Genomic DNA, 72,089 nt, shown 5'->3' on the forward strand with positions numbered 1-72,089 from the left:
TAATCTTTTGGATGAGCCTACCATGAGAGACCTTATCTAGTGACCCTTCTTCAGAACAGTTCTAAGGAAAGGTCACTGGTCCTGAAATGTAAAATCTGATTTCTCTTTATATAGATGCTGCCGAACCTGCTGAGCTTTTCCAGCTATTTTATTGAGGAATGTCAATGTCTTCTTCAGCACAATCCAAACCCACAATCACTTCCACCTGGAAGGACATGGGCTTGGGAACTTCAGCCCCTGCAAGAACCCCTTCAAGCCACTCATCATTCTGACTTGAACATATATTGCTGTTCATTCAGTGTCACTGGGTCAAAATGCTGGAATTCTCTCCCTAAGAGCATTACAGATCTACCTGCAGGGCATGAACTGCAGGGGTTCAAGAAGGCAGCTCACCCTCCAGCAATAGCAGCAATAATAATGATAGTGATGATGGCGATGGTGATAGTGATGGTAACAGCAGAAAATTTAGAAATGTATAACATGAATCAGCAGAGTCAGCATGGCATCACAAAGGATAAATAATGCCTGACAAATTTACTGGAACTCTTTGATAAGGTAAGATGCAGGAGAGATAAAGGGAATCAAGTGGATGTAATGTATTTGGATTTTCAAATCACTTTTGAGAAGGTACTACACATGAGGATAATTTATTACCAATCCATAATCTACCGTGTGGGCGGCACGGTGGCACAGTGGTTAGCACTGATGCCTCACAGCGCCATAGACCTGGGTTCAATTCCCGCTTCAGGCGACTGACTTCGTGTGGAGTTTGCACATTCTCCCCATGTCTGCGTGGGTTTCCTCTGGATGCTCCGGTTTCCTCCCACAGTCCAAAAATGAATTAGGTGAATTGTCCATGCTAAATTATCCGTAGTGTTAGGTGCAGTGGTAAATGTAGGGGAACGGGTCTGGGTGGATGCACTTCGGCGGGTCGATGTGGACTTGTTGGGCCGAAGGGCCTGTTTCCACACTGTAAGTAATCTAAATCTAATAGCTCAGGGTGCTGTTAAGATTCAGTTCCTTTGTTATGGGTCTGGAGTCACATGTAGGCCAAAGAATGGCAGATGGGTGTTTCCCGAACAATCATTTTATGGTCATCATCAGATGTTTAATTCCAGGTTTTTAAGGAATTCAAATTTGAACATTTTCCATGAATATGGAGTCTCAGACCATGCCTTGGGTCTCTAGGTTAATAATCTAGTGATGATGCTACTTGGTCATTGCCTTCCATGAGGGGAAAGACTGCTTGACAGCCCAGCAGAGAGGGACTGGGAGGATTGGAGAGTGTGTAAGAATCATTGAGAGCTAGCATCCAAGTTCAGCAGGGAGTAAGGAAGGAGGGTGGAACATTGGAATTAATTTCAAAAGGGAATGGCGGTTAAAATTAGGGAGACTTTGCTACAACTATAGATGGCACTAGTTAGACCAGAGCTGGACTAATGTGGGCTGTTGTGGGCCCCTTATCTGAGGAAACATACACCGATATTAGAGGCAGTCCAGAGAAGGTTCACTCAGTTGATCCTGGGTGTGGAGGGATATTGTTATGCAGAGATGGTGAGTTGGTTGGGCCTGTATTCATCTGAGTTTAGGAGAATGTGAGAAGAACTTAGTGAGGCATATTAGATATTGAGGAGGCAATGCAGAGAGGTAGTTTCCCCTTGCAGGATAAGGCAGGAAAGTGGGTTTGAGGGTTATCAGATCAGCCATGATTGGTGGAGCAGGCAAGATGTGCCAAATGGCCTCCTCCTATTCCTGTATTTTACTGCCTTATTACAATATTCATTCTCATGCTCAATCAGACACTGGTCTCCTCAGATTCTGACGCTAAATCCTCACAAGTGTTTCTCTGCCATGTACACAGAATTCCTGAGTATTCACTGGCAATGGTTATCGCCTAATTACTGTCTGACAATGTGGCCCCCGTCATGCCCAGGAGTTGCTCAGAGACTCAGAGTTTAGCTTCTCATACACACACTTCATATACCAGCTCCCAGACATTTTATCTAAACCAATCATAGTCATAGAAGCATAGAATCTGAACATCCTACAGCACGGAGACAGTTCCTTCAGCCCAAACTGGTCCATGCCAACCAAAATGTTCATGCACTTCTATTAGACTCCCGCCTTAGTCTCCTGCACTTTAAAGCAAAAAGCTCCAAGCTTGTCCAACCTCTCCCTATCACTCAGTGTCTTGAATCCTGGAAATATCCTTGTAAATTTCTTCTGTACTGTTTCCAGTTCAATAATATCCTTCCAAAAGAAGCCCTGGCTGAAATATATAAACAGAAGAATCAGGACTTCAGTTCACTCTGAGTACTGGCTCTGAGGGAGCTGGATCAGCGTCATGTACTAAACACGTGTAAATAAAGGGGAACTTGATGAGAGAAAAGTATCCAGAAGGCCAAGTGGTAAATGTGATGCCTTGAGCCACCTCCCGCTGACAGATTAATCCACAGGTATGCTGCCAGTGGAAGTGTCCATTCTAATTATAAACTTTCCGGATACCCTTCTGGTCACCGCTGACCAGACCTGACTGTGGACGCAGAATGATCGGTCCTCGCTAAACTAAAACAGCTGGTGTTGTTGGGGAAAGTCAAAGGGCCATCACAACCTGAACTGAAACCTTTCTGGACCTGCTGAGCCCCGATTACTGTAGAGGATAGCAGATTACTGTCGGGAGCAGGAGTGATTCCACCAAGCAAAGGTTCAGCCAGATACTGGCTGAACTCCACTAGGGTCATCCAGGGGTGTCCAAAATGAAAATGTGGTGGAAGGTAATGTCTGGTGGCCAGGATTGGATGCAGATACAGCTGCATTGGTGAGCAGTGCCCAGAGTGCCAACAAGGACAAAAATTACCACTAGCAGCTCCCTCAAATTCATGGGAATGGCTGGGTGAACCCTGGGTTTGGTTACACATCGACTATGTCAACCCTGTCATTAGCTTTGTATTTTCAGTCAGTATGGACACCCACTCGAAGTGATTGGACATGCATCAGCCACAATCGTCAAACGTGGGGCCAATGGTAAAAAGGTTGCGAGCTGGGTCGTTTAATTTTGTCATTAACATAAATGCTTTGGATGTGAGCATAAGAAGTACAGTTAGTAAGTTTGCAGATGACACCAAAATTGGAGGTATAGTGGATAGCGAAGAGGGTTACCTCAGATTACAACGGAATCTTGACCAGATGGGCCAATGGGATGAGAAGTGGCTGATGGAGTTTAATACAGATAAATGCGAGATGCTGCATTTTGGAAAAGCAAATCTTAGCAGGACTTATACACTTAATGGTAAGGTCCTAGGGCACGTTGCTGAACAAAGAGACCTTGGAGTGCAGGTTTGCAGCTCCTTGAAAGTGGACTCGCAGGCAGATAAGATAGTGAAGAAGGCATTTGGTATGCTTTCCTTTATTGGTCAGAGTATTGATTACAGGAGTTGGGAGGTCATGTTGCATCTGTACAGGACATTGGTTAGGTCACTGTTGGGATATTGCGTGCAATTCTGATCTCCTTCCTAGCAGAAAGGTGCAGTGAAACTTGAAAAGATTCAGAAACGATTTACAAAGACGTTGCCAGGGTTGGAGGATTTGAGCTATAGGGAGAGGCTGAACAGGCTGGGGCTGTTTTCCCTGCACTGTCGGAGGCTGAGTAGTAAACTTTGAGGTTCACAAAATTATGAGGGGCATAGATAGGGTAAATAGGCAAAGTCTTTTCCCGGGGGTCGGGGAGTCTGGAACTGAAGGGCATGGTTTGGGGTGAGAGGGGAAAGATTTTTCACACGGGGCAACTTTTTCACACAGAGGGTGGTACATGTATGGAATGAGCTGCCAGAGGGGGTGGTGGAGGCTGGTACAATTGCAACATTCAAGAGGCATTTGGATGGGTATATGAATAGGAAGGGTTTGGAGGGATATGGGCCCCAAGGTGCTGGTCAAAGATAACGAGCCATCATTTACCAGCAGAGGATTCAAGTATTTCCTAAAATCAAATGGCACTTGGCACGCAAGGACAGCTCCATATAACCCATCAGTCAATCATCTAGCAGAACGAACATTCCAAACTTTGAAGCCAGGCTTAAAGAAACAGCCTACAGCTTCACTTGATACCAAACTGTCCCAGTTCCTGTTTGATTACAGGACCAGCCTTCGTGCACCAACAGGGATAGCTCCAGCAGAGATGTTGAAGGAAAGAAGACACTGTAACAGGTTAAATCTGACATTCCCAAACCTGGGAGGGAGGGTGAAATAGCATCAGAAACGCCAATGTTGGACACAAAACTCCACTCAGCGAGAGCGATAGTTTACTTCAGGGAACAAAGATTGGATAGGAGGATCACAGAAATGGCCCAGGACAGAATATGGAACATCGAACATAGAACAGTGCAGCACCTGAACAGGCCCTTCAGCTCACAAAGTTGTGCCGAACATGACACCAAATGAAACTAATTCCTTCTACCTGCCCTTGGTTCATATCCCTCCATACCATGAATATTCATTTGCTTATCTGAAAATTCCTAAAACACCTCTTCTGTGTCTGCTTCTATAACCACCCCTGGCTGTGCGTTCCACACTCCTACCACTATCTGTGTGAGAAACTAACCCCTCATATCTCCTTTGAACTTTGTCCATCTCACCTTGAATGCATGCTCCCTAGTTTTAGACATTATACTTCTGAGAAAAGGATTCTGACTGTCAACACTATCAATGCATCTTATACACTTCTATCAAGTTTCCCCTCAGCCTTTGCTGCTCTACAGAAAACAACCTGAGTCTATTGACCCTCACCTGATAGCTTATACTGTCTAATTCAAGCAGGGAAAAGCCAGTAAACCTCTTCTCAACCTTCTCCAAATCCTCCATAACCTTCCTATCATGTGGCAACCAGAATCGAACATAATACTCAAAGTGTGGCCAAATCAAACTTTTATAAACCTGCAACATGACATCCTGACTCTTGTACTCAAGTCTGTGACCAATAAAGGCAAGCATTACACACACCTTTGTTACCACCCTCTACTTGCATAACCATTTTTTGGGGAGCTATGGACTTGAACCCCAAGATCCCTCGATACATCAATGCTGTTCAGGGTCCTGCCATTAGCTGCGTATCTTTTCTGAATATGTGATCTCCCAAAGTGCAGCACCTCACACTTACATGGATTAAACTCCACCTGACAGTTCTCTGCCTTTTTCTGCAATTCATCTCTAACCCATTGTATCCTTTGACAATCTCTACACTATCCGCAACTCCACAGATCTTTGTATCATCTATAAATTTCCTAAACTACCCATCTACATTTTCATCCTAGTGTTTTATCTACATCACAAACAGCAGAGGTGTCAGGATGGACCCCTGCAGAACACCATGGACCTCCAGCCTGAAAAACAACCTTCCATCATGACACTCTGCTTTCTATAGGCAAGCCAATTCTGAATCCACATGGCCAAGTGACCATGGATCCTATAAATCTGAACCTTCTGGAGAAGCCTACCATGAGAGACCTTGTCTGGTGGCCCTTCCTCAGAATAGTTCTAAGGAAGGGTCACTGGACCTGAAACATTAACTCTGATTTCTCTTTATAGATGCTGCTGGACTTGCTGAGCTTTTCCAACAACTTCTGTTTTTGCTTCTGATTTGCAGCAGCCACAATTCCTTTGGTTGTTTTTTGTCAGTTGAACAAATACTTTGGATCTTCCTTCAGGAAATGCTCGAAGACAGAGGGTCAAGTATGAAGGAGGAACTGAAGGAAATCCTTATCGGTCAGGAAATGGTTTTGGGAAAACTGATGAGATTAAAACCTGATAGGTCCTCAGGACCTGATGCTCTGTATCCCAGAGTACTTAAGGAAGTGGCCCTAGAAATAATGGATGCATTGGAGATCATTTTCCAGCATTTTGTGAACTCTGGAAGAATTTCAATGGATTGGAGGGTAACTAATGTAACCCCTTTCTTTAAAAAAAGGAGGGAGAGAGAAAATGGGGAATTATAGGCAGGTTCACCTGACATCGGTGGTGGGGAAATGGTGGAGTCGATCATTAAAGATGTAATAATTGGTCATTTGGAAAGAGGTGACAGAATCGGTCTGGGTTAGCACGGATTCATTAAAGGAAAATTATGCTTGACAAATCTTCTGGAATTTTTTGAGAATGTGACCAGGAGCGTGGACAAGGGTGAAGCAGTAAATGTTGTGTATTTGGACTTTCAAAAGACTTTGACAAAGTCCCTCACAAGAGATTCGTAAGGAAAATCAAAGCTCATGGTATTGGAGCTAATGTATTGACACGGATAGAGAACTGATTGACAGACAGGAAGCAGAGTTGGAATAAACAGGTCCTTTCCAGAGTTGCAGGGTTCAGTGTTGGAATCCCAGCTGTTCACAAATACATTAACAATTTGGATGAAGGAATTGAATGCAATATCTCCAAATTTGCAGTAAGCTGGGTGGCAGGGTGTGCTGTGAGGAGGATGATAATAGGCTTCAGGATGATTTGGACAGACTGGCTGAGTGGGGAAGTACTTGGCAAATGCAATAAAATGTGAATAAATGTGAGGTTATCCACATTGGTCACAAAATCAGGAAGTCAGATTATGATCTGAATGGTGGCAGTTTAGGAAAGAGGTGAGGTGCAATGAGACCTGAGTGTCATGGTGGAATAATCGCTGAAGGTTGGCATGCATGTAAAGCAGGTTGTGAGGAAAGCTAATGGCATGCTGGACTTCATAGTGAGATGATTTGAGTAATCGGAGTAAGGATGTCCTACTGCAGTTATACAGGGCCTTGGTAAGGCCACAGCTTGAGTATTGTGTGCAGTTTGGTTCTCAGTGTCTGAGGCAGAACATTTTTGAGGGAATCCAGTGAAGGTTCACCAGACTGATTCCTGGGATAGCAAGACTGACATATGAGGAAACACTGGAATGACCTGGCTTGAATTTGATGGAATTTAGAAGAACGAGGAGAGATTTCATAGAAACATATAAAATGCCAGATGGGAGAGAACAGGCGAGATGCAGGGAGGATCTACCCAATGTTGGGGAAGTCCAGAACTATGTGTCATGATTCAAGAATAAGGGGTAAACCATTCAAGACTGAGATAAGGAAGAATTTCTTCACTCAGAGTTATGAACCTGTGGAATTCTCTCCCAGAGGAAGCTGCTGGGACCAGTTTGTTAGATATGTTCAAGTCGGAGCTGGACATGGTCCTTTGTGGATCAAAGGGTGTGGAGAGAGCACAGCAAAGCACAGCACAGCACGATCAACCATGATAGTAATGAATAGTAGAGCAGGCTTGAAGGGCCAAATGGCCTACTCCTGCTCTAATTTTTATGCTTTTGTGTTTCAGTAAGTTTGCAGATGACACAAAAATCGGAGGATTTGTGGATAGTGAGTAAAGTTGTCAAAGGATACAGTGAGACTTTGATCAGTTGGAAAGTTGGGTGAAGAAATGGTTGATGGAGTTACATCTGGACAAGTGTGATGCATTTTGGGAGGTCACATGCTAAAGGAAAGTATACAGTAAATGGCAGGAACCTGATGAGAATTGATACACAAAGGAATCTTGATATGCAAGTCCATAGCTCCCGGAAAGTGGCATTACAAGTAAATAAGTTGGTAAAGAAGGTATACGGCTTGCTTTATTGGTCGGGGCATTGAGTATAAAAATTGACATGTCATGTTGCGGCTGTATAGCATTTTAGTTCAGCTACATTTGAGTGTAGTTCTGGTCACCATATGCTAGAAGGTGATGGAGGCTTTAGAGAGGGTGTAAAAGAGGTTTACCAAGATATTGTCTGGATTGGACTGTATTAGTCTATAAGGAGAGGGTGGACAAGCTTGGGCTGTTTTTGGAAAGGGTCAGAGGCTGAGGGACAACCTGATATAAGTTTATAAAATTATGAGAGGTGTGGATAGGATGAATAGTCAGAGTATTTTTCACAGGGTGGAAATGTCAAATACTTAGGGGAATAGGTTTAGGTGAGGGGATCAAGTTTAAAAATGATGTGTGAGAAAAGGCTGACGGTGGTAGGTGCCTGGTCTGCACTGCCAGGGGAGAGAGAATAAATAGATTGAATATCAACATTTAAGAGGCATTTAGACAGATACATTTACAAGTCGTGAATAGAGGGATGTGAACCATGTGTGTGCAGATGTGATTCGTTAGAATAGCTTCATGGTTGGCATTGATCTGATATTGGTTGCCCACTCCACCACAATGGGGAAAGGAGAAGAGAAAGCCACAGGATCTACCTGAGTCAGGATGGGGACTGAAGCCAGACTTTCAGCATTATTCAACACAGAGCTCCAGCTAATTATGTTGGGAACTCCCAGAATATTATGATCACTCTTCCCTAGTCAGGTGGCTCAGATGTCTGTAGTATATATTAGAATAAGGGCAACATTGCACCTTCAATCCCAGTCTCAGCTGTAGAAGCTCATGGAGAGCAAACCCCTCCCCTTTCCCTCTGCTCAATGTGGAGTGGTTCCCTTTAACCTGGACCAAACCAATTGTCTCTCAAATGGAGAGAGATGTGGGTGACCCTTTGTGCTGTATGGTTCATTCCCAATCCCTGGGAGTTTCCCCTGCATCTCACAGAGCAATCTCCCTGATTCAGCCCGATGGCACTGACATTCTTGTGAGTCGAATGGAATTAATATCACTTGTTCTCCAGGATAAAGCTTCACATTTCCCACAAAATCATCCTCACCTTGTCACAAATAAATCCCCTTTACACTCTCCCAACCAACATTGAATCTGATCTCAGCTTCCTACCCACAGTGAATCCATCCCTGAGATCACTCTCCATCACCACTTCAATCACCTTGATCACAAACTGATCTCCAATTCATTCATTGGGCATGAGGTTATTACTGGAGATGATTGCTGTGTGAACTCTACTTACTGTCTACAATGAGCAGGCTTCCTCTCCCATAGATCTTTCCCCAGACTGAACAGTAATAGAATCCAGTGTCATTGGGTTGCATGTTTGTGATGGTCAGAATGAAGCTGTTACTGGAGGGTTGTCTGGAAGACTGGAATCGCTCGGTGAATCTTGGCCATCTGATTGCATTTTTCCATGTGTAATCTTTCAAAATCAGCTCTCTCCTTCTTCCCACTTGTTCCCAGTACCAGTGAACATCATTGTCTGTCACTTTACCATTCCTCATGGTGCACTGTAACTGGGCAGTTTGACCCTTGGTGACTCGTTTCAGAATCAGAGTCTGGAGAAGGACTGGGTAAGTTGTACCTTCAAAATGAAAAATAGCAATAAATGAACAGCAGTCTGATTGTTTTAGACTCTTGCCAAAATTTAAAAGGAGCCCCCAGCAGTCTGAGTCCTACATTAAAGATGTGGAGCAGGTTGTGATGGTTTGTTCCTGATTGATATCCTGGCTATCAGTCACTGTGTGTTGAGAACAGCAATACAGATGTTGCTATAACAGTGACATGTTGAGCTCATACTGTCGAACCACTGTCTGACACAAGCTAACTTGCCACATACTGCAAACCTCTTCCCTAGACTATTCATAGTGGGAGAGGCTTCCTGACAATCCACAGCAGATGTGAGGGAAGGGTCTGCTGCATTCGAAAAGGCAGTCAGGCAGCATTTAAAGGGGCAGCATTTTCCCAAAGATCAACAGAGATACAGTCTCTCTATCCTCAGCAACCTGAGGCCTCTCAACACGTAAGGGCCCTGGCGGTCTGACTGGGGGAAAATGGGGAGTTTCTCCCTCCATTTCCTGGATACAGGATCTTTACCACAGATAATGCTGCCTGATACAGAAGTAAAATGGGTAAGGGGGCTTCCAGGGGATATTAGAGATAGTATTAGATCCAAGGAAGAGGCAAACAAATTTGCCTAAAAGTAACAGAACCAAGTAATGATTGATTAATGATTGATTCAGGAATTGAAATCCATGTAAAAGAGTACGCTTGAGGGGAACATACAAACTGACTGAAAAGGTGTCTGTCAGAATGCGAATCGAAAAAGATTGTGGAGGTGCCGGTGTTAGACTGGGGTGGACAACATCAAAACAGGTTTATTTAAAATAACAAGCTTTCAGAGCAATGGTCCTTCATCAGTTGAAAACCGACAACTTGTGATCTCCAATAAACGTGTTGGGCTATAACCTGGTATCATGTGATTTCTGACTTTGAGAAAAAAAAGGTGAAGATAAATGTCAGTCTCTTACAGTCAGAAACAGTGGATTTTAGTTTTGTGTTCACAAAGGAGGACACAAAGAACATTCCAGAAACATTGGGAAACACAGGGTTTTGTGAGAGAGAGGAAATGAAAGAAATCTAAATTAGTCGAGAAATGGTATTGGTGAAATTAATGAGACAGGAGGCTGATAAATCCCCAGGATTTAATAATCTACAGCCCAAAGCACTTAAGGAAGTGGCCCTGGAAATAATGGATGCATTGGTGGTCAGCTTCCAAGATTCTACAATCTCCCTATAGATTACTCCCTATAGATTACAACAAATGGTTACCCACTATTTAAGAAGAGAGATAGAGTGAAAACAGGGATGATGTGTGTAGATTCAGTGTTAACAATCAATTTCATGAAATTCCTCTGAGTTACAGAGACCAAGCGGGGAAGGATACCCCATGAACTCTTTGGCAGGAGAGTGGCTCGGTCTGGATAAACAGAGTTGGTTTCTGACATCAGACTGAATACAGTTACATTCCATCTGAGTGAGATGAGAGTCTCTGGGAGACCTCAGGCCGGACTTAAAAGGACAAGTTACTGTTTCACAATAAAGACCATCACACTGAACTGAGAACTTAGAACTGGTTAGCTCCTATCAGGAACTGTCTTTTCTATCCTGATGGTGGAGCTTATCTTGTGATATGAGTTAACCATTTCAGGTATTAACTATCTCACAGGACAATATCCACCTGGTAATGAGAAACAGCTCTCATTAACCAGTTAATCTCAGCCAGTACAGAAGGTGAAACATAAACGACGGATAACCCTTGTACAGACAGCTGGAGCTAGTGACGATGGGGTTTACTGGAAAGGGAAATGAAACCCTTGACTCACTCTGTTGTTGCCCTGTCATAACCATGCAACAAGTGTGAAGAAATACAAGACAGAATAAAAAACAGCCTCAGGATTCAAACAGTGAGAGTGAGAACAGAAACAGATTCACAGGCAGCAGAGGAACTGTTTTCTGTCATGGAAGATGAAATTGTGAAATTAGAAGTCAATCTAAAACGTGATGGAGCAGACAGACCCAAACTAACAGGAAATGGGTGAGGCAGCAGTTCCCACAAATAGATTCAGAAATCAGGAGCTCGGAAACAGGAGCAAAAACAGAAACAAAAAAAAAGCAACAGTTTTGTGAGAGTAGGTAGTGCCTCATTAACATTATTGAATTATTTGAGAAGGTGACAAAACAGGTGGATGAAGGTAAGTGGTTGATGTGGTGTATATGGACTTCAATAAGGTGTTTGACAAGGTTCCACATGGTAAGGCTATTGCACAAAATACGGAATTTCTGGATTTAAGGTGATTTAGTGAAGTCAATCAGAAATTGGATAGCTGAAAGAAGACAGAGGTTGGTGGTTGATGGAAAATGCTCATACTAGATCTCAGTTACCAATGGAGTGCCACAAAGATCTGTTTTGGGGCCACTGCTGTTTGTCATTTTTATAAATGATCTGGATCCGTGCGTAGAAGGGTGGGTTAGTAAACTTGCAATGACACTAAGGTAGGCAGAGTTGTGGATACTGCCAAAGGATGTTGTGGATTACAGGGGGACATAGTTGGGCGAGGAAGTAGCCAATGGAATTTAATGCGGAAAAGTGTGAGGTGGTTCACTTTGGAAGAAATAACAGGAATGTAGAGTACGGGGCTAATGGTCAAATTCTTGGCAGTGCAGATGAACAGAGAGATCTTAATGTCCTGCTGCATAAATCCCTGGAAGTTGCCATCCAAGTTGATAGGGTTGTTAAGAAGGTAGGCATTTATTGGTAGGAGGATTGAGTTTTGGAGCCATGATGTCATGCTTCAGCTCTACAAGACACTGATAAGGCCGCACTGGAGTATTGCACTGGAGTTCTGGTCACTGCATTATCGGAAGGATGTGGAAGCTTCCGAAACAGTTCAGACGAAGTTTACTAGGATGTTGCCTGATGTGGAAGGAAGGTCTTATGAGGAAAGGCTGAGGGAACTGAGGCTGTTTTTGTTAGAGAGAAGAAGGTGGACAGGTGAGTTAATCGAGGCGTATAAGATAGTCAGATGGTTAGATTGGGTGGACATTGAGAGCATTTTTCCTCGGATGGTGAAAGCTAACATGAAGAGACATAGCTTTAAATTGAGGGGTGGTAGATTTATGGCAGATATTCGGGGTAGATTCTTTCCTCAGAGAGTTGTAGGGGTGTGGGATGGCCTGCCTACAACAGTAGTAGACTCACTGGCGTTAGGGACATTTAATTGGGCATTGGGCATACAAATGGATAATAATGGAATGGTGTAGGTTACATAGAACATAGAACATAGAACAATACAGCGCAGTACAGGCCCTTCGGCCCTCGATGTTGCGCCGATCAAAGCCCACCTAACCTACACTAACCCACTATCCTCCATATACCTATCCAATGCCCGCTTAAATACCCATAAAGAGGGAGAGTCCACTACTGCTACTGGCAGGGCATTCCATGATCTTACGACTCGCTGAGTGAAGAACCTACCCCTAACATCAGTCCTATATCTACCCCCCCTTAATTTAAAGCTATGCCCCCTTGTAATAGCTGACTCCATACGCGGAAAAAGGTTCTCACTGTCAACCCTATCTAACCCCCTAATCATCTTGTACACCTCTATCAAATCACCCCTAAACCTTCTTTTCTCCAAAGAAAACAACCCCAAGTGCCTCAGCCTTTCCTCATAGGATCTTCCTACCATACCAGGCAACATCCTGGTAAACCTCCTCTGCACCCGTTCCAGTGCCTCCACATCCTTCCTATAGTATGGCGACCAAAACTGCACACAATATTCCAGAAGCGGCCGCACCAGAGTCTTATACAACTGCAGCATGACCTCAGGACTCCGGAACTCAATTCCTCTACCAATAAAAGCCAGTACGCCATATGCCTTCTTCACTGCACTATTTACCTGGGTGGCAACTTTCAGAGATCTGTGTACATGGACACCAAGATCCCTCTGCTCTTCCACACTACCAAGTAGTCTACCATTAGCCCAGTAATCCATCTTTTTATTACTCTTACCAAAGTGAATCACTTCACACTTAGCTACATTGAACTCCATTTGCCACCTTTCTGCCCAGCTCTGCAGCTTCTCTATATCCCGCTGTAACCTGCCATATCCTTCCTCACTGTCTACAACTCCTCCGACTTTCGTATCATCCGCAAACTTGCTCACCCAACCTTCTAACCCTTCCTCCAGGTCATTTATAAAAATGACAAACAGCAATGGTCCCAAAACAGATCCTTGCGGAACACCACTAGTGACGGCACTCCAAGATGAATCTTTGCCATCAACTACTACCCTCTGTCTTCTTCCAGAGAGCCAATTCCTAATCCAAACCTCCAACTCACCCTCAATGCCATATCTCTGTATTTTCTGCAGTAGCCTACCATGGGGGACCTTATCAAACGCCTTACTAAAATCCATATATACTACATCTACCGCTTTCCCCTCATCTACCTCCTTCGTCACCTTCTCAAAGAATTCAATAAGGTTTGTGAGGCACGACCTGCCCTTCACAAAACCATGCTGACTATCCTTGATCACATCATTCTTATCCAGATGTGCATAAATCCTATCCCTTATAATTCTCTCTAAGACTTTGCCCACAACAGAAGTGAGACTCACTGGCCTATAGTTACTAGGATTATCCCTACTCCCCTTCTTGAACAAGGGAACCACGTTTGCTAGCCTCCAGTCCTCTGGCACTACTCCTGTAGACAAAGAGGACACAAAAATCAAGGCCAATGGCTCTGCAATCTCCTCCCTTGCTTCCCAGAGATGGGAATCAGATTAATTCCACAGATTGGGACAACATCGAGGGCTAAAGGGCCTGTACTGCGCAGTAATGATCTATGTTCTATATTCTATGTAAATTGCTGGAGAAACTCTGCAGGTCTGGCAGCATCTGTGGGAAGAAAACAGAGTTGACATTTCAACTCGAATGACTCTTCATCAGAACCCCATCATTTTCTGGTTTTGTTCCAGTGATTCTTGGATAATCCCTCAAACACGGTCACTAAAATCAATGAATTGGTCATTAATAGCATTTTAAGTAGCCTCTTGACGAGGGAAAGGGTGTTTCAAAGATGCAGACATTGAGAGAGTCAGTGCCAGAGAGCAGTGATCAGAAAAATGAAGATCCAACAAGAATATTTTAATCTGCAAAGCCAAAAAACACTGGGGACAACCTTTACTCCATCTGATAGTATTCACAGGGTGAGACCTCAGAAACGTACACCTGCTAACTTCACTATACCACCGTTTTATTGCTGGAGATGTATTGATGGGAAACACTGATTCATCTCCATGAGCCACAACCAATCCATCACAAAGAATAATGATGGGGAGATAGTAAATCAGGAATGATCAAGAGAAATCCATTCAATCAGTAGAGTGATCTTCAAGGGTGAGGTTTGCTGGGTGACTGATGACGGGGGTGGGGTGGGGATGATGGGTGAGTGATGATGGGGGTGGGGCTTGTGGGTGAAAAGGATTGACACACAGTACAACCTGGCTGTTCCAGAACACCTCAAGTCTGTGGACAATAAACTTGAGCTGCTGCAATTATCTGGCGGTTATCAGGTTCCTGCAAGCTGTGTGGACAAGAGTGGGATTGCAGGGAGAGTGAGTAAATGGGCAAGACTGCAGTCTGCAGGGAGAATGGGCAAACTGACCATTATACCTTGGGACAGGGAGTGATTCAAGTGGGGAGAGGAAATGGAAACATCATTATGAGAGGGGACAGTATAATGAGGGGGATAGATCTTATCCCTACAGACATGAGCCTGATTTCCAAAGGATTTGCTGCCTGCCCAGTGCCAGGGAAAAGGATATCTCCTCAGGGCTGGAGAAGAACCTTGGAGTGGGAGGAAAAGGATCTGGTCATCATTGTCCATGTTGGAACGAATAACACTGAGAACACATGAAAGAAAGCTTCACTGAAAGACTTTGAACAGTTTGGAGCTAAATTATAAGACAGAGTCTGCAAGGTAAGAATCTCTGGATTACTGCCTGAGCTACTGGCAAACTGGTACTGGGCAAATACAGTCAAGCAGTTCAATTGTGACTCAGAGTCTGGTCTGTATGGAGTGGGTTTTGGTTTGTGGGGCATTGGTACCAGTACTGGGTAAAAGAGATAGGCTTCACTTGAACCAAGCTGGGACCAGTGTCCTGGTGAATCAAATAACTAGGGTTATAGAGAGAGCTATAAACTAACTTGAAAGGGGCAAGGTTTGGGAGAAGTTGTCTGGGGCTGATAAAGCAAGGGGAGACAGTAAACAGGAGACAACAATATCCAGAATGGGACAGGAACAGACAGAGGATACAAACAAATAAAAACAGCAGTGAATAGGGTCACCGGGGGAAATAATGTCCATGACTCTTTACTTGAATGCACAGAATATTCAGAACAATATAACTGAAATAACTGCCCAATTGCAGGTTAACATAGATTTGTTAGGAAAATTCAGATTAGGCATAAAATGTTCATTCTCTTTTTTTCACTACAGATGCTGCCAGACCTGCTGAGTTTCTCCAACTTTCCCTGTGCTAGTTTCAGGTTTCCATCATTTGCAGTATTTTGTCTTTTGTAAAACAAGAAGCAGTGGATGTAATATCAAGGGATTTTCAGTCAGTATTTGATAAAGTCTCACACATTAGGCTAATAAGAAGAGTGCATGGTGTTGACAGGAGTCTATAAGTACAGATAGAAGATTGGCTAACTAATAGAAGACAGTGAGTGAGGATAAGGGGGCATTTTCAGGATGGCAACCTGCAGCTGTTGGAGTTTCACAGGGATCAGTGCTGGGACCAGAATTATTTACTGTATTTATTGATGCCTTGGATGAGGACAGTGAATGTACTGTCTCCAAGTCTGTGGTTAATACAACAATAGGTGGGAAGGTAAGTAATGACAAAGAGTCTGCACAGGGATACTGACACAGGAGACACAGGAAGTGAGGAGACAAAAACTTGGCAGATGAAGAAATGTGAGTCCATACACTTTGTCTGGAAGAACAGAGGAGCTGAATATTATTGAAATAGGAAAGTTGGCAGAAAGCTACAGAACAGAGGGATTTGGGAGTCCTCGTCCATGAATGACAAAAAGTTAACATACCCAGTTCTGTTGGTCACAGGAAAGGCAAATGGAGAGTGTCCTTTATTTCAAAGGAAATGGAGAATAAAATTAGGAAGGTTTTGTCAAAACTGTACAAATCCCAAGTCAGACCAAAACTGGAATACTGTGAAACAGTTCTTGTTCCTTACTGAGGAAAGGTGTCCTGGCATTGGAGGCTGTCTGGAGAAAGGTCACTAGGCTGATATGGAGGCACTGTCTTATGAGGAGAGGTGTCCTTGATTGGGCTTGTTCTCTCCAGAATATCGAAAAATGTGAGGCAACAGTATTGAAACAGAAAAGATTCCTAGAGGACTTGACAGCATTGATGCGAAAAAATGTTCCCACTGAGTCTGGGAGCAGAGGACAGAATCTCAGAATAAGGGGATGTATACTTAAGGCAGAGAGGAGAAGGAATTTCCTCACTGAGAAGGGAACTCCACCACACAGGGGAACTGAGGCTGCACCATTCAGTATGATGAAGTTTCGAAAGGCACATTTTTAAATAGAAAGTAAATCCAGAGATACAGAGAAAAGACAGGAAAGTCAAATTGGGGATTATTATAGCTTTCATGAGCAGAATCGATGGGCAGAATGGCCTGATTCTGATCTCCCACCTTCTGGTCCAATGGCATTAAGGTCCAACTGAGGGATTTAACAGGGCACTGGATGATTATTTACACAGAAACAATGTGCAGGATAAAGAAGAAAAGGCAAGTAATTGTCACAAAGTTATCGAGTCATTGAGTCATAGCCATACACAGCACTGAAACGGACTCATTAGTCCAACTTGTCCATTCCAATCAGATATCTTAAATTCATCTTGTTCCTTTTGCTAGCATTTGGCCCATATCCCGCTACCTTGTTTCTATTCATATTCCCATCCAAATGCCTTTTAAATGCTGTAATTGTATGAGCCTCCATCACTTCTCCTGGCAGCTCATTCCGGACATGCACCACCCGCTGTGTGGACAGGTTGCCAGTTATGTCCTTTTAAATCTTTCCCCTCTCACCTGAAAACTATTGTCTCCAATTTTGAACACCCCTACCCTGGGAAAAGACATGTGGATATTTACCCTATTCATTCTCCTCATAATTAAAAAAAAAACTCTATAAGGTTACCGCTTAGCCTCTGGTGCCTCAGGAAAAACAGCCTCAGCCTATTCAGTGTCTCCCGATAGTTGAAATCCTACAACCCTGGCAACATCCTTGTCATTATTTTCTGAACCCTTTCAAGTTTAACAACATCGTTCATTTTGCAAAGAGATCAGAACTGAATGTAATATTCTAAAATTGGCCTAACCAATGTCCCGCACAACTGCAAAATGACATCCCTACTCCTATGCTTGCTATGAAGTTGAAGGCATGTACTGTACCTTTAAGAGAAAGTGAAGGCTGTTTTGTACTGAGACCTTGTTGGCACCTGTCATGTAACTGACTAGTAGTCTCAGAGTGAACTGGAAAACTGAAAATATGCAACATTTGTCAGTTTTCACAACAGTTTGAATTTAACTAATCAGTTTAAATTATGCCCCACGATACTAAAATTCAATCAAATTTGAATTTATTGTTTATATCAACTTAGAACCAATGAGATGATCCAATGTTTGGGGTGTAAAGAAGCAGACATTTTGAGAGCGAGCCAGAGCAAGCCACCAACTGCCGTTGTCAGAGTAACTGGTAGCAAAGGTACCTTTCTCATGTGAAACATCTTTGCAACAAAAGACTGAAGATGACCCAGGGACATTTCAATGGACTAGGTGGATGTCACAGAGTGGTGCCGGTGATCTACAGTGGGTGGATGAGGCTGGTACAAGACAGATGAGTGTGGCACCATGGCAGCCGATCACTTGGCAGGAGGGGCTACACACAGCAGCAACAAAGAGAAGATTGCTAGGATGTTGCCTGGTATGGAAGGAATGTCTTACGAGGAAAGGCTGGGGGCCTTGGGACTGTTCTCATTAGAGAGAAGAGAGAAGAAGGTTGAGAGGTGACTTAATAGTGACATACAAGATAATCAGAGGGTTAGATAGGGTGGATGAGGAGAGCCTTTTTCCAAGTATGGGGACGGCAAACACGAGGGGACACAACTTTAAAGTGAGGGGAGATAGGTATAAGACAGATGTCAGAGGTAGTTTCTTTACTCAGAGAGTAGTAAGGGTATGGAATGCTTTGCCTGCATCGGAAGTAGATTCGCCAAGTTTAAGTGCATGTAAGTTGTCATTGGGCAGGCATATGGATCTACATGGAATAATGTAGGTGGGATAGGATTTAGATTAGTATGACAGGGCAGCACAACATCAAGGGCCGAAGGGCCTGTACTGTGCTGTAATGTTCTATGTTCTATGTTCTATTGCACTCTGTCCTTGATCCCATCAGATGTTGTGTGGAGTGCTCAGGCATCTAATTCAAAGATATAAAGATCACAAAGCACAATGTGTAAAAGAGCAGGGGATACTCTCCATCTCCTGATAACCAACATCCTTCCTTCATTTAACACCATCACACAAAATATGAACTGGCATTCAGCACATTAATTTTTGGAAATGTTCCTGTTTTGGAACAGACCCAGGATTCGGTGTTGTCACAGATACTGAACTTCAACTGGTTCACAGTTTGTGCAGTCCTTGAGATGTTTTAATGGAACAAATTCAATATTATTGATTATAGAGAATTGATGTGAGTGTCAGCATGGGTCCATTGGTGAAACTCACTCTGAATCACAAAGCTGTAAATTCACCAACTTTGTAAAAACAGGAAGTTGGCTTTCAAATCCACCCCAACCAGATTCAGTGAACACACAGACTAATCCAATCCACCCAAAATACACACCTTAATGTGCAGTCTATCCCTCAGTCCCATTCTCCCAGTAAATGAATGACAGAAAAGGATGGGAGGAACACTCCATTTTCAGGTTTGTGTTCCCGGCCTGTGGAGCTCTGTGTCAGCTGAACCAAGCAATCTCCAGACAGTGACAAATTTTCTTTGTGACTCTCCCCTCTGGTTCTCAATGTTCAAACTTATGGAATTCACACAAACTCCACAGAACCACAAACCATAGAAAGGTCTTTTACGATAAGTTAATCCTCTCCTAAGCAAACATTTACCCAAAGTAACACAGAGGGACAGAGTCACAACAAATAGAGTTCCAATGATCGTCATATTCTGTCTTTTCCACAGTGACAGGGTGCCTGAGGGAAATGGGGTAGACTGGGGCAGATTGGAGACAAATGTGAGGGCCACAGGGTGTGTCCCTCCAGCTCTGGGTAGAGGGCATGGAACCAGTGATGGTCCCAGGGTCAGGCTGACGAAACTTCAGCTCAGTTAGTGAGTTAGGGTGAGTCCAGCAATATTCCATCTCACTTCAGGGGAGATGGAAGAGGAGATGCAGCATGGATTTGAAGGAACACCATTCTGGGTGAAGAATGAGACTCGAGCACAGCAATCTCTGATCCTGGATGAGAGGTCAATTTGGTGATGACACCAAGATAAGGAGGAAAGTGAGGCGTCAAGAGGAGATGGAGAGTCTGCAGAGAGAGAGAGAGAGAGAGGTGAAATGATTGGGCAAAATGTGGCAATTGGAATATAATATAAAAACATGTAATACTGTTTTTTTTTGGGAAGTGTAGAAATTACTGAGTAGTTTGATCAGAAGAATTAGAACAGGAGTAGTCCATTCAGCCCCATTCCTGTTCCACCATTCGATGGAGTTAAAGAGTCACAGTGTCATACAGCACAGAATTAGACTCTTTTGTCCAAACAGTCCATGGCAAATAAAATCCCAAACTAAACTAGTCACACCTGCCTGCTCCTGCCAATATCCCTCCAAACCTTTCCTATTCTTATACATATCCAAATGTCTTTTACACATTGCAAATGTATCTGCATCCACTACTTCCTCATGTAGTTCATTCCACCCTCGAACGACCCTTTGTGTAAAATAATTGGCTCTCATATCTTTTTGAAATCTCTCTTCTCTCACCTTAAAAATGGGTTCCCTAGTCTAGAGATCCCTCATCCTCAGGAAAAGACAACTCCCATAAACCCTATCGATATCTCTCTTTATTTTATAACCTTCTACCTGGTGGCCTCCCAACCTGTTATGCTCCAGTGAGAAAAGTCCCAGCTTTTCCAGACTTTCTTTGTAACACAACCCTTCCATAGGCATCAACATTCTGATAAATCACTTCAGAACCATCTCCAGTTTAACAACATGCTTCCGATAACTGGGTGAACAGAACTGGACACTATTCCAGAAGAGGCCTCACCAATATCCTGCACAATCTCAATATCACTGTTGTCCCAACTCCTATAATCAAAGGATGAAGCAATGAAGCTAAGCATGAAAGCACCCTGTCTACATGTGATGCAAACTTCAAAGAGTTATGTACCAGCACTCTGAGATCCTCAGCTGAACAAACATTCCTCACATCCACTTTCCTGCTCTTTCCTGGAAATTGGTTATGAAGCTATCAATCTCAGTCTTGAACATACACAAGGACTCTGCTCCCACAGCTCTCTGGAGCAAGGAACTCAAAGACTCACAATCTTGTTAAAGAAGACATTCTTCCTCATCTCAGTCTTAAACTGGTGCCCCTTAATTCTGAGACTGTGGCGTCTGGTCTGAGACTCTCCCATGAGGGGAAACATCCTGTCAACATTTACTCTGTTAAGCCCCTTAACAATCCTGTACGCTTCAAAGAGATCATCTCTCATTCTTCTAAACTCAAGTGAGTGGAGTCCCAACCTGTTCAGCCTTTGCTCATAAGACAATCCCTCCATTCCTGGGATCATTCTCATGAACCTTCTCTGTACTGCCTCCAGTGAAATAAATCTTTCTTTAAATAAGGTGAACCAAAACTGCTGACAGTACACCTGATGTGGCCCAACCAGCACCTAGTCCAGTTGCAGTAAGACTTCCTGACTCTTAAACTCCAACCCCCTTGAAATAAGGGCCAACATTCCATCAGCCTTCCTGATTACCTGTTAACCCTGTGTGTTAGCTTTCTGAGTTTTATGCACAGGTTTACCCAAGTCCCTTTGTGTTGCAGTTTTCTGCAATTTCTCCCTATTTAAATAACATTCTGTTCTTTTGTTCTGCCTTGCAAAATGAACAACTTCACATTTTCACACATTATACTCCATTTGCAAGTTAACTGATCAATATCTCTGTAGACTTGTTTGCGTCTCTCTCACAAACCGCCTTTTCACCTATTTTAGTGCTATCTGCAAATAGATTAGATTAGATTACATTACAGTGTGAAAACAGGCCCTTTGGCCCAACAAGTCCACATCGAACCGCTGAAGCGCAACCCACCCGGACCCCTACATTTACCCCTTACCTAACACTACGGGCAATTTAGCATGGCCAATTCACCTGACCTGCACATCTTTGGACTGTGGGAGGAAACTGGAGCGCCCGGAGGAAACCTACACAGACATGGGGAGAACATGAAAACTCCACACAGTCAGTCACCTGAGACGGGAATTGAACCCGGATCTCCGGCGCTGTGAGGCAGCAGTGCCACCGTGCCACCACTGTGCCACTGTGCCACCCAAAATATTCCTACAGTAGATTGACTTCTCTTCTCCCAGTCATTAATATAAATTGTAAACAGATGTGGTCCCAGCACTGATCCGTGTGGAACCCCACTGGTTACAATTCACAACCTGAAAATGAACCCCTTATCCCTTTTCGCTGTTTCCTGCCCATGAACCATTTCTGTAGCCCCAATAGTATGCCCCCTCCAGTATCGTGGGCTCTTATCAAATGAATTAACCTTTTGTGAGGAACCTCCCCAAATGCCTCTTGGAAGTCTAAACACAACACATTTACTGGTTCCACTCTCTCCACTCTGCATGAGACTTTCTCGAAAAACTCAAATAAATTAGTCAGACACGATTTCCTTTTCATGAAGCCACACTGACTCTGCTTCATTAGCTTATGATTGTCTAAATATTCTGCTATTACTTCCTGAATGTATTAACGTGACTTTGTTTTCTCCATCCAAGGGGAGGGGCTTGTCCTGATTGGAGTTAAGAATGAAAAGAAGGAGAGATAGGGACTATCAGAGCAGCCATGATCTCACTGAATGGCAGAACCAACTCGATGAGCTGAACGGCCTCTTCTCTCCTATATCCGTTCATCTTTAGATCCAGTTGTGGCATAAAACCAGCTATTCGATGCTTGTTTAAATATGAACAGTGAGATTCCACTTCGTGCAGCAAATGTTGCTTCTTCTTTTCTGTTTCTGTGACTCAGTTTGAAGCTATTGTTTAAAAAGGAAACCTTATCTCAGCCAAATTGTTGCAATCACATATCCTTCAGTAAGTCTCTCTGTTTGTTCCGTAAATGGTGAAATCCCCAATTTGTTTGTCCATTAAATAGCTGGGAAATGGTGGGAGCACAGGGGGACTCTTTAAATAAGGTGAACCAAAACTGCTGACAGTACACCTGATGTGGCCCAGAGAGTGTGAGGGAGCAGCTTGAGAGTAGAGAATTAATGTGAGTGTCAGCATGGGTCCATTGGTGAAACTAACTCTGAATCACAAAGCTGAAAATTCACCAACTTTGTATAGCAGGAGGTTGTCTTTCTAATCCACCCCAATGAGACCCAGTGAACACACAGACTAATCAAATCCACCCCAAATTCACACCTTAATGGTGTCCTCAATCCCATTCTCCCAGAAAATGAATGACAGAAAAAGATGGGAGGAACACTCTGCTTTCTGGTCTGTGTTCCCAGCCTGTGTAGCTCTGTGTCAGCTGCACCAAACAATCCCCAGAGAGTGATAAATTCTCCTTGTGATTCTCCTCTCCAGTTCTCAATGTTCAAGCTTATAGAATTCACATAAACTCCACAGCAGCACAAACCATAGAAATGTATTTTATAATGGTTTAAACTTCTCCAAAGCAAACACTTACCCAAAGCAACACCGAGGAATAGAGTTATTGCAAATACAATTCCACTCATCATCTCAGCAGAGTGACAACCCTGTTTCTCCACACAATTTATTGTACATTCAGTTAAAACAGCAAAACACAAAGTATCCCAGCCAACTGCAGCTTCTTTAATGTCTCATTTCTCAGGAGGTAAAGAAGTTAAAGTGTCAGTAAAGGGGAAGCAGTGACAATAAACCAATGGCTGGTCTCTTCTGAGGGAGGATATGACTGACTTGATTTTCTCATAATCTAGTGAATTTTATTTCAGCAGCGGTGCTAATTATTTATTCAGTGCAAGTTCCTCACACTCATTCACTTCAACATTGAGAATTCACACATTTGCTGCAACCCTGTGAACGGTCAAAACATTTATGGAAATATACTGGCTCGGTCTTTACAGTGCAAGATACTTTTGAACATTCCAGTAAAGCTGAAGGATATTGGGCAGGGAGTAAGTCCCATCATTGTCACTGAAGCAGTTGTGTCAGACAAACTAATGGGGCTAAAGTCAGATCAGTCCCCTGGCCCTGATGGCTTATATCCTCGGACTCTGAAAGAGGGAGCTACAGAGATGTGTTAGTTGTAATTTTCCAAAACTCCTTGGATTCTGGAGAAGTACTGAAGGATTAGAAAGCTGCCAATGTGTCATGCATATTCAGAAGGGAGGGAGGAAAAAGCAGATACCTATTGTGCAGTTTGCTGGTATTTATTGTTGGAAAAATATTGGATTTTTTTATGCAGGAAGAAATAGCAGAACATTTGAAAATCATAATCATATCAAGCAGACTCAGCATGGCTTCATGAAAGAGAAATTGTTTAATTAATTTAATTTATTAGAGTTTTTCCGGGATGTCGCGACCAAAGTGTGTAAAGGGGAAACAGCAGCACTGATAAATTTGGAAATGTTTGCAAACTGCGTGAAAATCTTTGGAGTTGCCGGGATTGGAGATATTTAGTCTATTCGGAGAGGCTGGACAAACTTGGATTGTTTTCACTGAAGTATCACAGGCTGAGAGATGACCTGACAGGCGTTTATAAAATTATGAGAGGCAGGGACAGAATGGATTGTTGAAATCTCATTCCTTGGTTGGAAATGTGAAATCTGAGGGTCGTAGGTTTAAGGTGAGGGGGGAATGTTTAAAGGAGATGTGTGAGGCAGATTGTTTACACAGAGGGTGGTAGATGCCTGGAACGAGCTGCCAGGGGAGATGGTTGAAATAGATACAATAACAACATTTAAGAGGCATTTATACAGACCATACTCAATGATTGAGGTCCTACATCCCTCTGGGATAGGGAATTCCACAGATTCCCCACCTTCTGGATGAAGAAATTCTTCCTCATCTCAGTCTCAATTGGACGAACTCCTTTTCTTGAGATAATGCCCCATGGTTCTTAACTCACCAGCCAAGGGAAACATTGCCACCAACATCCACAATGTCATGCCCTTGAAGTACGTTGAAAGTTTCAATCTAATCACTTCTGATTTTTCAAACCGAGAGCATACAGGCCAATTTCCTCACTCTCTCCCATCCAACAAACTCACCATCCCAGGGATTATTCTACTGATCCTCCATATAACTCCCTCGATGGTAAGTCTGTGCTTCCTTACATTCAGAAACAAACTGTCCACGATCCAGGTATGGTCTCCGCAAAGCTTTGTCCAACTGCAACAAGACATCCTCCCTCCTGGACACAACTCCCTTGTGGTGAAGACCAACATTTGCCTTCCTTAGTGACTGATGCAGCCTCAAGCTGACTTTTAGTGAGTCATGAACACGGAAACCCAGGTCTGTTTGGGCACTAACAATTCCCAAACTCTCACTATTTAAATATATTCTGTCTTCTTGATTCCTTTGGTAAAGTAGCTATCTTCACATCTATTCACATTATGTTCCATTTGCCTTGTCCTTTCCCATTCACTGAGCCTGGCCACTTGATAGCTCCTTGCATCTTCCTCACAGCTTCCAACCTTACCTACTTTTTATACCATCGGAAAGTTTGGAAGCATTCCAATTGGGCCCCATATCCAAACCATTTCTCCAGCTGTTGAACACTGTGGACCTTGCACTGAGCCGTGCAGTACACTACAAGGAACAGTCTGTCTTTGTGTGAGACACCCTTTTACTCCTACTCTGCTTGCAGTCATCTTTCTCTTTTTTTAAATTCATTTGTGGGAGTTGGGCATTGCTGGCTGCGCCAGCATTGATAGCCCATCGCTATTTGCACTTGAGAAAGTGGTGGTGGCCTGCCTTCTTGAATTGCTGCAGCCCACTTGCTGTGGGTTGATCCACAATGCCGGTACAGAGGGAATTCCAGAATTTTGACCCAACGACTGTGAAGGAATGGTGATATATTTCCACGTCAGGGTGGTGAATGTGTTGAGGGGGGCAACTTGCAGGTGGTGGTGTTCCCAAGTACCTACTGCCCTTGTCCTTCTGGGTGGAAGTGGTTGTGGGTTTGGAAACTGCTGTCTAAGGATCTTTGGTGAATTTATGCAGTGCCTTTTGTAGATTGTACACACTGCCACTACTGAGCGCCGGTGGTGGAGGGATTGAACGTTTGTCAATGCAGTGCCAATCAAGTTGGTTGCTTTGTCCTGGATTGAGTGTTGTTGGAGCTACACCCATCCAGGTAAGTGGGGAGTGTTCCATCACACTCCTGACTTGTGTCGTATCAATGTTGGACAGACTTTGGTGTGTCAGGAGGTGAGTTATTCACCACAGTATCCCCAGTCTGTGACCTGCTCTTGTAGCCACTGTGTTTATGTAGTGAGTCCATTTGAGTTTCTGGTCAACGGTAACCCCCAGGATGTTTACATTATGATTTCTCTGTCATACATTTGCCCCTTCACTCAGCCTGTCCAAATCACACTGCAGAGTCTCTACATTTTCTTTTCTGAATCATAAATCAATATTGTGAATAGCTCAAATCCAAGCACTGATCCCTGTAGTACCCCACTAATTGCTGTGTGTCTTTTAGAATATGACCCATTTATTGTGACTCTTTGTTACCTGTTTGCCAATCAGTTCTCAAACCATTTCATTGCAATATCCCAAACTCATGGGCTTTAATTTTTCATGTTAATCTCTTCTGTGGCTCCTCATCAAAAGCCTGCTGAATGTAAATTAGTGTTTGCAGCAAAAATACCAAATCTGAATTGAAATGATGAGAAGGCAAGTGACTCATTGAATTCCTGGTCACATTGATGTGATTGAACTGTGTTTCCCTGATTTTCTTTCAATCTTTTTCTTCCCTTAACAGCCATGTCTGGTCTGTCTTGTGTGACTGCCTTCATATGGGAAAGGAGAAATTCAAAAAGCGTAAAACCAGTTATAAATTGTGTTTCCATTCTACATTGGTGAAATCAAACTGTTTGTAATCAGTTTAAGTTCATCTTGTTTAGTTCAGTTACCTGGTCTGTGTTTGCATTTGCCCTGAGTTTCACGGTCAGGCAAATTGGGGACTTTGGACTGTTTGAATAAACCTTTCTCCAATGCGACAACTCCTGGAATAGTGGGCTTGACTTCCAAGGAGTCATGACAATGTGGAATTTCAAATTAGACATGTTGTCATTACATCTGTAATGTTTTGGCAAATAATCTGGGGTTAGGAACCATTGTCATTGCAATTGTTGCAGTGAATGTAACCGTCGCTGTATAATTCTCAGGGTAAATTCACTGACAACAAATCATAAACAAATATTACCAGATTCACTTCATGGAAATCCTACTCAGTAACATATGTTCACTAAAAGGTTAAGAAGAAGTTAGGAAAAAACATTGAACGACAAGAAATGGAATAAGGAATGTGTTAAAACAGTTGAACAGTATCCCCCATCTGATAATAGAGAACCATGTTGAACTTCCTCTTTATTGTCAGTTTAATTTCTTTAACTCCTGAGAAATGAGTGATTAAAGGAGCGCAGTTAGCCGGGACACTTTATGTTTCGATGTATTAACTGGATGTACAATAAACTGTGTGGATACACAGGGTTGGCGCTTTGTTGAGATGATCAGTGGAACTGTATTTGCTGTGACTCGGTCCCGCTGCGTTGCTTTGGGTGAGTGTTTGTTTTGGAGAAGTTTAACTAGTTGTATATGACCTTTACATGGTTTGTGCTGCTGTGGAGTTTGTGAGAATTCTACAAGTTTGAACATTGAGAACTGGAAGCTAGTGTCACAAGGATAATTTATCACTTTCTGGGGATTGTGTGGTGCAGCTGACACAGAGCTCCACAGACTGGGAACACAGACCAGAAAATGGAATGTTCCTCCCATCCTTTTCTGTCATTCATTTACTGGAAGAATGGGATTGAGGGACAGGCTACACCATTAAGGTGTGGATTTAAAGTGGGTTAGATTAGTCTGTGTGTTCACTGGGTCTCGTTAGGGTGGATTTGAAAGACAACCTCCTGTTTTACAAAGTTGGTAAATTTACAGCTTTGTGATTCAGAGTGAGTTTCATCCATGCTGACACTCACATTAGTTCTCTATTCTCAAGCTGCCCCTTCACACTTGCTGAGAGTGTAGAGTGTTCCCCTGTGCTCCCACTATTTCCCAGCCGTTTAATGGACAGACAATACTGTGGGGAAAACTGCAGATTTCACCATCTATGGAGCAAAGAGAGGGTAACTGCAGGAACTATGATTTCAACAATTTGGTTGAGATAAGGTTTCCTTTTATAAACACCAGTCTACAAACTGAGTCCGGGAAACAGAAAAAGGGAAGCAACATTTGCTGCACAAATTGGAACCTCACTGTTCCCAAAATCACAGGAATATTCTGATGAAGAAGGAAGCCAATGGGCCCATTGTATCTGTACCAGCTCTGTGAGCACGTTAAATTGCCTTTTCCCCTCCAACCTGCACATTGGTTATGTTTAAATAAATATCCAATGGCCTGTTAAATGCCACAACTGGACCTTAAGACCAGAGGATATAAGAGCAGAATTAGGGCATTCAGCTCAATGGGTTGGTTCTGCCATTCAGTGAGATCATGGCTGACCTGGTAGTCCCCATCTCTACTTTCCTGCCTTTTCCCCATAACCATGGATTCCATTCCTGATTAAAAATCTGTCACTATCAGACTCAAAGTTACTTCAGGACTCAGTCTCAACAGCCCTCTTTGGAAAAATAATTCCTCAGATTCACTTCCGCTGAGAAATAAAATTCCTCCTCATCTCCACCTTAAATCACAGACCCATTCCTGTGAGCTTTTGCCCTCTGGTCCCAGACTCCCCCACAAAGGGAAACAACCTCCTCTCTATATTCACCATGTCAAGGCCCAAAGAAACTGAGATGCTTCAAACCTCCTTTTCATTCTTAACTCCAATCATCACAAGCCCCTCCCCTATAATGGAGGAAATAAATCACGTTAACATATTCAGGAATTAATAGCAGAATATTTGGACAATCATAATCGAATCAAGCGGAGTCAGTGTGGATTCATAAAAAGGAAATCGTGTCTGACTAATTTATTTGAGTTTTTCGAGAAAGTCTCACGCAGTGTAGAGAGAGGGAACCAGTAAATGTGTTGTATTTAGACTTCCAGGACGGATTTGGAGAGGTACCTCACAAAAGGTTAATTCATTTGATAAGAGCCCACAATATTGGAGGTAGTATACTATTGTGGCTAGGGAAATGGTTCATGGGCAGGAAACAGTGAAAAAGGATAAGGGATTCATTTTCAGGTTGTGAACCATGACCAGTGGGGTTCCACACGGATCAGTGCTGGAACCACAACTGTTTACAATTTATATTAATGACTGGGAGAAGGGAAGTTAATGTTCTGTTGGAATATTTGCAGATGGCAAAAAAATAGGTGAAAAGACAGTTTGTGGGAGAGACGCAAACAATTTACAGAGATATTGATAGTTTAAAAAAGTGCGCAAAAAACTGGCAAATGGAGTGTAATGTGTTAAAATGTGAAGTTGTTCATTTTGGAAGGGAGAACAAAATAACAGAATATTATTTAAATGGAGATAAATTGCAGAAAGCTGCAACACAAAGGGACTTGGGTAAACCTATGCACAAAACTCAGAAACACAGTGTTCACAGGTAATCAGAAAGGCTAATGGAATGTTGGTCCTTATTTTAAGGGGGTTAGAGTGTAACAGTCAGGAAGTCTCACTGCAACGCGACAAGGTGCTGGTGAGACCACATCAGGTGTACTGTCAGCAGTTTTGGTTCACCTTATTTAAAGAAAGATTTATTTCATTGGAGGCAGTTCAGAGAAGGTTCACGAGGATAATCCCTGATATGGAGGAATTGTCTTATGAACAAAGGCTGAACAGGTTGGAACTCTCCTCACTTGAGTTTAGAAGAATGAGCGGTGATCTGTTTGAGGTGTACAGGGTTCTTAAGGGGCTTGACAGAGTAAATGCTGACAGGATGTTTCCCCTCATGGGAGAGTCTCAGACCAAAGGCCATAGTCCCAGAATTAAGGGGCACCAATTTAAGACTGAGATGAGGAAGAATGTCTTCTTTAACAAGATTGTGAGACTTTGGGATCCTTGCTCCAGAGAGCTGTGGGAGCAGAGTCCTTGTGTATGTTTAAGACTGAGATTGATAACTTCAATCTGGAGTGGGAATCTGGGGTGGGAATCAGAGCCACATGTCTGAGAGGGGATCAGTTACAGACATGACAGTGACAGGATATATTAAATTGAAAATGAAGGTTTCTCACGCGATGAAACAGAGGGATTGGTTAAAGTGTGTATGCTTTAATGCAAGGAGTGTCCAAAATAAGAATGACAAACTTAGAGCATGGATCAGTACTTGGGGCTACGATGTTGTGGCCATAATGGAGACGTGGGTTTCACTGGGGCAGGAATGGTTGATTGATTTTCCAGGAATTAGAACATTTAAAAAGAACAGGGAGGGTGGAAAAAGAGGAGGGGGTGTCGCATTGCTAATCAGAGAGTGCATCACAGCTACAGAAACAAAGGTTGTTGAGGAAGGTTTGTCTACTGTGTCAGTATGGGTGGAATTAGGAACAGCAAGAGAACAGCGACTGTATTGGGAGTTTTCTACAGACCACCTAATAGCAGTAGAGAGATTGAAGATCTCATAGGTGGGTAGATTCTGGAAAAATGCAAAAGTAGCAGGGTTGTTGTTATAGGTGATTTCAACTTTCCCAATATCGACTGGAACCTCCTTAGTGTAGATGGTTTGGATGGAGCCAATTTTGTCAGGTGTGTTCAGGAGAGTTTCCTTACTCAGTATGTCAACAGACCGATGAGGGGAGAGGCCATTTTGGATTTGGTGCTCGGCAATGAGCCAGGACAGGTGTCAGATCTCGCGGTGGGAGAGCAGTTTGGTGACAATGATCACAACTGCTTCACATTTAGCATAGCCTTGGAAAATGAAAGAGCAATTACTGAGGGAAGACATTCAAGTGGAGAAAAGGAAATTATGATGCTATCAGACTGGAGTTGGGATGTATAGACCGGGAGCAATTGTTCCACAGAAAGGGCACAGTAGACATGTGGAGACTATATAAGGAGCAGTTGTTGCCAAATTTGTTCCTCTGATGCAGGTAAGAAGATTGAGGAACATTGGATGACGAGAACAGAGGAACTTCTTGTCAAAAGGAAGAAGGCAGCTTATGTAAGGTGGAGGGAGCAAGGATCTAGCACAGCTCTAGAGGATTACAGGCTTGCGAGAAAGGAGCTCAGAAATGGACTGAGGAGAACCAGGAGGGGGCATGAAAATGGCTTGGCAAGAAGGATTAGGGAGAACCCAAAGGTGTTTTACTCATACGTGAGGAATAAGAGAATGATCAGGGAAAAGGTAGGGTATAGCGGAGGGTACTTGTGCGTTGAGTCTGAGCAGATAGGGGAAGCCCTAAATGAGTTTTTTTGCTTTAGTTTTCATGAAGGAAAGGGAACTTGTTGTAAATGAAAACTTAGAGGAGCTGGGATACAGTCTTGACCAGATCAAGATTGATAAAGTTGATGTGCTAGAAGTTTTGGAAAACATTAAGATTGATGAGTCCCCAGGGCCAGATCAGATTTATCCTAGGCTGCTCCAGGAAGTGAGAAAGGAGGTTGCTAAGCCACTAGTGAGGATATTTGCCTCCTCATTCTCCACGGGAGTCGTACAGGAGGATTGGAAAGAGGCGAATGTTGCTCCTCTTTCAAGAAGGGTAATAGGGAATTCGCTGGCAATTACAGACCAGTCAGTCTTACATCTATGGTCAGCAAAGTTTTGGAAAGAATTCTGAGGGATAGGATTTATGACTATTTAGCAAAGCATAGTGTGATTAAAGGCTCGGGCGCCATTAACCATGCGGCCGCTGCAGCAACCGCTGCCGCAAACCATGACGTCACTTCCGCCCCCATTGACCTTGCAGCCTCCGTGAGTGCCGACCACACAACTGCCTCCACGATCGCCAGGAAGACCATTGCCGACAGATCCGCGGCCTCCGCGGGGTTCACAGCCTCCGCAGGGTCCACAGCCACCAGGAACAACACCGTTTCTGCTATCGCTGCATCCACTTCCGCCCCCAGTGACGTCACTCACCTGCACGACTACGCTGTATGTGTCTCTGCCCCCGCGCCAATCTCCGCCCCCAGGCCTAACCCCACCCCCAGGCAGATCTCCGCCCCCACACCCAACTCCGCCCCCATGCCTAACCCCGCCCCCACGCCAATCTCTGTCACCATGCCTAGCCCCGCCCCACTCCGATCTCCACCCGCAGGCCTAACCCCGCCCCCACTCCCAGCTCCAGCCCCACACCAGGTCCTAGCTCCCAGCCCTGCCGTGTTTTCACCATCCCTCTAGACCTCCCCCTCTCTGAGGATGAAAGATCAGTCCTCAGCAGAAGCCTCACCTTCATCCCCTACATTCCTGGATTAACGAGTTCAACACACTGTGAGACATTGAACAATTCTTTCGCTGCCTTCGCCTCCGTGCCTACTTCTTCAACCAGGATTCTTGCCCACCCTCTGACGACCCCTTCTCCTGCCTCCAACACACCCCATCCACCTGGACGCCCTGTACTGGCCTCTTATCCGGCCTCGATCTCTGCATAGCCAACTACTGCAGTGACATTAACCACCTCAACCTGTCTACCCCTCTTACCCACTCCAACCTCTCACCTTCGCAACGTACAGCCCTCCACTCCCTCCGCTCCAACCCCAACCTCACTATCAAACCGGCAGACGAGGGAGGCGTGGTGGTAGTTTGGCGTACCGATCTTTTCATTGCTGAGGCTAAACGCCAGCTCACAGACACCTCCTCCTATTGCTCCCTTGACCATGACCTCATCACCTCAGGGGATCTCCCATCCACCGCCTCCAACCTCATCATCCCACAACCCCGCACTGCCCGTTTCTACCTCCTGCCCAAAATCCACAAACCCGACTGCCCCTGATTGTCTCAGCCTTCGTCCAAGAACTCCCACCTACGTTCGGGACACCACCCACACCCTTCACTTCCACCATGATTTTCCCTTCCCTGGCCCCCAACGCCTTATCTTCACCATGGATATCCAGTCCCAATACACCTCCATCCCCCATCCCGCAGGCCTCAAAGCCCTCTGCTTCTTCCTTTCCCACTGTACCAACAGTACCCTTGCACTGACACCCTCCTTCGACTGACTGAACTGGTCCTCACTCTGAACAACTTTTCTTTCCAATCCTCCCACTTCCTCCAAACCAAAGGAGTAGCCATGGGCACCCACATGGGCCCCAGCTATGCCTGCCTCTTCGTAGGATATGTGGAACAGTCCATCTTCCGCAGCTACACTGGCACCACCCCCACATTTTCCTCCGCTACATTGATGACTGCATCGGCGCAACCTCGTGCTCCCACGAGGAGGTTGAACAGTTCATCCACTTTACCAACACCTTCCACCCTGACCTCCAATTTACCTGGACTGTCTTAGACTCCTCCCTCCCCTTCCTAGACCACTCCATTTCTATCTCGGGTGACCGACTCAACACGAACATTCACTATAAACCGATCGACTCCCACAGCTACCTAGATTATACCTCCTCCCACCCTGCCCCCTGTAAAAACGCCATCCCATATTCCCAATTCCTTTGCATCTGCCTCGTCTGCTCCTAGGTGGACCAATTCCAATACCGAACAACCCAGATGGCCTCCTTCTTGAAAGACTGCAATATCCCTCCAGCCGTGATCGACGATGCTCTCCACCACATCTCCTCCACTTCCCGCTCCTCCGCCCTTGAACCTCGCCCCTCCAATCGCCACCAGGACAGAACCCCACTGGTCCTCACCTACCACCCCACCAACCTCCAGATACATCGTATCATCCCTCGTCATTTCTGCCACCTCCAAACAGACCCCACCACCAAGGATATATTTCCCTCCCCTTCCCTATCACCGTTCCGGAAATACCACTCCCTCCGCGACTCCCTCGTCAGGTCCACACCCCTCACCAACCCAACCTCCACTCCCAGCACCTTCCCCTGCAACCGCAAGAAATGCAAAACTTGCGCCCAAATCTCCCCCCTTCCGCTGCACCCGATGTGGCCTCCTCTACATTGAGGAGACAGGCCACCTACTTGCGGAATGTTTCAAAAAACACCTCTGGGACACCCGGACCAACCAATCCAACCGCCCTGTGGCTGAACACTTTAACTCCCTCTCCCACTCTGCCAAGGACATGCAGGTCCTTGGACTCCTCCATCGCCAGACCATGGCAACATGACGCCTGGAGGAAGAGCGCCTCATCTTCCGCCTAGGAACCCTCCAACCACAAGTGATGAATGCAGATTTCTCCAGCTTCCTCATTTCCCCTCCCCCCACCTTATCTCAGTCCCAGCCCTCGGACTCAGCACCGCCTTCTTTACCTGCAATCTTCTTCCCGACCTCTCCGCCCCACCCTCTCTCCGGCCTATCACCCTCACCTTAACCTCCTTCCACCTATCGCATTCCCAACGCCCCTCTCCCAAGTCTTTCCTCCCCACCTTTTATCTTAGCCTGCTTGGCACACCCTCCTCATTCTTGAAGAAGAGCTTATGCCGGAAACATCGATTCTCCTGCTCCTTGGATGCTGCCTGACCTGCTGCGCTGTTCCAGCAACACATTTTTCAGCTGTGATTAAAGGCAGTCAGCATGGCTTTGTGAGGGGCAGGTCATGCCTCACAAATCTTAGTGAGTTCTTTGAGGAGGTGTCAAGACAGGTTGACAATGGTTGAGCAGTGGATGTGGTGTATATGGATTTCAGCAAGGCATTTGATAGGGCTCCCCACGGTAGGCTCATTCATAAAGTCAGGAACTATGGGATACAGGAAGATTTGGCTATCTGGATTCTGAATTGACTGGCTGACAGAAGGCAGAGAGTGGTTGTAGATGGAAAGTATTCTGCCTGGAGGTCAGTATTGAGTGGGATCCTGCAGGGCTCTGTTCTTGGGCCTCTGCTCTTTGTAATTTTTATAAATGACTTGGATGAGGAGGTTGAAGGGTGGGTTAGTAAATTTGCAGATGACACAAAGGTTGGAAGTGTCATCGACAGTATAGAGGGCTACTGCAGGCTGCAGTGCGACATAGACAGGATGCAGACCTGGGCTGAGAAATGGCAGATGGGGTTCAACCTGGATAAATGCGAAGTGATGCATTTTAGAAGGTCAAACTTGAATGCTGAATATAGGATTAAAGACAGGATTCTTGGTAGTGTGGAGAAACAAAGGGATCTGGGTGTGCAAGTACATAGATCCCTCAAAGTTTCCACCCAAGTGGATAGGGAATTAAGAAAGCATATGGTTTTGGCTTTCATCAACATGTGGATAGAGTTTAAGAGCTGCAAGGTTTTGCTGCAGCTTTACAAGTCCCTGATGAGGCCACACTTGGAATATTGTGTCCAATTCTGGTTGCCCTACCATAGGAAAGATACAGAGGCTTTAGAGAGGGTGCAAAGAAGGTTTACCAGGATGCTGCCTGGACTGGAGGGCTTGCCCTATGAAGAAAGATTGAATATGTTCGGACTTTTCTCTCCAGAGAGAAGCAGGAAGAGAGGAGACCTGATAGAGGTGTACAAAATACTGAGTGGAATAGATAGAGTCAACAGCTAGAGACTTTTTCCCCAGGGCAGGATTGTCTGGTACGAGCAGTCATAGTGTGAAGATATTAGGAGGAAGATATAAAGGAGACGTCAGAGGTGGGTTTTTTACACAGAGAGTCGTGAATGCATGGAATGCGTTGCCACTGGTGGCGGTGGAAGCAGAGTCATGGGGGACATTTAAGTGATTGCTGGACATGCACATGGAGAGCAGTGAGTTGAGGGGTGTGTAGGTTGTTACTATATTTTACATCAGGATTAAATCTCGGCACAACATCATGAGCCAAAGGACCTGTTCTGTGCTGTACTTTTCTATGATCTATGTTCTATGATTAGTTTCCAGGAAAGAGCAGGATAGTGGATGTGCAGACTGTTTGTTCAGCCGAAGACCTTGGGGTGCAGGTACAGAATTCTTTCACATTTGCATCACATGGTGATGGCAGGGAGGTTAAAAAGACATTTCATGCTCGCCTTTATTGCCTAGTCCTTTGATTATAGGAGTTGGGACAACAGTGATATTAAGGTTGTACAGGATATTGGTGAGGCCTCTTCTGGAATACAGTGTCCAGTTGTGGTCACCCAGTTATAGGAAGGATATTGTTAAACAAGAGATGGTTGTGAAGTGATTTAGTAGGACGTTGTTGCCTATGGAAGAGTTGAGTTATAAAGAAAGTCTGGAAAAGCTGGGACTTTTCTCACTGGAGCATAAGAGGTTGAGAGGCTACGTGATAGAAGGTTATAAAATTATAGAGATATCGACACAGTTAATGGTCATTGTCTTTTCCCTAAGATGGGGGATCTCTAGACTGGGGAGCCTATTTTTAAGTTAAGAGGAGAGAAATTTTAAAAAAAGATATGAGGGGTATTTTTATTTACACAGAGGGTAGTTTGAGGGTGGAATGAACTTCCTGAGGAAGTGGTCAATGTGGGTCCAATTGCAATGTTTAAAAGACATTTGGATAAGTATATGAATAGGAAAAGTTTGCAGGGATATGGGCCAGGAGCCGGCAGGTGTGACTAGTTTAGTTTAGGATTATGTTCACCATGGACTGTTTGGACAGAAGGGTCTGATTCTGTGCTGTATGACACTGACTCTGTGGCTCCATTGAATGGTGGAACAGGCTCATGGGGCTGAATGATTTACTCCTGTTCTAATTCTTCTGACCAACCTACTTAGTAATTTCTACATTCTCCAAAAAGAAGAATCATATTGCATTTTACAATATTATATTCCATTTGCCACATTTTGCCCAATCATTTCACCGGTCTCTCTCTCTCTCTCTCTCTCTCTCTCTCTGCAGGGTCTCCATCTCAACTTGATAACTCACTTTCTTCCTTATCTTGGTGTCATCACCAAATTGATGTGCCATTCAGAATCAGTGATTGTTGTGCCTGTATTTTCTTATCCTTCACCCAGAATTGTGTTCCTTCAAATCCGTGCTGCATCTCCTCCTCCATCTGAATGGGATATTGCTGGACAAGGGGAGACAACCATCCAGTGGGACCCACCCTAAATCACTAACTGAGCTGTAGGTCCCTCAGATTGACCCTGGGATCATCACTGGCTCCATACCCTCTACCCAGAGATGGAGGGGCACAATCTTGTGACCCTCACATTTGTCTCCATTCAGTCCAGTTTACTCCATTTCCCTCAGCTACCCTGTGCCTGTGGGAAAGACAGAACAATCAGACTGTTGTTCATTTATTGGTATTTTTTATTTTCAAAGCATAAAAGTCTTTCTCCAGTCTTCGAGCCTGGAACATGTCACTGAGGGTTACATTGCCTTGTTACAGTGTACCATGAGGAATGCCGCAGTGACACACAATGGTGTTTACTGATATTGGTTGGAAAGATGGATTAAGGTGATCTAGATTTTTACACATGACATGAGGAACAACACACAATGGTACCCAGGATTCACTGAGCGATTCCAGCCTTCCAGAGACCCCTCCAGTAACAGCTTCATTCTGACCATAACTAACGTGCAGCCCAGAGGCACTAGGGTCTGTTACTGCTGGGTTTCGGGGAGTGTCTCTGGTGAAGGAAGTCAGCTCATTATCAACAGTAAGCAGAGTTTACATGACAATCACCCCCAGTAATAACTGTGCCCAGTGAATGAATTGGAAATCAATTTGTGATCAAGAATATTGAGGAGATGATGGAGAGTGATCTCAGGGATGGATTCATTGTGGGGAGGAAGTTAGTGGTTCAATGTTGGTGAATGGTGGGAGAAAGGGGATTTTTTGTGGCAATGGGAGAAGGATCTTGTGGGAAATGTGGAGCTTTATCCTGAAGAATGAGTGATAATAATTCCATTCGACTCAAAAGGGTGTCAGTGCCATTGGGCTGGATGTGCAGAGTCAGGGAGATTGCTCTGTGAGGTGCCACATCTGCAGGGAGTCTCCCAGAGATTGGGAATGAAACTAGAGAGCACAAAGGGCCACCTGCATCCAGGTAAAGGGAACCACTCCATATCGAGCATGGGTCCAGGGAAGGGGCTCGTTCTGCATGAGCACCCACAGCTGATACTGGGACTGAAGCTGAGACAGAGCCATCACTTAAGGTAGCAGAGAAGAGGCCCTTCAGCCCATTGAATCTTTCCCCAAATATCCTCAAATCCTTCTGACTTTCACTCTAAAATTGTACATCTCCTTATTGAACTTTGAATTAAATGGGAACACATTCTTTCTATCCAACGTGTCCACGCCCCTTATCATCTTATACTCCTCAGTCAGGTCATCCCTCAGCCTTCTCACTCCAGAGAAAACACTGCAAGTGTATCCAGCCTCTCCTCATGGCTGAAGTGCTCCATCCCAGGCAGTATCCTCTCCACTCCTTCCAGTATAATTATATCACAGGGAGAAGGAACCATGAGGAGCTCAGAGCCTCTGGTGGGAACAGGGAATAGGGAGGGTCTGAGGCTGGAAACTGTAATCAGGAGCTGACCTTTATTCAAGCAACGTCACTGTACACTCAGCCCCTGCTGTGCCTTCTGGCCCTTATTTAATAGTGGTTAGCCAATCAGAGTTAGGAAGTCTTAATGCAGTGCCACAAGGTGATGGTCAGACCACATCTAGAGCACAGTGGGCAGTTTTGTTCCTCTTTTTAAGTAAAAATATCATTTCATTGGTGGCAGATCAGAGAAGTTTCACTGGGATGATCCTGGTACCGAGGAATTGTCCTACACTCAATGGCTAAACAGGTTCAGCACTGTTTACAATTTCTTAGATACTGAAGCAGTTCATGATCAAATGAAGCAAGATCAGGAAAATATCCAGGTTTGGGCTGGCAAGGGGAAAGTAACATTCGTGCCAAACAAATGCCAGGCTGTGCCCATCTCCAATAAGACAAAGTCTAACCATCACCCCCTGTCATTCGATAGGATTACTATCACTGAATTCAACACGATCACCATCCTTGACCAGAAACTCACCTGGACTTTCCACATAAACACAGTGGCACCAACGGCAGGTCAGAGGCTAGGAACGTTATGGTAAGTCACTCACCTCCTGACTCCTTAAATCCTGCCTACCATCTACAAGGCACAGGCCAGGCGTGTGATGGAATGCTCCCCATTTGCCCAGATGGGTATAAAATCCTGGAATTCCCTTCCTAAGGGAATTATGGGTCTCCCTACAGCACATGGACTGCAGCGATTCAAGGCAACACCTCACCACCACCTTCTAAAGGGCAACTCATGACAGGCAATAAATGTTCTTCCAGTGATATCCATGTTCCACAAGTGAATAAAAAATGTAAGTTGGGACTCTCCTCACTGGGGTTTAGAAGAAGGACAGGTGATCTCATTGAAACATATCAGATTCTTAACATCCTTGACAGGATCAATGCTGAAAGGGTGATTTCCCTCATGGGAGTGTCTAAGTCCAGAAGACACAGTCTCAGAATTATGAAGCACTAATTTAAAACTGAAGTGTTGAGGAATTTCTTCTGTCAGTGCATTGTGAATCTTTGGAACTCTTTGCTACAGAGAGATTCTTCATTAGTCAGGGAATCAAGCATTATAGGGAAATCATAGGGAAGTGGTCGTGAGGAATGTTGATCTGTCACAATCATATCAGATGGCACAGCAGGCTTGTGGGACCAAGCAGCCTCCTCCTGTTCCTATTTCTTATGGTCTCAGGGTCTTTAATTGTTTACACACATACCCAACAGCCCCTCAAGATATTTGTTTGTTTATCTCCTTGCTTTGAAGCAGAAATGATCTCCTTTGAGATACAATACTCAGACCCTCTCCTTTTTAATATCTAAAGACAAATTCTCAGGACTGTCCTAAGCACCCTCTCCCTCATTTGTACTTTCAAAGCATCATGTTTTCTCTGTCCTGCCCTATCATAACATTGATTAATTTTGCAATGCCCCCTTCTCTGAAGATTCCTTTGATATTCCTACGACTGCAATCAGCATCTCGTTTACCTTCTTGCAATTGACACAATAGCAGCATTCAAGAAGCACCTGGGTGAACACATGATTAGGAAGAGAATAGAGGGATATGGATCCTGAAAGTGAAGACAGTTTTAGTACGGAAGGGTGAATGTGTTGGTGCAGGTGGGAGGGTCAAATGGCCTGTTCCTGTGCTGTATTGCTCTCTGTCCTTTGATATGTCTCTTATCATTACAGTGGAAACATGCTCCTTTCTGTGGTTGTAGTCCTGTTCCGTTATGGTGATAATATCTTTCTGGCTGTTCTCCAGATCTTGCTGCTTTTTCAGCCACAGACGTTTTATTCCTCCAGTTTCTCTGAAGCTTTCCAGAGGACTATTTCCCCACCCTCTGTGTGAGATATGTTAGGGATCTGCCTGAACTCCTGCCTTGCTCATCCTGAATGGCTCATCATCATCGAAACAAGCCTTTCAGTTCTCTGAATTCTCCCACGGTTCCATTCTCATTAATCTCACTGCAGCAGCATGATCTGAATCCCTGACCCTACCACCTTACTTTCTCCTACACCAGTACCCAGGTTAGTTTCTTTCTTGTGGTCCCAATTTTCATTTGTTAGATCCGACTTGATGGATCTAATTATTGTTAATTTTATTTAATGAGGCGGTCTTTCACTGTAACAAACACAGAAGGCTGCAGATTTGGTATTCACAATGAAACAGAAGCTTACATTGTATCTTGTTCAGAACACTTGGTGCTGTCAGGTAGTTCTGCTAGCTTTGAACTTTCTAAAAAGAATAGTACACCCACATCTTCATAACATGCACTTTTTCAATAAACATCAGAAGCCCTTGATATAGCTGGGAATATTGACTAACCTCCTCAGAGGGACCATCATTCACACCAGACCCCAGAGCAGAATACTGGCTGGAGAGTGAGTTACACTGTGTACACGGCACTGGGAGGAATGTGAAGAGTCTGGCTCAGGGAAAGGTGATCATTCTGGGGAAAGCAGTGAGCAGAATGAGGGGAATGAGGGAGCTTCCCAGAAGATGCTGCAGAACCTGAGCAATGAGTGGGTCAGGGAGAAGGGAACAGGATACATGAGAATCTGGTGGAGACGGAGAGTGGGGAGAGTCTGAGGCTGGGAGCTGTAATAAGGAACAGCCCGTTATTCAGGACACGTCACTCTACACTCTGACCCAGCTGTTCCTCTTTAAATCTTTACAGTAATATTCATTAAAGATATTTAATTACTCAAACATGCTTTGTTTGATCTGCTTCAACTCCACTGGTTCAATCTTAAACCAGTTCCCTGTTTAATACAGAATGTATTCCACCTGAACTGTCTTTTTGAACAACAGACAGCACATTGTAACCTGGAGAACTGATTCTGAAATTCTCGATTTTGTTTTCCCTGAAGGTGAAAATCCTCCAGTCCTTCTCCAGTCTCCGAGCCTGGAATGGGTCACCAAGGGTCACACTGCCTAGTTACAGTGCACTATGAGGAACACCACAGTGACAGACACCACCGTTAAATGGTACCATCAAAAACCAGGGTGCCAATAAGATGTAAATTTCTACACATGGTAAATATGTCTCTCACACAACGCAGCCCAGGATTCACTGAGCAATTCCAGTTTTCCAGAGATCCCTCCAGTAATAGCTTCATTCTGACCATCACAAACATGCAGCCCTCTGTCACTGGAGTCTATTACTGCTCAGTGCGAGGAAAGATCTATGGGAGAGGAAGCCAGCTCAAAGTCACCAGTAAGTACAGTTTTCATTACAATCTCCTCCAACTATAACCTCTTGCCCACTGAATTAATTGAGAGCTGTTTGCGGTTTTCTTGAATTCCCTGCATTTTCGTAATCCCGAGATGTCCTAACACTGGGATTTTATGAACCAATTTGTGAAATTTCATTCTGGACCTTAGATGGTGTGACCACCTAATGGACCTCTGTCCATTCCCCAGTTCATTCCTGATGAAGGGCTTTTGCCTGAAAAGTCAATTTTCCTGCTCCTCAGATGCTGCCTGATCTGCTGTGCTTTTCCAGCACCGCTCTAACCTAGACTCTGATCTCCAGCATCTGCAGTCCTCACTTTTGCCTCTATCTATCACCCCTCAATTGAAAACCATGTCTCCTTGTGCTAGCCATCACCATCTGTGGATAAAGACTCTCACTGTCCACCCTACCTCACCCTCTAATTATCTTATATGTCTCAATTAAATCACCTCTCAACATCTCTAATGAAAACAGCCTCAAGTCCCTCAGCCTTTCCTTGTAAGACCTTCGTTCCATTCCAGCTAACGCCCTAGTCAATCTCCTCTGAACCCTTTCCAAAGCTTCCATATCGTTCCTATAATGCGATGACCAGAACTGTATGTAATACTTCAAGTGTGGCCACACCAGATTTTCGTACAGCTGCAGCATGACCTCATGGTTCTGAAACTCAACTTCTCTACCAATAAAAGCTAACACACCGTATGCCTTCTTAACAACCCTATCATCTTGGATGGCAACATTCAAGAATTTATGTACATGGACACCGAGATCTCTGCTCATCTACACTACCAAGAATCTTACCGTTAGCCCAATCCTCTGCATTCCTGTTACTCCTTCCAAAGTGAATCACTTCAAATTTTTCCACATTAAACTCCATTTTCCACCCATCATCCCACCTCTGCAGCTTAGTTATGTCTCTCTGTAGCCTTTAACACCCTTTGTCACTATCCACAACTCTCCCAATTTTAATGTCATCTGCAAATTTACTAACACATCTATCTATGCCCTCATCCAGGTCATTTATAAAAATGACAAACAGCAGTGGACCCAAAACAGATCCTTGCTGTACACCACTGGTAACTGAACTCCAGGATGAACATTTCCCATCAACCACCACCCTCTGTCTTCTTTCAGCTCGCCAATTTCTGATTCAAATCACTAAATAACCCTCAATCCCATGCCTCTGTATTTTGTGCAATAGCCTACCGTGGGGAACTTTATCAAACACCTTATTGAAATCCATATAGACCACATAAACCACTTTACCCTCATCCCCCTATTTGGTCACCTTCTCAAAGAACTCAATATAATTTGTGAGGCATGACATACCTTTCACAAAATCATGCTGATTATCCCTAATCAATTTATTCCTTTCTAGATGATTATAAATCCTATCTCTTATAAACTTTTCCAACAATTTACCCACAACTGAAACAAGGCTCACTGGTCTATAATTATTAGGATTTTCTCTACTCCCCTTCTTGAAAAAGAGAACAATATTTGCTATCCTCCAGACTTCTGGCGCTACTCTGGTCGACAATGCCAACATAAAGATCAAAGCCAAAGGCTATGCAACCTCCTCCCTGGCTTCCCAGAGAATCCTAGGATAAATCCCAGCCAGCCCAAGGGACTTATCTATTTTCAAATATCCCAGAATTGCTAACACCTCCTCCTTGTGAACCTCAATCCCATCTAGTCTAGCAGACTGCATCTCCGCGGCTATCGGGAATAACACTGTCTCTGTCATCGCCACAGCCACTTCCACCCCCTGGGTTTCTGTCGCCGCAGCCACTTCTGCCCCCAGTGACATCACTAACCTGCACGACCACAATGCTGCATGTGTCTCCGCCCCCACGCCGATCTCCGGCACCACGCTTAACTGCAACCCCACGCCGATCCCTGTCACCATGCCTAACCCCGCCCCCACGCCGATCTCGGATACCACACGCAACTCCGCCCCCATGCCGATTTCTGTCCCCACCCCCACGCCTAACCCCGCCCCCACTCCCAGCTCCAGCCCCACACCAGGCCCTAGCTCCCTGCCGTGTTTTTACCATCCCTCCAGAACTACCCCTCTCTGAGGATGAAAGATCAGTCCTCAGCAGAGGCCTCACCTTCATTCCCCTACGCTCTCGGATTAACGAGTTCAACACGCGGCGTGACATTGAACAATTCTTCCGCCGCCTTCGCGCCTATTTCTTCAACCAAGACTCTCGCCCACCCTCTGACGACCCCTTCTCCCGCCTCCAACACACCCCATCCACCTGGACACCCTATGCTGGCCTCTTACCCGCCCTCAATCTCTTCATAGCCAACTGCCGCCGCGACATTAACTGCGTCAACTTCTCCACCCCTCTCTCCCACTCCAACCTCTCACCCTCGGAACGTGCAGCCCTCCACTCCCTCCGTTCCAACCCCAAACTCACTATCAAACCAGCAGACAAGGGAGGCGCGGCAGTAGTTTGGCACACCAACGTTTACACCGCTGAGGCTAAACGCCAGCTCGCGGACACCTCCTCCTACTGCCCCCTTGACCATGACCCCACCTCCCACCACCAAACCATCATCTCCCAGACCATCCATAACCTCATCACCTCAGGGGATCTCCCATCCACTGCCTCCAACCTCATAGTCCCACAACCCCGCACCGCCCGTTTCTACCTCCTGCCCAAAATCCACAAACCTGACTGCCCCGGCCGACCCATTGTCTCAGCCTGCTTCTGCCCCACCGAACTCATCTCCGCATACCTCGACACTGTCCTGTCCCCCTTAGTCCAAGAACCCCCCACCTACGTTCGGGACACCACCCATGCCCTTCACCTCCTCCATGATTTTTGCTTCCCCGGTCCCTAACACCTTATCTTCACCATGGGCATCCAGTCCCTGTACACCTCCATCCCCCATCACGAAGGACTCAAAGCCCTCCGCTTCTTCCTTTCCCGCCGTACCAACCAGTACCCTTCAACTGACATCCTCCTTCGACTGACTGAACTGGTCCTCACCCTGAACAACTTCTCTTTCCAATCCTCCCACTTCCTCCAAACCAAAGGAGTAGCCATGGGCACCTGCATGGGCCCCAGCTATGCCTGTCTCTTCGTAGGATATGTGGGACAGTCCACCTTCCACAGCTACACTGGCACCACCCCCTACCTTTTCCTCCGCTACATCGATGACTGTATCGGCGCTGCCTCGTGCTCCCACGAGGAGGTTGAACAGTTCATCCACTTTACCAACACCTTCCACCCTGATCTCAAATTCACCTAGACCGTCTCAGACTCCTCCCTCCTCTTCCTAGACCTTTCCATTTCTATCTCGGGTGACCGAATCAACTCAGACATTTATAATAAACCGACCGACTCCCACAGCTACCTAGACTACACAACCTCCCACCCTGCACACTGTAAAAATGCCATCCCATATTCCCAATTCCTTCGTCTCCGCCGCATCTGGTCCCAGGAGGACCAGTTCCAAAACCGTACACCCCAGATGGCCTCCTTCTTCAAGGACCGCAATGTCCCCCCAGACATGGTCGACGATGCCCTCCACCGCATCTCTTCCACTTCCCACTCCTCTGCCCTTGAGCCCCGCCCCTCCAACCGCCACCAGGACAGATCCCCACTGGTCCTCACCTACCACCCCACCAACCTCCATACACAGCATATCATCCGCTGTCATTTCCGTCACCTCCAAACGGACCCCACCACCAGGGATATATTTCCCTTCCCTCCCCTATCAGCATTCCAAAAAGACCACTCCCTCCGTGACTCCCTCGTCAGGTCCACACCCCCCACCAACCCAACCTCCACTCCCGGCACCTTCCCCTGCAACTGCAAGAAATGCAAAACTTGCGCTCACACCTCCCCCCTTACTTCCCTCCAAGGCCCCAAGGGATACTTCCATATCCGCCACAAATTCACCTGCACCTCCACACACATCATCTATTGCATCCGCTGCACCCAATGTGGCCTCCTCTATATTGGGGAGACAGGCCACCTACTTGCGGAACGTTTCAGAGAACTCCTCTGGGACACCCGAACCAACCAACCCAACCACCCCGTAGCTCAACACTTCAACTCCCCCTCCCATTCCCCCAAGGACATGCAGATCCTTGGACTCCTCCATCGCCAGACCATAGCAACATGACGGTTGGAGGAAGAATGCCTCATCTTCCGCCTAGGAACCCTCCAACCACAAGGGATGAACTCAGATTTCTCCAGTTTCCTCATTTCCTCTCCCCCCACCTTGTCTCAGTCCCAACTCTTGAACTCAGCACTACGTTCCTAACATGCAATCTTCTTCCTGACCTCTCCGCCCCCACCCCATTCCTGCCTATCACCCTCACCTTGACCTCCTTCCACCTATCGCATTACCAACGCCCCTCCCCCAAGTCCCTCCTCCCTACCTTTTACCTTAGCCTGCTGGACACACTTTCCTCATTCCTGAAGAAGGGCTTATGCCCGAAACGTCGATTCTCCTGTTCCTTGGATGCTGCCTGACCTGCTGCGCTTTTCCAGCAACACATTTTCAGACTGTATCTCAGTTCACTCCTTTACAACATTGTCTTTTTCTGGTGTGAATACTGATGAAAAATATTAATTTCGTGCTTCCCCTTTTCTTTTCTTCTCTTCCTTGTTTAGTCCTGTGTGAGCTTTCAGACTAGTGGGGTATGGATGTTAGGGCAGCTGCATGTTCCTCCTGCAGAATGTGGCAGGTGAGAGACACTTCATATGTCTCTGCCGACCACATCAGCGGGAAGTGCACCCAACTCCAGCTCCTCGAAAACCGAGTTAGGGAACTGGAGCTGGGGCTGGAAGAACCAAGGATCATCTGGGGGGCTGAGGCAGAAATTGAGAGGTTGTACAGGGAGGTGGTCACTCCTCAGACACAAGATAAGGACAGCTGGGTTACTGTCAGGAGGAGGAAAGGGAGCCGACGGTCAGAGCAGGGATTCCCTGTGGCCGTTCCCCTCAGTAATAAGCAAAACCTTTTGGATACTGCTGGTGAGGACGGCCTATCAGGGGAAAGCCATAGTTGTCAGGTCTCTGGCACTGAGCCTGGCACTGTGCCTCAGAAGGGAAGGGGGAAAATAAAAATGCGCTAGTGATAGGGGACTTAACAGTTAGATGGATTGACAGGAGATTTTGTGGTCAGGAACAGGACTCCCGGAAGGTATGTTGCCTCCCTGGTGCCAGGGTCCGAGATGTCGACGATCGGGTTTACAGGATTCTGAAGGGGGATGGTGAGCAGCCAGAAATCGTGGTACGTATTGGCACCAATGATATAGCCAGGAAAAGGATTGAGGATCTGAAAAGTGACTACAGAGAGCTAGGTTAGAAGCTGAAGAGCAGGACGAGTAGAGTAATGATCTCAGGTTTGCTGCCAGTGTCACAAGATAGTGAGGTGTGGAACAGTCAGCGAATGCAGCTTAACACATGGCTGTGAGGCTGGTGTAGCGGGGAGAGCTTTAGATACCTAGACCTTTGGAATATCTTCTGGGGTGGTGGGATCTGTACACGAAGGATCAGTTGCACTTGAACTGGAGGGTCACAAATGTTCTGGGTGGGAAATTTGCTCGTGTGGTTCGGGAGAGTTTAGACTAGTTTAGCGGGGGGATGGGAATCAGAGCTACATATCTGAGAGAGGGGCAGTTGCAGATGGGGCAGTGTCAGGCTGCAGTGAATCTATCAGGAAGGTTTCTCGTGTGATGAAACAAAGGGATCGGTTAAAGTGTGTCTGCTTTAACGCAAGAAGTGTCAGAAATAAAAGTGACAAACTTAGAGCATGGATCAGTACTTGGGGCTATGATGTTGTGGCCATAACGGAGACTGGGTTTCACAGGAACGGGAATGGTTGTTTGATGTTCCAGGGTTTAGAATTTTTAAAAAGTACAGTGCGGGTGGAAAAAGAGGAGGAGGTGTAGCATTGTTAATCAGAGAGTGCATCACAGCTACAGAAATGAAGGTTGTTGAGGAAGGTTTGTCTACTGAGTCAGTATGGGTGGAAGTTAGGAATAGCAAGGGAACAGCCACCTCATTGGGAGTTTTCTACAGACCCTCTAATAGCAGTAGAGAGATTGAAGAACTCATAGGCAGGCAGATTTTGGAAAACTGCAGAGGTAGCAGGGTTGTTGTTCTGGGTGTTTTCAACTTTCCTAATATCAACTGGAGCCTCCTTCATGCAGATGGTTTGGGTGAAGCCATTTTTGTCAGGTGTGTTCAGGAGGGTTTCCTTACTCAATATATAGACAGCCGATGAGGAGAGAGGCCATTTTGGATTTGGTGTTCGGCAATGAGCCAGGAAAGGTGTCAGCTCTCACAGTGGGAGAACACTTGGGTGACAGTGATCACAACTGCCTCGTATAGCCTTGGAGAGGGAAAGAAGCAGTTACCAAAGGAAGATATTTACTTGGGGAAAAGGAAATTATGATACTATCAGACAAGAGTTGGGAAGTACAGACTGGGAGCAATTGTTCCATAGAAAGGGCACAGCAGACATGTGGAGACTGTTTAAGATTAGATTACTTACAGTGTGGAAACAGGCCCTTAGGTCCAACAAGTCCAAACCGACCCGCCGAAGCGCAACCCACCAGACCCATTCCCCTACATTTACCCCTTCACCTAACACTATGGGCAACTTAGCACGGCCAATTAACCTAACATGCACATTTTTGGATTGTGGGAGGAAACCGGAGCACCCAGAGGAAACCCACGCAGACTCTGTGACTCTGTTTCAGAAACTTGATCAAATGGTATGGTCTGAAGCACAGTCTGAAAGGGGATGATGGGTTAAACTGGGTTAAAAAATCCCTGAAAATAGACCCAGGGATCACAATGTGTGATTAATCCACTGCCAATCATTGTGGTCTCAGCCGAAGATCACCAAGTAGAATGCAACATTAGTTAAATACGGAGCCAGCCCTTATAATGTTGAAATTACTTCTCAGCAACATGTGGGGGTGTACTGTACCACAGGGTGGGGTTTGATCCCTGACCTTGTGGTCTACAGTTAGGGACACTGCCAGTGTGCCACGGCCCCCTGACCCTGACATTGGTTACATGTCTCAAGGGCAGCAGATTCTTTCAAACAAATGGCTCGAACCAAATGGCTGGAAGTTTAGAACTAGGGTGAGGTGGGGGAAGGGGAAATGAGGAAACTGTTGAAGTCTATATTGATGCCCTGGGTCTCCTCTACATTGGGGAGACTGGGCGCCTCCTAGCAGAGCACTTTAGGGAACATCTCCGGGACACCCACACCAATCAACCAAACCGCCCCGTGGCCCAACATTTCAACTCCCCCTCCCACTCTGCCGAGGACATGGAGGTCGTGGGCCTCCTTCACCGCCGCTCCCTCACCACCAGATGCCTGGAGGAAGAACGCCTCATCTTCCACCTCGGAACACTTCAACCCCAGGGCATCAATGTAGACTTCAACAGTTTCTTCATTTCCCTTTCCCCCACCTCACCCTAGTTCTAAACTTCCAGCTCAGTAACTGTCCCCTTGACTTGCCCGGACTTGTCCTACCTGCCTATCTTCTTTTCCACCTATCCACTCCACCCTCTCCTCCTTGACCTATCACCTTCATCCCCTCCCCCACTCACCCATTGTACTCTATGCTGCTTTCTCCCCACCCCCACCCTCCTCTAGCTTATCTCTCCACGCTTCAGGCTCACTGCCTTTATTCCTGATGAAGGGCTTTTACCCGAAACGTCGATTTGGAAGCTATTTGGATGCTGCCTGAACTGCTGTGCTCTTCCAGCACCACTAATCCAGAATTTTCATTGAACACCTACCAAAACAATTTGTCAGATCTAGGGCTGCTTGCTTAAAAATGTTTTGAGTGGTCTGGCTTGATCATAACAATAGTTATTTATTTTTGTGATGTATCTTTTTTCTGAAAATTCTTTTGATATTCCTCTGACTCCAATCAGTCTCCCATTGAACTTCCAGCAATTGACTTTGGCATGTCCAGTCTTACCAAAATGGGAGCATATTAATTTATGTCAATCAGGAGCAGCATGGTGGCTCAGTGGTTAGCACTGTTGTTGCAGAGGACCAGTGAGCCGGGTTGGATTCCAGTCTCAAGCGACTGTATGAAGATTACACATTCTCCCCATGTCTTTGTGGGTTTCCTGTGGGTGCTCCGGTTTCCTCCCACAATCCATAGATGTGCAGGTTAGGTGAATTGGCAATGCTAAATTACCCATAATTTTCAAGGATGTTTAGGTTAGGTGCATTACTCGGGGGTAAATGAAGAGTAGAGGAATTAATCTAGGTGAGTTACTCTTCAGAGGGTCAATGTGGACTTGTTGGGCCGAAGGACCTGTTTCCACACTCTAGGGATTCTATAGAACATAGAACAGTACAGCACAGAACGGGCCCTTCAGCCCACGATGTTGTGCCGACCACTGATCCTCATGTATGCACCCTCAAATTTCTGTGACCCTATGCATGTCCAGTAGTCTCTTAAATGTCCCCAATGACCTTGCTTCCACACTGCTGCTGGCAACGCATTCCATGCTCTCACAACTCTCTGTGTAAAGAACCTGCCTCTGACATCCCCTCTATATTTTCCTCCAACCAGCTTAAAACTATGACCCCTAATGTTAGTCATTTCTGCCCTGGGAAATAGTCTCTGGCTTTCGACTCTATCTATGCCTCTCATTATCTTGTACACCTCAATTAGGTCCCCTTTCCTCCTCCTTTTCTCCAATGAAAAAAGTTTGAGCTCAGTCAAACTCTCTTCATAAGATAAGCCCTCCAGTCTAGGCTGTATTCTGGTAAACCCCCTCTGAACCCTCTCCAAAGCATCCACATCTTTCCTATAATAGGGTGACTAGAACTGGATGCAGTATTTCAAGTGCAGTCTAACCAAAGTTTTATAGAGCTGCAACAAGATCTCACAACTCTTAAACTCAATCCTCCTGTTAATAAAAGCTTTCTTAACAACCCTGTCCACTTGAGTGGCCATTGTACCTGCACATCAAGATCCCTCTGTTCCTCCACACTGCCAATAATCCTATCCTTAATCCTGTACTCAGCTTTCAAATTCGACCTTCCAAAATGCATCACCTCATATTTGTCAAGGTTGAACTCCATCTGTCACCTCTCAGCCCATCTCTGCATCCTGTCAATGTCCCGCTGCAGCCTACAACAGCCCTCTATACTGTCAACGACACCTCCAACCTTTGTGTCATCTGCAAACTTACTGACCTATCCTCAATCCCCTCATCCAAGTCATTAATAAATGTTACAAACAGTAGAGGCCCAAGGACAGAGCCCTGTGGAACACCACTCACCACTGACTTCCAGGCAGAATATTTTCCTTCTACTACCACTCGCTGTCTTCTGTTGGCCAGCCAACTCTGTATCCAGACAGCTAAATTCCTCCTGACCTTCTGAATGAGCCTATCATGGGGAACCTTATCAAATGCCTATGATTTATTTTTTGTTTTCAGTCTTTCTCCTTTATTACTCTAAAATCCTTCTGTCTATTCTAGAATATAAGTCAATAAGAAAATATGAAATAGGAACATGAGTAGGCCATTCTACTCCTCGAGCCTTCTCCACCATGGTCTTGAGGTTTTAAATGTGAAATTTCAAAATCACAGCTCTTGAGTCTTTGGGCCATCATTTCCCAGAACCCTCCGCAGTTCCTGTTCTGCTCAACGACTCTCCCACCTCCATCTCTGACGCATTTTGCCTTTCCTCATACCTGCCCTGTTTACTCCCTTTCTTACCCACCCTCATTCATTCCCTTAGTCTAAGAGATATAGACAGAGGGCCATAGGAACAGCAGTAGTCTGCTCCACCACTCAATGAAATGGTGGATGATCAATGACGTCAGTGACACTTTAACACACTGTCTCCAAATCCCTTCATGTAAATCATCTCCAAAAAACTTTAATTTCAGTCTTGAATGATCCCAATAACTGAGTCTCCACAGTTCTCTGGGGAATGTAGGTTATTGGGATTTCAGCCAAGCCTTTGACAAGGCCCTCTCTGGGAGACTGATAGTGAAAGTAAAAGCTGATGGGACCTAAGGTCACTAGGTAAGTTGGATTCAAAAGTGGTTCTGACACAGCAACAGAGGGTGAAGGTAGAGACCTGTTTGTGACTGGAGGCCAGGGTCCAGTGGTGTACCAAAGGGATCAGTGCTCGGTCCTTTATTGTCCATGCTGTACATAAACGATACAGATCTGAATGTGGACAATGGCAATTATGCAGATGATAGAATGATAGGCCAAGTGCTTGAGAGTGAGGAGGATGGTGTTAGATTGCAGGGGGACAAATATAGATTGGCCAGGTTGGCTGATCAGTGGCAGCTAGAATTAAACCCTGGTATCTGTGAGGTGATGCACCTTGAAGAAGTAACAAGACAAGGAGTACTCACTGAATGGCAAGGAATGAAGAAGCTCAGAGGAACTTGGGTGAACTGTTTGGAAATACAGAATTTGTTGTCAGCTGCAGATTACTGCCTGACCTTAATATTTTTAAAGTGAACTTTATTTTCCATTTCCAAGTACCTTGTTGAATCCAGTGCTAGTTCAGTTTCCAACAGTTCATCGTGTCAGAGAGGGTCAGATAGTGAGACTGACAGTGCAGTGCAGTGTGCACTGAGCTGCAAGAAGTGATCATTTATTAGTAACAACAGCTCCCCAGGAAAAGAAAGGGCAAGATGATAGCTCGTTCCAGAAATAATTCACCAGGAAACTCCTCCAGCTTTCCTGCTTCATTTCAACCTTCCAGAGAGCCCTCCTGGAACAGCTTCACTCTGACCATTACAAACATACAGTCCAGTGACACTGCAATCTCTGCCTGCAATGTGTGGGGCTATACCCATTCAATTACTGTTCTTCAGTCTAATCTAGAAGACCATCTGATATAGGAGCAGAATGAGGCCATTTGGCCCCTTGAGCCTGCTCTGCCTTTCAATCATTGCTGATATGTTTTTGAAACTCATTCTCCAGGCCATTGCCCATAGCCTTTGTCCCCCTCACTGATCCAGTACCTATCTATCTCGGTCTTAAATACACTCAATGACTTGGCCTCTGCAGCCCTCTGTGTATTGGGTTCCACAGATTCATCACACTCTGGCTGACGAAATTCCTCCTCACCTCAGCTTCCATTGTGGAATGTCACCCAGACTAATATCTCCCCATGTGACTCCACGAGAAACCCTGAAACATTTTTCTGTGTTAAAGGCATCATAAAACTGCAAGTTGTTGCTGATTAATCAGATTTGAGCCAATCACACATCAGTTTGCACATTTTGACCTAATATCAATTTCAAATGTTGCAGTCAGAGACTGGCAAATGACATCGTGAACAACAGAGAACAACAGTTGCTGCCTGTGGTTTGGGTGTGTTTTCTTCTTGTTTATATCTTTGTTAATCATCACTGACAGAGTGAGTTCAGCAGATATTTTGAATTGTACTCAATTTCACTGACATAACCAGTTCCTGAATAAAAATCTAATTATCTGACCATTAAACTGTGTGTCTGTGTTCTTGAGCTAATAATTGAAAAGTCTGACCAGGAGCTGCTGGCAGCTTGTGCACATTTGAGGTGACAAAGTTTCCCCCCCTCCCACATCTCCCTAACCCACTGTGTATTCATGTGTTATCAACAACTGCCTTGGAATGTACAGCAACAGAAATGACAAATGGTTCGAGCCATTTGTTTGAGAGAAGCTGCTGCCCTTGAGATGTGTAACCAATGTCAGGGTCAGGAGGCTGTGGCACACTGGCAGTGTCCCTAACTGTAGACCACAAGGTCAGGGATCAAACCCCACCATGTGGTACAGTACACCCCCACAGGTTGCTGAGAAGTAATTTCAACATTATAAGGGCTGGCTCCGTATTTAACTAATGTTGCATTCTACTTGGTGATCTTCGGCTGAGACCACAATGATTGGCAGTGGATTAATCACACATTGTGATCCCTGGGTCTATTTTCAGGGATTTTTTAACCCAGTTTAACCCATCATCCCCTTTCAGACTGTGCTTCAGACCATACCATTTGATCAAGTTTCTGAAACAGAGTCACAGAGTCTGCGTGGGTTTCCTCCGGGTGCTCCGGTTTCCTCCCACAATCCAAAAATGTACAGGTTAGGTTAATTGTCCATGCTAAGTTGCCCATAGTGTTAGGTGAAGGGGTAAATGTAGGGGAATGGGTCTGGTGGGTCGGTTTGGACTTGTTGGACCAAAGGGCCTGTTTCCACACTGTAAGTAATCTAATCTTAAACAGTCTCCACATGTCTGCTGTGCCCTTTCTATGGAACAATTGCTCCCAGTCTGTACTTCCCAACTCTTGTCTGATAGTATCATAATTTCCTTTTCCCCAAGTAAATATCTTCCTTTGGTAACTGCTTCTTTCCCTCTCCAAGGCTATACGAGGCAGTTGTGATCACTGTCACCCAAGTGTTCTCCCACTGTGAGAGCTGACACCTTTCCTGGCTCATTGCCGAACACCAAATCCAAAATGGCCTCTCTCCTCATCGGCTGTCTATATATTGAGTAAGGAAACCCTCCTGAACACACCTGAAAAAAATGGCTTCATCCAAACCATCTGCATGAAGGAGGCTCCAGTTGATATTAGGAAAGTTGAAAACACCCAGAACAACAACCCTGCTACATCTGCAGTTTTCCAAAATCTGCCTGCCTATGAGTTCTTCAATCTCTCTACTGCTATTAGAGGGTCTGTAGAAAACTCCCAATGAGGTGGCTGTTGCCTTGCTGTTCCTAACTCCCACCCATACTGACTCAGTAGACAAACCTTCCTCAACAACCTTCATTTCTGTAGCTGTGATGCACTCTCTGATTAACAATACTACAGCCCCTCCTCTTTTTCCACCCGCACTGTACTTTTTAAAAATTCTAAACCCTGGAACATCAAACAACCATTCCAGTTCCTGTGAAACCCAGTCTCCGGTATGGCCTCAACATCATAGCCCCAAGTACTGATCCATGCTCTAAGTTTGTCACTTTTATTTCTGACACTTCTTGCGTTAAAGCAGACACACTTTAACCGATCCCTTTGTTTCATCACACGAGAAACCTTCCTGATAGATTCAAAGCAGCCTGACACTGCCCCATTTGCAACTGCCCCTCTCTCAGATATGTAGCTCTGATTCCCACCCCCCCGCTAAACTAGTCTAAACTCTCCCGAACCACACGAGCAAATTTCCCACCCAGAACATTTGTGACCCTCCAGTTCAAGTGCAACTGATCCTTCGTGTACAGATCCCACCACCCCAGAAGATATTCCAATGGTCTAGGTATCTGAAGCTCTCCCTCCTGCACCAGCCCCACAGCCAAGTGTTAAGCTGCATTCGCTGACTGTTCCACACCTCACTATCTTGTGACACTGGCAGCAAACCTGAGATCATTACTCTACTCGTCCTGCTCTTCAGCTTCCAACCTAGCTCTCTGTAGTCACTTTTCAGATCCTCAATCCTTTTCCTGGCTATATCATTGGTGCCAATACATACCACAATTTCTTGCTGCTCACCATCCCCCTTCAGAATCCTGTAAACCCGATCGTCGATATCCCGGACCCTGGCACCAGGGAGGCAACATACCTTCCGGGAGTCCTGTTCCTGACCACAAAATCTCCTGTCAATCCATCTAACTGTTAAGTCCCCTATCACTAGCGCATTTCTATTTTCCCCCTTCCCTTCTGAGGCACAGTGCCAGGCTCAGTGCCAGAGACCTGACAACTATGGCTTTCCCCTGGTAGGCCGTCCTCACCAGCAATATCCAAAACGTTTTACTTATTGCTGAGGGGAACGGCCACAGGGAATCCCTGCTCTGACCGTCGGCTCCCTTTCCTCCCCCTGACAGTAACCCAGCTGTCCTTATCTTGTGTCTGAGGAGTGACCACCTCCCTGTACAACCTCTCAATTTCTGCCTCAGCCCCCCAGATGATCCTTGGTTCATCCAGCCCCAGCTCCAGTTCCCTAACTCGGTTTTCGAGGAGCTGGAGTAGGGTGCACTTCCCGCTGATGTGGTCGGCAGAGACATATGAAGTGTCTCTCACCTGCCACATTCTGCAGGAGGAACATGCAGCTGCCCTAACATCCATACCCGGCTACTCTGAAAGCTCACACAGGACTAAACAAGGAAGAGAAGAAAAGAAAAAAAAGGAGAAAACCTGAAATATTACCGAGTTTACAGATTCTTCGTAAGGTTAGTGGAGGTGGGTGGGAGGGAGGCCTTATGGTGCAGGGTTTCAGGTTTAGATCTCACTCACTTAAAAACTTCCTGGCAATCCTCATTTCTCTCTGCCCTCTCTTCTCACTGCTCTGTTCAAAAAATGTTGTTGTTTACTCATCTTCGCAGCAGTTCTCTGCTCCTCCCTCGCACCTCTCGGCAAATGAGTCACTTCGCTGTTTATTTGAGAAGATGATAAAAGCGAGCACATCTCTGTGGGTCTGGAGTCATGCGTAGGCCAGACCAGGTAAGGGTGGCAAATTTCCTCTCCTGAAGAACATTAGTGAAGCAGATGGGTTTTTACAACAATTAATGGGAACATTGGGTTAGCCTGGAAGTTTCTTAGTATTACTGCATCAGCCTGTATTTATCTTTAATAATAGAGATTAGAGAGTTTGACAGAATACAAAGTGATTTATTTTCTAGAAATTTATTATATTCCATTGACATTCAGTCTTTTGAGCTAACTCCACATTTAGCTGGACCATGGCTGATCTGTACCTCAGTGTCATTTAAAATAAAGGTTGAACTGGTTTCTGCTGTAACCCGTTAAGTTGTGACAAATTGAGGACTCTGGGTCTGTACTCACTGGAGTTTCGAAGAAGTGGGGTGGGATCTGATTAAAACATCTAGAATACTGAGGGGCCTGGATAAAGTGGATGTGGAGAAGAGGTTTCCACCAGTCTGAGAGACTAGGACCTGAGGACACAGCCTCAGAGTGAAGGGATGTTCTTTTAGAATTCAGATGAGGGGGACTTTCTTCACCCAGAGGATGGTGAACCTGTTGAACCCATTGCTATAGAAGGCTGTGGAGGCCACGTCACTGATTGCATTTAAAATAGAGACAGATAGGTGTTTGTATCATAAGGACATTAAATGCACCGGGGAGAGGGAAGCAGAATGGAGCTGAGAAACATTTCCGTCATGATCAAATTGTGCAGCAGACTCAATGGGCTGAATGGCTCATTTCTGCTCCCATATCTTATGGTCTCATGATCATGAGGTTTAAATTGGAAATTGAAAACTCTCAGCTCTCGAGTCTTTGGGCCATCATTTCCCAGAACCTTCTGCAGCTCCTGTTCTGCTCAATGACACTCCCACCTCCACCTCTGACGCACTTGGCCTTTCCTCATAGCTGCCCTGTTTACTCCCCTCTTAGTCATTCCCTTAACCTAAGACTAAGGGACATAGGAACATGAGTAGGCCATTCAACCCATAATGCCTGCTCCACCACTCAATTAAATGATAGATGATCAATGACCTCAATGGCACTTTGACATAATGTCTCCAAATCCCTTCACGTAATTCATCTCCAGAAAGCTTTAACTTCAGTTCTCTGTGCAATGCGGGCTATTGGGATTTCAGCCAAGCCTTTGTCAAGGCCCACTATGGGAGACTGATAATGAAAGTAAAAGCTGATGGGATCTCGGATCACTTGGCAAGTTGGATCCAAATTGGTTCTGACCCAGCAACATAAGGTAGTAGCAGAGGACTGCTTGTGTGACCGGAGGCCAGTGGTCAGTCCTTCATTGTCCATACTGTACATAAATGATGCAGATCTGAGTGTGGAGGATCATCAGTAAGTTTGCAGATGACAGAAAGATTGGCCAAATGCCTGTGAGTGAGGAGGATGGTATTAGATTGCAGGAGGATAGAAATGGATTGGTTAGGTGGCCAGATCAGTGCAGCTCGAATCAAACCCTGATATCTGTGAGGTGATGCACTTTGAAGAAGGAACAAGACAAGGGAATACTCACTAAATGATAAGAAATGAGGAAGCTCAGAGGAACTGAGGGGTGAAGCGATTGGAAATACAGATTTTGTTGTCAGATGCAGATTACTGCCTGACCATAATGCTTTCAAAGTGATCTTTATTTTCCATTTCCAGGTGCCATGTTGAATCCAGTTTCCAACAGTAAATCATGTCAGAGAGGATCAGACAGTGAGAATGACAGTGCACCATGAAGAACACCAAGCTGCCAGAAATGATCATTCATTGGTAACAACACCTCCCCAGGAACAGAAAGGACAAGATGATAGCTCGTTCCAGAAATAATTCACCAGGAAATTCCTTCAGTTTTCTTGCTTCATTTCAACCTTCCAGAGAGCCCTCCTAGAAACAGCTTCATTCTGACCACTAAAAACGTACAGCCCAGTGACAATGCAGTCTCCACCTGCAATGTGTGGGGCTATACCCATCCAATTACTGACCCTCAGTTTCATATATACAACCATTAGATCTAGGAGCAGAATGAGGCCATTTTGCCCATCAAGCCTGCTCTGCCATTCAATCATTGCTGATATGCTTTTGAAACTCATTCTCCAGGTCACTCCAAATAACTTTTGGCCCCCTTACTGATCCAGACTTTATCTATCTCGGTCTTGAGTACACTCAATGACTTGGCTTCTACAGCCCTCTGAGTATTGAGTTCCACAGATTCATTAACCTCGAGCTGATGAAATTTCTCCTCATCTCAGCTGCCATTGTGGAATGTCACCCAGATTAATATCTCCCCACGTGACTCCATGTGAGAAACCATGGAAGGTTTTCCTGTGTTAAAGGCACTATAAAACTGCAAATTGATGCTGCTTCATCAGATTTGAGCCAGTACACACATCAGCTTCGACATTTTGACCTAATATCAGTTTCAAATGTTGCAGTCAGAGACTGGCAAATGACATCGTGAACAACAGAGAACAACAGTTGCTGCCTGTGATTTGGGTGTGGTTTCTTCTTGTTTATATCTTTGTTAATCATCACTGACAGAGTGAGCTCAGCAGATACTTTAAATTGTACTAAATTTCACTGATATGACCAGTTTCTCAATAAAAATCTAATTATCTGACCATTAAACTGTGTGTTTGTGTTCTTGAGCTAATTAATTGAAAAGTCTGACCAGGAGCTGCTGGCAGCTTGTGCACATTTGAGGTGACAAAGTTTTCCTCTCCTACATCACCCTAACCCACTGTGTATTCATGTGTTATCAACAACTGCCTTGGAATGTACAGCAACAGAAATGACAAATGGTTCAAGCCATTTGTTTGAGAGAAGCTGCTGCCCTTGAGATGTGTAACCAATGTCAGGGTCAGGGGGCTGTGGCATGCTGGCAGTGTCCCTAACTGTAGACCTCAAGGTCAGGATCAAGTCCCACCCTGTGGTACAGTACAGCCCCACAGGTTACTGAGAAATAATTATAACATTATAAGGGCTGGCTCCGTATTTAACTAATGCTGCATTCTACTTGGTGATCTCTGGCTGAGACCACAATGATTGGCAGTGGGTTAATCACACATTGCGATCCCTAGGTCTATTTTCAGGGATTCTCTAGATTAACCCATCCTGTTTCTCTATTGTTCCCTTCCCTTTAGAACTCTGCTTCAGACCGAACATTTGATCAAGTTTCTGAAACAGAGTCACACTGAACTGGAAATGTTAACTCAGTTTCTCTCCCAACAGATGCTGCCAGATTCGCTGAGTTCCTACAGCAATTTCAGTTTTTTGATTTTTTTGGGGTTTATTGTCTTTAGGTTGCATTTCTTGATTGGTGATAAAATATGTTCATTTTATGTATACACATTGTTACATAAATGGTAGTTGTTATAAAGTGGAGGGGTTTGGGCCCAGTGTGTTTTTTAATAAGTGTTTTGACCATTCACGGGGTTGCAACAAATGTGTGAATTCTCAATGTTTCGGTGACTGTGAGGAACTTGCATTGAATAAGTCATTCCCATCACTCCTGAAATAAACCTCTCTGAGCCACTTTTAGAAAATCCAGCCAGTAATATCCTCCTTCAGAAGAGAGCAGCCAGCACTCTACTGTCACTGTTTTTCCTTTACTGATACTTTAACTTCTTCATCTCCTGAAACAAGACATTAAAGAAGCTGCAGTTGGTTGGGGCAATTTGTGTTTCGATGTATTAACTGGAGGTACAATAAACTGTGTGGAGAAACAGGGTTGTCATTCTGTTGAGATGATTAGTGGAACTCCAGTTGCTGTGATGCTGTCGCTCAGTGTTGCTTTGGAGAATGTGATGTGGAGGAGCCAGTGTTGAACTGAAGTGTTGCACAGTGGAACTACGCAGAGCAGAGGAAAATCACCTATACCATGTATTCAAAAAGAATGGGTACCCAATGAGCACAGTCTGCCAATTTCTCAGCAACAAATCCAAACAAGCAGACAAAACACGCCCAGGAACTCTAGCCACTCTCCCCCACATCAAAGACATCTCAGAAATGACTGTCAGACTACTCAGACCTCTTGGCATCATGGTAGCCCACAAACCCACCAACACACTAAAACAGCTGCTAATGAACTTGAAAGGACCTGTACAGACAACAAGCAAAACTAATGTCATTTACAATATACCGTGCAAGAACTATAACAAACACTACATTGGACAAACAGGCAGAAAGCTAGCCACCAGGATACATGAACACTAAATAGCCACAAAACGACATGACCCTCTCTCACTAGTATCCTTACATACAGATGAGGAAGGACACCATTTCGACTGAGACAACACATCCATCTTAGGATAAGTCAAACAGACAGACGCACGAGAATTCCTGGAAGCATGGCATTCCAACCGGAACACTATCAACAATCACATTGACTTGGACCCCATCCACCACCCCTTGAGAAAAAGAACAGGAAATGACATCACCAACCCAAAGAAACCCAATCATATAAATAGAAAGCAGGAATCATGTACACTGCTTTGCCTGAGACCTGCTGAAGATGTTACCTAGTAGGGTGACAAAATGTCTGGAAATGAACCTCCCAGCTCAGCGAGCAAACCTACATCCAGAGATTTACGTATTAATGAACCGAAACCTGCAAGCCATTCTAAAAGCTGAAAGACTTAACAGCAGCCTTGCTTTGTTCAATATATCATTTCAATTGCATGACACTATATTCTTTTGCTGTAAATTCTGTGTCTTATGGTCCTGCTCCACAACCACCTGATGAAAGAGCGGTCAAAATAAACCTGTTGCACTATAATCTGGTGTTGTAGATTTTTAACTTTTCTTTGGAGAAATTTAACTTGCTACAAAAGATCTTTTCATGGTTTGTGCTGCTGTGGAGTTTGTGTAAATTCTGTATCACAAGGAGAAATTATCACTGTCCGAGGATTGTTTGGTGCAGCTGACACAGAGCTCCGCAGGCTGGGAATACAGACCAGAAAACAGAGTGTAAATAATTATGGCCCAGCACTGATCCCTGTGACACTCCAATAGCTGCAGGTTGCCATCCTGAAAATGCCTCCTTTATCTTCACTCTCTGTCTTCTATTAGTTATGATCTGGAGGTGCTGGGGTTGGACTGGAGTGGACAGAGTTAAAAGTAACACAACACCAAGTTTGTTTGGAAGCGCAAGCTTTCAGAGCACTGCTCCTTAATCAGGTAGCTAGTGATGCAGGGTGATAGGACACAGAATTTATCATAAATTTACTTTCAAATCAGCCCATCAATTCTCTACCAACCCTCCAAAGAGTAACCCACCAACACCCTATTATATTACGTTTATCCTTGACTAGTACACAAAATCTACACATCCCCTGAATACCAAAGGCAATTTAGCATGGCCAATTCACCAAACCAGCACATTTTTGAATTGCAGGAGGAAATGCACACAGACACAGGGAGAACGTGCAAACTCCACACAGACAATCACCTGAGGCTGGAATTGAACCTACGTCCCTGGTGCTGTGAAGCAGCAGTGCTAACCACTGAGCCAGCATATTGCCAAGAGATGAGATTAGATTACTTACAGTGTGGAAACAGACCCTTCGGCCCAATAATTCCACACCGACTCGCCGAAGCGCAACCCACCCAGACCCATTCCCTTACATTTACCACTGCACCTAACACTACGGGCATTTTAGCATGGCCAATTCACCTGACCAGCACATTTTTGGACTGTGGGAGGAAACAGGTGCACCCGGAGGAAACCCACGCAGACACAGGGAGAATGTGCAAACTCCACACAGTCAGTTGCCTGAGGTGGGAATTGAACCCGGGTCTCTGGTGCTGTGAGGCAGCAGTGCTAAGCACTGTGCCACTGTGCCACCGTGCCGCCCACTTCTCTACAAGAGAGTGTGGGCTTGCTTGTGTGTGCAAGCTTAGAAAAGTGTGTGTGTGAGTGTGATGGGGTGTAAGCCTGTGAGAGAGTGCGTGTGTGGATGTGAGTGTGGGAGGTGTATGTGTGTGCATAAGAGAGAGAGCTTGTGTACGAGAAAGGGTCCACGTGAGTGTGTGACTATGTAAGAGACAGTGTGTGCGTGTGTGTGTGTGTGTGCGTGCGTGTGTTTGAGAGACTGTAAAGTGCAATGTGGTCACCTGTAGTGTGACATGAACCCAAGGTCCGGTTGAGGCCATTCCCATGGGTACAGAACGTGGTTATCAGCCTCCGCTCAGCCTGTCCCCAAGTCTGCCTTGTATGATGGTCACCCAAAGCTGAATGTCCCTAATGCTGACGTGTTCTCCGACTGGGAGAGAACACTCCTGCCCGGTGATTGTCATGTGGTGTCCATTCATTTGTTGCTGTCACATTTGCTTAGTCTCGCCAATGAAACATGTCTCAGGGCATCGTTGTCTGCAGCGTATGAGATAGACAATTTAGGCTGATTCATTTGAATCCCTGCCGTGTACAAGGTCAGTGGTGTCCCTTCGTGTAATAGTGGCATCTGTGTTGATTCTCTGACACGTCTTGTAGTGGCCTTCCCTACTTCTCCACTTCTCCCTTTAAACAACCACCAAACCTTCATCAGATCATTGTTTGCAGCAAACTGCCCAGCCTTCAGGACAAAAATGACAACAACACTGTAGAACCCTGTCATGGTAACCACTGCAAGATGTCTATCTCATACATTATTAATAAACCACAATGGAGCCCAGGATTCACTGAACATTTCCAGTCTTTCAAAGAGCCCTCTAGTAACAGCTTCATTCTGACCATCACAAACATGCAGCCCAATGACACAGGGGTCTATTACTGTTCAGTGCAGGGGAGTGTCCTTGGTGAAGGAAGCCAGCTCATTGTAATCAGTAAGTAGAGTTTATACGACAATCACCTCCAGTAATAACCTCATGCCCAATGAATGAATTGGAGATCAGTTTGTGATCAAGAAGATTGAGGAGGTGATGAAGAGTGATCTCAGGGATGGATTCATTGTGGGGAGGAAGCTGAGTTCAGGTTAAGTGTTGGTACTGTGTTTGGGAGAAAGGGGATTTATTTGTGACAATGGGAGGAGGATTTTGTGGGAAATGTGAAGTTTTTCCTGGAGAATGAGTAATATTAATTCCATTCAACTCACAAGATTGTCAGTGCCATCGGGCTGGATGTGCAGAGTCAGGGAGATTGCTCTGTGAGGTGCCACATCTGCAGGGGAATCTCCCAGGGATTGGGAATGAACCACAGAGCACAAAGGAGAACACACATCTCTCCCCATTCGAGAGGCAATTGGTTCGATCCAGGTTAAAGGTAGCCATTCCACATTGAGCACAGGGAAAGGGGAGGGGTTTGATCTCCATGAGCTCCCACAGCTGAGACTGAGACTGAAGCTAAGGTGTTGTGATTATTCTGCATATACTCGAGCCATCCAAGTCACCTGACTAGGGAAAAGTGATCATAATATTCTGGGAGTTTCCAACATAATTAGCTGGAGCTTCATGTTGAATGTTGCTGAGAGCCTGGCTTCAGTCCCCATCCTGGCTCAGGTAGTTCCTGGGGCTTTCTCTTCTCCTTGTCCCATTGTGAGGGAGTGAGCAGCCAATAGCAGATCAGATGTAATGCAGACAGATGTGAGGATACTCAGATTGGATGGAGAAATAAGAGCAGTGGAGACAGTTTTATTTAAAAGTGCAATTCTATCAGGTATGCAGGAGTAGACAGAGCTGGGAGTATACTCTTCAGCTGAAAAAAAGTCATGAAATATGTAAAGGAACATCAGAACCATCCTTGAAAGTTCTGTTGCAAAAAGTAAACACTGAACAGAAACCTATATTAGAATGACATGAAAATGCTCGCACTGTGAGAAGCTGGAATGTGGAACTGTTTGGATATTTAAGGAGAACAGCTGAAGCAAAATTGTCAAGCTGACGAAAAACAGTGAGAAAAGATCTCTCTCTTTTGGTAAAGAGTGAAGAGATCTTCAAGGAGGACTAGCTGCACAGTTTTTTCCTCTCAGTCATAAAAGATACGGAAAAAGCTGATAAAATCTCTGCATGAATATTTTGCAAAGATAAAGTTTACAATGTCAGGATTTGGAACAATTACTCATTGGAATATGAATTATGGTCAGAAGATCTCCCATCAATGTTTCACTTTCTGGAATCAGCCTCATTGACAACAAATTGAAGGAACTCTGAGAATTTAACACACTCCACCTTCTGATGGGATTTCCTTCCCCCTCTGGGATGGCCTTTGTTTCAGCCATTTTTTAAAACAGCTCAAACTATTTCTGCAGAGCCGTGTTGCCTTGGCTGTGAATGAATGTACATTTTATTCATCAGGATTTGCTGTTTGTTGATCTCTCTCTCTCTCTTCAGGTGTTTTCCACTTCCTTGTCGGAAACACAGAATGACTGTTTTACAAATTCTGCTTAAAACCAACAGCTTGCAGCAGCTGGTAAGGGAAAATAAACTGGCTTTCTTTGGGCATTCGTTAGCTTTTATTGCAGAGAAAAGGACTCCACCTCAAATTCCAGAGATCCGATGGCTTCTGGCTATAGCCTTTCACGTTCAGAAGCTGTTCAGCCAGCAATGATGTGGAGGAGCTAGTATTGGACTGGGGTGGACATAGTCAGAAGTCACACAACATCAGACTATAGTCCAACAGGTTTGTTTGAAATCACAAGTTTTTGGAGCACATCAGGTGTAGTGCGAGTAATCATATAGTTAGTGTTAGGCTGAAATGGGGAGATGATGGCCTAGTGGTATTATTACTGGACTGTTAATCCAGAGACCCAGGTCATGTTCTGGGGGTCCTGGGTTTGAATCCCACCATGGCAGACGGTGAAATTCGAATTCATCAAAAATCTGGAATTAAGAGTCACATGATGACTATGAATCCACTGTTGATTGTTGGGAAAACCCATCTGATTCACTAATGTCTTTCAGGGAATGAAACTGCCATCCTTACCTGGTCTGGCCGACATGTGACTCCAGACCCACAGCAATGTGGTTGATTCTTAACTGCCCCTGGTCAATTAAGGAAAGGCAATAAATGCTGGCCCAGCCAATGACATCCTCATCCCATGAATGAATAAAAAAAATAAAGAAGGCCTTTGTCACAGGTCTCCACTCCACAGATCAGTTATCTACTGGTTGCAGGGATGATAAACCGCCCCGTGTTTACCGTGGAGCAAGGCCCACATCGGGAGAGCCAGCAGTATCCATTTTAAAGCAAACAGTATTCATTTTAAGACAGCAGCTGCCAGCCCGACCACGAGATCAGGAGAAGGGGGCCCAAAGACAGATCCAAATACACACCGGACCAGACACTAGTCAGGACTCCAGACAATGGTCATGACTCACAGATCGAAACCCACCTTCTAATCTCGTCAAGGTTCCAACTGACACACACCCATAACCTGATCATGCAAAACAGTCCTACACAAAAGGCAAACACCAAACGAACAGGATGAATCTAACAGACACTTTGGAAGTAACAAAGGGGGGTGCTAGCCTCCAGCCCTCACGGAGAGACAAGCAGATAGCACCCGGGTCCATTTACATAAAGATAAACAGCACACCTTTTGTGTATGCTGCCGACTCTCTGAGGACAGCAGGAAGCTTGACATTCACACAAAGTCCAGCCATGATTACCACCATTCACACTCATTCATACCCAATCTCCTACATCCTGACTCATGAAGTATATAACTTGTAAGATCGCGCGGGAAAGGGGAGAGCGATCGAGATTCGGACCTCGGTTGGTCTCCGCCGGCGTTAAACACTTCAATAAAATTACCGATTGTTGAACCACACTCTGGGCTCGGACTGAGATAATTTCTTCTGCGCTAACAATTGGGGGCTCGTCCAGGATGTCGACGGCTGCTGGATCTCTGCGAAGGCTCTGGGTGAGTATCTTTACTCTTTTACCTCTCCCGTAAAAGTTCCCCAGAGCCCCGCAAGGAACTCCGCTGCCGGCCGTTATCCGAACGTGTGAACAGAGTGGGTCCGGCAGTCAGGTAACGATAGAGTACTCTGTAAGAGTGTGTGTGTGTGCCTGTGTAAGTGATCCTCCGCGGGTGGGCGATTGGGATCGCGAAGCACTGGTGAAGGTGTGCATGAGGCCGTTTTGATTTTCATTTACTGTCATTTATTGTCAACGTGTTCTAGTGACTGAAGGACTGAATTTCCCTGGACCGACAACTTTAGGTACGAGACCCCGACAGATTGACCCCCTGTGTAAAACACCGACAAACAAAGCCTTCCTGGATAACCTCTGCAGTGGGAGTTTAGGGGATCCCATTGTACATTGAGCCCGGTTTTTATTTTGGCGCCATTCCTTGAGTCCGCGGTAGGGTCTGGAAGGCCTACGCGTGTGACAAGACGGGAAGTCCTCCAAACCAGCCTGACGAGCGGAGCCTCTGGGCCAAGCTTTCGCCCATTGCCTCCGCAGTCCCGGGTGGTGGCCTCTGTGGGATTAGTGTGGAGAGGTCTGAGTTCATGCTCCCCCCCCCTGCACATGGGTCCCTGGTTCACGCCTGTTGCTGGCGGGTACACACGGCCGCTGAACTTCAGACGGTGAGAGAAAGACTCACAGGTTTTTTTTTAGGTTGCGCGCCCTGGTACAGGCCCACGCCTCGCCCTTTTTATTTCATTTTTGTTTTTAGTGGTCTGCGCTCATGCCGTTTCCCCCCCCTTGCACATGGGCCCCTGGTTCATGCCCGGTGTTCGCGGGGCACGCACGGTCGCTGGGCATTAGGCAGTGAGAGTGAGACTCACAGTAACCCAGGGTCGCGCGATTGGGTATACACATGCGCCCCGTTTGTACCTAACCCACACCTGCCTTCGTCGACCTGGGGGCTAGGGTCCGATTTCAGGGAGTGGGCTCCCCAACTGGGAGGTGAATAAGTTAGTGCCAGATAAATCTCTTGCGCTCCCATGCTGGTAGTTTTGTTATTTCGAAGTCCTCTTTCCGTTACGCCTGCTGCGCCCCCCACGCCCCCCACCCCCCACCATGGCTGGCTGCACGGCAGGCGATTTAGAATGGGGGCCAGAAGGCTCCCTTACGCGTTTCATAGCCGACGAGAATAAAAAGGTCATCAAGGCTATGCTCCGATCGGGCTGGCGGCCCGCCAACCCGCTGGATGCCCAGTGGGAGCGGTGGGTCCGCCAGAAAAGGGATAGATACGAGAAAGCCTGCATCCTTGTGCTTCAGGCACATGTTAGGCTCGCTAGCAAGGTCCAACTATACGTGCAAGATAAGCAGAAACAGGCCTCAGAACACCTCGAAGCCCAGGCGCTTGCCAACCGTACGATCCTACCGACATTATCTGAGCCTCCAAGCGCCCCGCCGTCCCCCACCTGGGACTGGGAGGGGCTCGTGGACAACACAGGCCCCCGGTTAAAGTTGAATATACCCCCGGAGGTGGGGAGAAGGGGAGACCAGTGTCCCAAACCCACAACCCCCGCCTTAAAATGACATACGTTTCCTTAACCCCGGGTGATACCATGAAACCCCTGGACAGGCTCCCCACCCTTAAGCCCCGTCACAACAATGCTGAATTTTGGCAGCGGCTTAGGGAGATGCAGATCTGCCACAACCTCCACAATAGGGACGTGGCCGATCTGGTCCGGACCAAACTCCCGGAGAACCTGTGGTCCAGGCTCCGATCTGTGCACCAGAATGGATCCTGGTGCGCCGACCTCAGCGACAGCCGTCGCGAACAGGAGGCCGCCCTTGCGGACTTTAAGGCCGATGTCAGCGAGGCTCTCGGCCACACACCGGTCGACTGGAACGCCATTGTGGCCGTCACCCAGAAGCCCGGCGAGGGTGCTCAGGAATATGGGGTCCGTAAGTTCGAGGCCTTCCAGGCGAATAGTGGGATCCCCGATGCTGACAGGCAGAACCCCGCATTTATCCAGCTATATAAGGACGGGTTAGGCCCCACACACCAGGCTGTCCTCTGGACAGGCCTGGTACCCTACGTCTCTTTCACGGAGCTCGTGAATTGGGCCATGTCCCTCAATAACCAAGCCCCGGCCACCGTTGCGGCACTTTCGACACCCGGGCCGCTCATTTGCTACCGCTGCAGACAGACGGGTCACTACAAGTTTAACTGCCCGCTCTCCTTCCGACGCCCCGGAGACCCCGACTTGGGAGGGGGCAGCCCCAGCCAGGGCAGGGACAACCCGGGTCAGCACCGGGGCCGTTCCCCACCGCGGCACGCCCACCGTCAGCGCCCCTCGTACCCCAGCGAACAAGGAATCCCCAAGCAGGGAACCAACGGTGACTCACGGCCGCAAAAACCCCATGAACCCCGCAGCCCTAGCCCGAATCCTTCCTCCCCCGACTGGGATCAGCTCAGTCACGGGCAGCTGCTCGAGCTCTTACAGCTACTCGCCCGGCATAAAGACTGAGTAGCGTCGGCCCCCGCCGAGGGAGCCGACCCCCGTATCTGGGTTTCTGCATCGATTGGAGGCCGCCGATGCAACATTTTGATAGATACGGGGGCGTCAGTCTCCCCCACCGACCTCGACCTCCCCTCCACCCATCACTCCATTTCCATCACGGGGGTGGGGGGAAGCTCGGTTGTGGCCCGCCGTAGCAAGGCCACCCTCCTGGAGATCGATGACATTCTACTCCCCGTCCACTTCTGGGTTTGCCCGAACTCGGAAGGGACGATCCTGGGCATTGACCTGCTGGGCGAACTGGGAGCAGTGGTGGACGCGTTCCACCGGCGCCTCCTATGGACGTCCCGCAAATCCCATAAGAGCGCCCTTGAGGGTAGATGGGTCCCCACTAGATCGGTCGCTGCACTCACGCCCTGCGTCCCTATCACCCAGGACTGGACCGGAGACGGCGCCTTCAGAACAGTCTGCCAGTTGGTCCCAGAGGTCTGGGCCACGAGCAAGCAGGACTGTGGCCTTGTCCGTTCCCCTCCCGAGCGGATACTCGGCCCTGTACACCCCCCGCACCGACAGTACCCGATCAAACCCGAGGCGCTGCGCACCACAGAGACCATTGTGGCCGAACTCACCGGCTGCGGTGTCTTGCGACCCGCGGTGTCCACTACCAACTCCCCCATATGGCCAGTCCGTAAGCCGGATGCGAGCTATCGGCTCACCATCGATTATACGGCACTCAACCGGGTCACACCTAAAGAGCACCCCATTGTTGCCAGCCCGTCCACCATCTTTAACGTCCTAGAGCCTTCCCACCGGATCTTTATGGCCCTAGACGTGGCAAACGACCTCTGGTCCATCCCGCTGCACCGTGACTCTCAGGACAAGTTTGCCTTCACACTGCGAGACAGGCAATACACATGGACCCGGCTGCCACAAGGCTTTCACAACAGCCCCAACATTTTCCACAGGGTCATGAGTCGGACCCTCGAGGAATGCGACCTGTCCCCTTTCTCTAGCACCCTCTTACAGTACGTGGATGACCTCCTGATCGTGTCCACGGACGCGCGCTCCCACCTGGGAGCCCTGATCACCGTCCTGCTCACCCTCGCCCGGGCAGGTTTTAGAATCAGCCCCACAAAGGCCCAGATCAGCCTGGCCACAGTCCGATACCTGGGCCACGAGCCAGGGTAGCAGGACCCTGCCTCCCGATCGTAAGTCGGCCATCGCCGATATGCCACGGCCGGACACGGTCAGGGGAATCCGCAGCGTTATGGGCCTTTTCAACTACTGCCACGCCTTCATAGCGCATTTTGCCACCATCGCTGAGCCCATCCAGCAGCTGGTGAAGTGGGCTAGGCCCGGGGCAGAGAGGGTGGAGTGGGGCCCCGAGCAAGACGATGCCTACTCCAAGCTAAAAGCCCACCTCCTCAGTGCCCCTGCCCTGCGCCTTCCCGACCTCTCTAAGCCCTTTCACGTCTTTTATAGCCTGGAAGGGGGGTTCTATAGCGCCGTGGTCACCCAACTCTCCGGGGACCGCATGAAGCCTGTAGGGTACTACTCTACGAAGGAGTCCCCGGTCGTGAGGGGGATGCACCGCTGCGTGGCCGCACTTGACTGCACCGCGTGGGCCGTCCGTGTGTGCGAGTCGGTCACCATGTCCGGTCAGATCATCCTGCACACCGGACACACTATAGTGGAGCTCCTGAATACAGAACGCCTCCGAACCGTCTCTGACGCCCGTAGGGCAACCTGGGAGGCAGTCCTCCTCCCCCAGGACCAATCCATTAGAATGGTTAGGGACACGGGAATGAACCCCGCGGACGGGATTATAACTGTAGGGGAACCCCACCACTGCCAGGCCGTCATGGATTCGGCTGAGGAGGACTACGTTGCCGATAGTCCTATCTTGGACGCCGACCTGGTCCTATACGTTGACGGCTCACGCCGGTTGGTTGAGGGGTCCTACCGGACGGGTTTGGCAGTGGTTGACAACACCGGGGCCACCCGAGAACAGGGGACATTAGACGGCGATACCTCAGCCCAAGTCGCGGAGCTGGTCGCCCTCACGGCAGCGCTCCGCATGGAGGCGGGCAAGCAGGTGTATATTTTCACTGATAGCCAGTACGCCTTTGGGGTAGTCCATGACTACATGACAGCATGGAGCCGCCGGGGTTTTGTCACGGCCGGCGGTGGCCAGATAAAACACGAGAACACCGTCAGTGACTTAGTGGCGGCAGCGCGCCTTCCCCTGCTCGCGGCCATTGTAAAAATCAAGGCGCACCAGCGAGCTACCACCGCCGAACAGTTAGGGAACCATTGGGCCGACCAGGCCGCCAAGGCCACCGCAGGTGCCCCTCTACCCCCCCCTACGCGCTGCGCCTGTGAATGAAGTCCGGAAGGTTAACGTCCTGGACATCCAGAATGGCGCTCAGCCCGAGGAAAGGGAGGAATGGAGGGCAAGGGGCGCGATCCCTGACCCCGATGGGGTATGGCGCCGCGACGGCAAGGTAGTGGCCCCCGCAGCCATCAGAACAACCCTGATACGACTACATCACGAGCCCGACCACACAGGCTGGGAGGGGACCCTCGCGAGGCTGCAGACCGACTGGTGGTGGCCTGGACTTGGCCGCGACGTGGCCAAGCACTGCCGCCGGTGCATTGTCTGCGCCCAACATAACCCAGGGAGGCCCTTGCGCATTCCTATGGCCCACCAACCACGGCCCAAGGGGCCCTGGGAGAACCTCCAGGTCGACTTCACAGGACCCTTGCCCGCCAGCAGCGGCAAGAAGTACTGCCTGGTCATAGTCGACCACTTCACGCGCTGGGTAGAGGCTTTCCCGACAGGGGACTGCACATCAGCCACTGTGGGCACAATCCTGGCATTCGACATCTTTCCACGATGGGGGGTCCCCCTCCAGATTGACTCAGACCAGGGAACACATTTCACGGGACGCGCAATGAAACTGGCCTGCTGCCTCCTGGGTATCAGGCAGCGCTTCCATGTCCCCTTCCACCCCCAGAGTTCGGGCATGATCGAACGCATGAACCGGACCCTCAAAGTGGCGATTGCGAAAGCGATCGCCGAGACCGGTCAGGGCTGGGTGGACATCCTGCCCTGCATTTTGATGCGCCTCAGAGCCACCCCGGGCTGTTCCACTGGCCTCACTCCCTTCGAACTCATAACGGGCAGGGCAATGCGACTACCTGAGACTGTCATTGAAGGGGGTGAGGGACATGGCCCCACTTAGGGATAGGATGGCCCATTACATCAGACAGCTAGACGTGCAGTTGCGGGCCCTCAGACAGACCGCCCGCGATCAACAGGACATCAGGGACCAAACGAAACAGCAGCAACAACCGCCTCCCCAACCCCTCCTGGGATTTGGGGACAAAGTCGTGGTCTGGGCCGCCCCCAACCGGCCCGGTTTCGCCCCTATGTGGCTGGGGCCGCACGAGATCATCCTCACCAGCGACACCTGCGCCTGGATCGATATGAAGGGGAAGGGCAGGTGGAGACATTGTTCCCAACTTAAACCTTTCCCCCAGGGCCTGACTGGACGGACGACAGAGACTTAGTCTGTGGTCCCCGTCCCGAACCACACGGGGCCAATGTGTGGAGTGGCTGGAATATTGACCCAGCCACCTGACTGGCAGCCACCACCGACTTATCCCCCCGCTTACCCGCACTCCCCCGACACGTCTGACGAGATTTTAACATTTTCTCCCCTTACAGCAACAGGGGTGGACCGGTCCGGGGAAGGCGGGGGTGGGGGCAGGGAGGCGGCCGCAGAACACATGTACGTTTACTGATCAT

The sequence above is a fragment of the Chiloscyllium punctatum genome, chromosome 11 (genome assembly GCF_047496795.1).
Source record: "Chiloscyllium punctatum isolate Juve2018m chromosome 11, sChiPun1.3, whole genome shotgun sequence".
NCBI classification, from domain to species: Eukaryota; Metazoa; Chordata; class Chondrichthyes; order Orectolobiformes; family Hemiscylliidae; genus Chiloscyllium; species Chiloscyllium punctatum.